The following is a 67,518-nucleotide window of genomic DNA, read 5'->3' as shown; positions in this document are numbered from 1 at the left end:
GTGCAAGCTCAGAATCAAATGTTGAAGGAGAAGAAGCAACTATTCCAACGGCTAGTTCTCAGTCCAAAACGGTGTCGTGTAGTGAAATGGCTAAACACAAAACACGCTTAAAGTCTAACGGTGTCGTTTCTCATTAAACCCAAACGATGTCGTTTAGACTATATCAGTTATTGAAGGCTGAAGGATCACGCACGTGTATGGTTCTGTTATGGCTCGTGTGAGGCGGTTATGATTCTGTTATACCAGAATCAGTTGAGCTTCGTCTCCCTCCTTCACTGATGTACCTGTATATATATTGTGTCCATTCACCAGTATAATTATTGGATTGTATTGTTCTCTTGATAGCAATAATATTGAAGCTTTTCAGTTTATCTTTTCAGTCTCTGTTTTCATTTCTGGTTTGAGCAACACAGTAACAGTGAGATAGAGAGTGGTTTTGTCAAAGCCTACATCAAGGAACACCATTATAGCTAAACAAAAAATGGAAAATGTCACTATTCTAGCAAATATTTTTAAAATGCTTTAATGAAAAAAATTATTATGGCTAATTGCTGGCATGGATTATTGATTCTTGCAGTTCATCTTGGCATTAAAACCAACCGCCTCTTTTTTATCATCTAATTTGAGGAGGGGTTTCATATTCTCAGACACATCTGCTGCAGATGGTTGTTGTTTTCTTCTGCGTGTTGTAGTTGAGAAAGAGATAGAAATCAAACCAACTTTATTAGAGAATTCAAACTCGATACATCTTACCGAAGTCATTCGAACTAATTTGTACTGAATTCGAACTCAAATCAAAAATCATATATTAGAGAATTATATTAATTTCTAACTTGGTATTAATAGGTTTGAAATTGGCTTCAAAAGGGTGGCAAAAAGAAACTCATAACTTTTGAGGGTGAGGAATATTACTAACGGGCTATTAGTTTCCTCTAATATCTCAATCATTTTTTTGTAAACAAATTGTAATCTTTAGTGTTATATTTAATAGAAAAAATAGAAAGATGATAAGAATGGTGTGATGATCCAAACATACTATATGCATTTACAAATTTGAAAATTGCATGATATAGTGTTCAGTGTAGATAGGCATGTTTTATGAGTATATAACAAATATCATTTGACGAAAACACCGATATTCTTATTATCAATTTCATTTCAATTTTTTTTTTCTCTTTCCTCTGTACATAGTGTGCCATATTTTAAAAACTCATTATTAGCAAATTTGTTTTTGGTATGCCATTTTTGACAAAGTTGGAAGAGAATTTTTCAAATTGTCAGGATTATAAATGGAGTAAGCTTCTCTTTTCCCATATCCAGTTCTTAAGTCTTAACAGATTACAAAAATACCTCAAAATTATCTGAAAATAATATGTTAAAAAAAAAAAAAACATAAGTGGGTAGCTCAAAACCTGAATACAAAAAATTTTACATCTTAAAAAAAGTAAGAATAATGGTTTTTAAATTAAAAATTATAGGAAAAAAATACACAAAACCTAATAAAGGTTTTAAGTATAGCACTTAGCTGCTTGTTGTATTGTTTTATGTGTAAATGTTAGTTGTGTAATGCATAATCCCCCAAAGTTTTTGAGTTTAAACACAAAACCTCATGGTACTATTTTATGCGAAAATGCAGTTCTAAAAATGGACATATATTATCATATCACTAATGTTAAACATATATAAAATAGTATTACAAGTGGGTTAAGTGTTACACTAAGGGCACATTTGGTAGATGTAGGGACACGATTTGCAGCTCAAGTCCAAAATGTATGAGATTTTGGCCTAGTGAGCCAAGTACAATAAATTTGTAGAGAGTGGGTCAAAGAACTAGGTTTTAGTGAATTGGACAACGGCTAATATGGATGAACTCCTTGTCTGAGGAGGCAAGTGTTCATGTTCGAGGAGGCAAGTGCTCATATAAATCAAGTAAACAGAGTATAAGTGCAATTGTGATTGCAACAATGTTCTTTCTCTGTTTTCCGATCCCCTTCCTCTAAGGTCTCTATTCTCATTTATACTACATCTCTTCCTTCACCTTTATCCTACACGTGGATAGTTGATGGTTTAAGCTAATACTTGTCCCATCAACCTCCTCTAGAAGTCTTTGGAGGATGGTTATAAGGCTAGAAAAGTACTGTTCAGAGGTCACTTTCTCATTAATGCGGTCAGGGAATTAGCTACAAAGCATTCAATGCTGTGGTAGCAGTTTTCCCTTAGATATTTTTGGGTTCCCATTTTTCTTGTACGTTTATGGTGCACGTCCCTATCACTAGAGCTTCTTGGAAGGTCACTTTGATCATTAGGATCTATAGCCGATCTGCGTTTAGCTTATCCGAGGAGATATTCCTCCTCGGATTCGGACTTCTCACACTCTCGGCCAAAGCCCAAAACCCAATTGTATGATTTAGGTCCATGACCCCACAATAGCCCCTCAAAACTCCGATTTTTTCCTCTCATCCGAGGAGAAAAGTGGGGTTTTGAATTCTTTAAGAGTTAATTCTACTTGATCCCTTGATTTACACCCGTGGGAGTGCCATTTTACATGCCCCATATTTGTACTGTAAATTGCTCCTTTCAAAGCTACCAATCTGAGGAGTTGGTTATGATCTTGGGTTTGTCTTGACACTTTAGTGAGAAACAAATAGATAGCATAGAATGTTAACTTCCCCACATCATCTGGTCCGAGGACCAAGGCATGGCTGAGGCTCAGTTTAGACACTTGTAGAGTTGTCATGGAGTGTTAACTTCCCTCATCATCTGGTCCGAGGACCGAGGCACGATTGAGTTTCCGTTTAAACACTTGTAAAGATGCCCTTGAGTGTTAACATCCCCTTAGCATCTGGTCCGAGGACTACAGGCATGACTAAGTTTGAGTTTAAACACTTGGAAGATGCCATTGGATGTTAACTTCCCTCATCATCTGGTCCGAGGACCGAGGCATGATTAAGTTTTAGTTTAAACACTTGTAGAGTTGTCATGGAGTGTTAACTTCCCTCATCATTTGGTCCAAGGACCGAGGCATGATTGGGTTTCCGTTTAAACACTTGTAGAGTTGTCATGGAGTGTTAACTTCCCTCATCATCTGGTCCGAGGACCGAGGCATGATTGAGTTTCCGTTTAAACACTTGTAAAGATGCCCTTGAGTGTTAACTTCCCCTTAGCATCTGGTCCGAGGACTAAAGGCATGACTAAGTTTGAGTTTAAACACTTGGAAGATGTCATTGAGTGTTAACTTCCCTCATCATCTGGTCCGAGGACCGAGGCATGATTGAGTTTGAGTTTAAACACTTAGAAGATGCCATTGAATGTTAGCTTCCTCTTAGCATCTAGTCCGAAGACTACAGGCATGACTAAGTTTGAGTTTAAACACTTGGAAGATGCCATTATGTGTTAATTTCTTCAAAGCAGGAGGTCCGAAGGACCCGACATAGCTAAGGTTCTGTTTAACCCCTTCAAAAGATGTCAGTGTGTATTAATTTCTCCAAAACAGAAGATTCGAGGGACCCGACATAGTTGAGGTTCTGTTTAACCACTTCAAAAGATATCAGTGTGTGTTAATTTCTCCAAAGCAGGAGGTCCGAGGGACCCGACATAGCTGAGGTTCTATTTAACCACTTCAAAAGATGTCAGTGTGTGTTAATTTCCCCAAAGTAGGAGGTCCGAGGGACCCGACATAGCTGAGGTTCTGTTTAACCACTTCAAAAGATGTCAGTGTGTGTTAATTTCCCCAAAGCAGGAGGTCTGAGGGACCCGACATAGCTGAGGTTTTGTTTAACCACTTCAAAAGTTCTTATAAGGAAATTGTGCCAACTGATTCTTCATCCATACTCTTTTTTGCTGCCACTTCCCCTAATGGGGTTCAGTGAACTTGGCCACTAGATTCGCGAGGACTTGGCCCTTGAAAGAGGTACGAGGCATGTGCTTGATGTCAAAATCCCCTAGAACTGTGATCCTACCATACTTAACCGTTGCACTCATTATCACACAAACTCTTCCCACAGACGGCTCCAATTGTAGGGACACGATTTGCAACCAAAGCCTAAAATGTATGGGATCTTGGCCTAGTGAGCCCAGTACAATAAATTTGTAGAGAGTGGGTCAAAGAACTAGACTTTAGTGAATTGGACAACGGCTAATATGGATGAACTCCTTGTTCGAGGAGGCAAGTGTTCATGTCCGAGGAGGCAAGTGCTCATATAAATCAAGTAAACAGAGTACAAGTGCAATTGTGATTGCTACAGTGTTCTTTCTCTGTTTTCCGATCCCCTTCCTCTAAGGTCTCTATTCTCATTTATACTACATCTCTTCCTTCATCTTTACCCTACACGTGGATAGTTGATGGCTTAGGCTAATACTTGTCCCATCAGCCTCCTCTAGAAGTCGTTGGAGGATGGTTATAAGGCTGGAAAAGTACTGTTCAGAGGTCACTTCCTCATTAATGCGGCCGGGGAATTAGCAACAGAGCATTCAATGCTGTGATAGCAATTTTCCCTTAGATATTTTTGGGTTCCCATCTTTCTTGTACGTTTATGGTGCACTTCCCTATCACTAGAGCTTCTTGGAAGGTCACTTTGATCATTAGGATCTATAGCCGATCTGCATTTAGCTTATCCGAGGAGATATTCCTATTCGGATTCGAACTTCTCACGCTCTCGGCCAAAGCCCAAAACCCAATTGTATGATTTGGGTCCATGACCCCACAGTAGATTGTAACGATAATTACATAGGAATAGGAATAGGAATAGGCATTACAATAAATACGAGACGTTGTAATGTAATTTTATTACTATTCATTTATTTGGTAACAACACAATAATAGAACCATGAAGACAATGGAATGAAAGCATTTTAAATCAAACTTAAAGAATTGAAAGAAAGATTATTTATTTTTTATGATTTTTTTTTTTTTCATAATTGTTATGTGTATATGTAAAGTTCGTTTATTTGGAAATATATTAATCGCAAAAATTAATACACCTACTAAGGAATAGTTATTACATCAATTTTGGAGATGAATAATTATTTATCATTTTAAAGAATAGCTATTCATAAGAAATGACTATTCCTTGTAATAAAAACATAATCAAACCATAGAATAGTTAAATTATAGGAATAATTATTACAGTACAGTACCTATTACAATCTACCAAACATACCCTAAAAATATTGGGTTGGGGAAGGGGGTTTTGTGTTTTACAAAGAAACCAAATGGGGACTTGTGTGCTTTTCCCAAAATCATAATATAAAATTTTAAATAAATATTATATAATTGATATCAAAATATAAAAAGACCTTACATAGATTTGTCGCTTTAGGTCTCAAATTGTCTCAAGTCCACTTGGTCATTTAAAAGTGGCAATTTTTACATTTCATTAAATAAAATCTCTTACTGCTAGCTGTCTTTGTATCTGTGTGTGTGTGTGAGAGACACTTTCAAGCAAAATGGCTTGAACAGTGAGGAAGATAAATCACTAGGTTCATAGTTACAAATTATTCCTACTTACTAATTTCCTTTGTATATGTGTGCCTGTGTGCGTTTATGTTACTTTAAAGTTACCTTTTGTCTCATTTTTAAGTAAATAAACATGAAAAAATCATACAATGTTGAGGGCTTATTTGCTATGTATGCGTGTGGGAGACACTCTTAACTTATTTGCTTAGAGTTACTTCTTGTCTCATTTTTAAATAAATAAATAAGCCAAAATCATACAATGTTGCGTCCTTATTTGCTGTTTGTGACACTCTTATTTTGCTAAAGTTATTGTCTCATTTTCAAGTAAATAAACAAGCCAAATCATACAGTGGTGAGTGCTTATTTGATAATATAAAGGAGGTAGGGGGGAAATTTTTTAACTAACTTACATATCTCTTCTACACAAACATATTACATATACAACACTTAAGACAAATTTGAACAGTAAAATAACACTCATGTGAATATTAAGTGTGATTTTAATATTATAAAATCCGTTAAAATCATTCAATAGTGAGCGCTTATTTGATATGGCTTTTTTTATTTTATAAACGAATAAACAGTATTATAATTTTTTTCATTATCAAAAGTTGCACTTATAGTTTTCATGTAATGATTTTTAGAAATTAGATAAAATTCAAGTGCAACTTATGGGTTAAACTTATAAAATGATTAAACTAAAAAAAAAAAAAAATTAAAGCTCTATGGTAATCATTTGTGCATCTATAACTTTAGAGTTTAGTTTTAAAATATATATCAAATTATGGAGTTTATTGTATAATTATTTCTAAAATTTATTACTTATATACCAATTTAAGCTCTTAAATCTACAACCTTTTAAAAGTAACATTTTTTTTTAATCATCAATTTAAATTTCTTGCTTCATTGTTTTCTTATAACTATTTAACATTAAAAAATATTAATAAAATATATAAATTTTTTATAATTATTTTCAATGAAGTTAGACATATACAAAACATATGTAAAATAAAATAAATGCAGGAAAAAAACTGTGAAATAGAAGTATAGATGTACCTAAGCAAATAAGAATGTACACAAATATAATGTAGTTTTTTTTTTGTTGATGACTTATATGTTTATTTTACTGAAAGTTGGTTAGAGTATAGTTTTTTTTTATTGAACCTTTTAGAAATTTCATTGATAATAAATTAACTATATATATATATATATTTTTTTTTTAGAAATAAGCATACACACAAGGAAAAAAGAATAAAGTTCTAACATAAAAGCACACTACAAACTTCATTCAATATATATAGCTAGGCTAGATAGCTAACCATTAAAATAACATTAAAAGAGGAATATCATGAGTATGATCAATATCATTACTAACAGACATTCAATATATATAGCTATGGTAGATAGCTAACCATTAAAATAACATGAAAAGAGGAATATCCATGAGTATGATCAATATCATTACTAGCAGGCAAAGCTATAAACTATAAAGCCATACATATGGACACTGATATCTCCAGCAGGCATGATAGAATCAATGGTATCTTGCAACTTCAGACAATTTGCAACTTCAAACTTAACTTTCTTTCAAATGTTTATATCTAATAAGAAATAAAGGAACTTTCAAATGTTTATATCTAATAAGAAATAAAGGAACTTTCAAATGTTTATATTTGATGATACAATACATCCTACATCATTAAACAAAAAATAAAAAATGTTGCTATTCTAAAATTTATAAAAATGCTTTAATGAAAAAAATTATTATGGCTAATTGCTGGCATGGATTGTTGATTCTTGCAGTTCATCTTGAATTGAGCCAAAACCTTCCACCTTTTTACTGTAAAATAAGAATGTGTGTTGATTTAATAAATGTATTAATATATTAAAAATTTTAAAAATAACTAATATTATAGAATTACCTGCATTGAGTTGAATCATTGATATCATCGAATATCAGAAGTGGTTTGATATCCTCTGACACATCTTCCAATGGTTGTTTACCATGAGTTGAATCATTGGCAACAAAACCAACCGCCTCAGACACATCTGCCGCATATGGTTGTTGTTTACCATGGTGTTCTTCTGCGTGTTGTAGTTGAGAATAAGATACGTGGGACGTATTCACATCAATATTGCTAATAAAAGTTGAAGGACCCGCCATTTGGGCATGCAAAATGGAGAGTTGTTTAAGCACGAGATCGTACTCGGTCTTGAAATACATGTACTGGCGCTGAAGCTCCCAAATAATAGGGCAGCATCCATAAACAGGGTCATTTGCACGAGCATTAGCTTCAAAGACAATTGAGTGCATGGCTATCTTTTTTTGGTCAGAGTTCAAGTCCCGTATGGTTTTGACAATGTTACTGACGCCAAAGAGTTTGTGGGCATTCAGAAAGTCTTTTTGACGATGAGGAGGGAAAAATGGGGCTAGAGGGCAATCTTTAGCACATTTTCTACGTTGGTATCTACACGCGGCACAAGCTTGTGATCCACTATGACAGTTGCCAGCCTTGTCGTTCATTATTTTCTGAAAAACATTAAGCAAATCTAGCAGATTTTGGTGCCGGTGTTAGGGATCTGCGTGAGAAAAGAGAGGAGAAAATAAAGGAAAGAACGAGAGATAGAGAAATGGAAACTGAAATTAGAGTTTGTGCTAGACATGGATATGTGTTGTTGGCAGAAAATTGAGGACACGTAACACTTCGTGCAAATTCAAAAGTCATGGTTTTTTTTTTTTTTGGGAGTCTAGCTGTCTTTTGGTAAATTATATTGAATCGGATTAAATTTTAGAAATTTTTTAAGCGTACATTATTTAAAATTTAAAAGGACATGATATTTTAAATTATTAAACATAAGATATATTTAAGGATGTGATCAAATTTGTGTTTGTGGATAAAATAATTTATTCGTATATAAAATGAACTCTGTCTATTTTACTTGAGGACAAAGTAATGGGTCTAAAAACTAACAAACATCTTAGTGTTTTTTGTAAAGACGTTAATGTCAAATCTCTCACTTTATCTATTTAATTATTAAAAAAAAAAATTCCCTGAAAAGTTTTACAATTTTTTATAAACTCGTACGTTATCTAAAATTTAAAGTTAAAACTAAAAGGTATTGTGCCCAAGAATTTTTGTAGTCTAAATTGTTTCTAAAAATCTCCCACTCCAATCTACTATCTAATTATCAAAAAATTAATTTAAAAATCCTTCTTTGAAAAGAGAGAGTATCCTTGTAGAAAGCAATTTTTTTTAGTGCAATTTAAGAAAGAAAAAAACGATAGCTTACTTAATTTATTTAACAACATATTATACAATGGAAAAGAGAGGAGAAGAGGATTCATTTTGAGATAATTATGATAGAATAAAAAATATAGAAGAGCATTTATTTAGAGATAATTATGACAATAACAAAGGATATACTAACAAAATGTTTAGATATCAACTTAATATCTAACGATATACTAATAAAATAGATTAGATTAAATTTAGTATAATCTATTTCATAAAACATAAGGATAACCTAGAACTTATTTTGAGATAATTATGATTTATTTATGATCAAAACTATAAACTTTTCAAAATCCAATGGCCCCATTGATTTGGGACAAAACATCCAAGGTTACAAGTTCAATCCACCATATTATCATAAAAAGTACAAATTTGACTAAGTACTAACTTTCATTATTTCAATTTCTCACTCTCCCATCATCAATCAACCATGCAGACATCTTTATAAACCATATTACATATAAAGTTAGGTTGGCTCAACATCTATGATGACAATTTAAATTGAGAAATTTTATGAAAAATTATTAGTTTATTCTAATATATCAATGGTGGTAAAAACCATCAATTTGATTTTTTTTTTTTTTTAACAACTTTAGTCTCGATTGAATTGGTTTTTTTTTTTTTTTTTTTAGTGCAAATACCAATATTATCATGCCAAAATCATGAAATATTAACCATGTTATTGGCATGTTAAATTTCTTCCACGGTCAACAAAAATAGGGCCTAATTTAGGGCCAACTCAACACATTTGAGGCCAAATGCAAATGTAAAATATATTGTTACTTAATATTTTATAAGAGATATGTAAGGACGTTGAAAATAAGGGCCCAAGCCCACCTAGAATAGTGGTATCTTGTCCTTCAAATCAAGTCCAGACAATAGAATTTTTAAGAGAGTGGGTTTCTAACTCAAGTGCAATACAAAAAAAAAGTCCAAGTCTAAGACTGTAACATTCAAATTTCAAAGTAACGGAAGAATGCACTTAGAACAATAATAAGAAATAATATCCTCCTCGAGTAGGTTTGAGGATCACTTTCCTATGAATAAGTTTAGGTCTAATTCTATACAAGGTAATTCTTAGCTTTTTTCTTTGGTTCCTTCTCTTGGGAAGATTATCTATCCCCCTTTTTTGGGGGGTTCCCTTTCTTTTATAGTCCCTTCCCTAGCATCATAGCCCTCCACCTGTACATTTCAGGTGATCCTTTAGGATACTTGTCCCATCAGGACCCTTCTGGAGGCGGTAAAGAGAGAGTTGCTAGTTGTGATGTTGTTGTTTAGAGGTCATTTTCATATTAATGTAGTTGATTAGGTTGATGCAGAGCATTAAATGCAGAGGTGGGAGTTGTCTTCTTCAGGAAGCTTCCTCTTTCCACCCTCGCAGGTCTCTTTTCCTCCTGTCAATGTCCTTTCTCTTATCCCTAGGATTCACAAGGTGTGCTAGTCATCCTTTGGCTTTCTTGCTCTCCTCGAGTAGGCGCAATCCTTTGGATTTGCTTACCTTACTTTGCTAAGATCAGACAGATTCGTCCTCGAATTGGGCTCCTCGGTCCTTGGCTCCCCCACAAGATACATGAATTATAAAAAAAAAAAAAATCTAACCTTTTTTTTACATAATTTAATACATTAATTGGACTATTTTCATACATTAATTGCAACTTACTCATGGGACTCTGAGCTTAGCACACTCACCACTATTTATTAGTTCTCGGACCAAATGTATATCCTATCGTTCAAGGTGACCTTCTAGGAAATTCCACTAATAGGGACGTGCATTAACGTATAAGAGGGATGGAAGCCCATAAATGTCTAGGGAAAAGTTACTGCCACAGCATTAAATGCTCTGCAGCTAACTTTCTGGCTGCATTAATGTGAAGAAGACTCCTGAACAGTGCTGTCTTGGCTACCCCAACTCACAAAGAGCCTAAAAGGATGTCCGATGGGACAAGCACTTAAGTAGTGGCTTAGATGATCAACAAGTGTAGGATCAAGATCGTTCAAAGGAGACTATATAATGTAAGAGACCCTCCATGGAGAAAGAGAGGGTGGGGGGGAGAGAAATCTAAAGAGAAACACTGTAGCAACTAGAAAATAAACTTGTAATCATACTTAAGATAAATATACAAGAACTGATCTCTTCGGACCGGTCCAAGGACGACTTTCTTTAGTTGAAATCCATCTACCTTTCTGTTCTTGTCATTTGAATCCACTTTGTTTGCCATCCAACTCATTCTAGCCTAGTTTTCTAACCCACTCTCTACAAATTTATTGTTTTGGGCTTTTTGGGCCTGAGCCTATTCATTCTTTGGGTTTGGGATTCTAACTCGGTCCTTACAATATATATATATATATATATATATTCATTGTCTCGCTTGGCAATATTAGACTTTAGTTATTGAATAATGTATTTCAGTAATGAATTTGTCTAGAAAAATATTAATTTTAATTTTAATTTGGATATAGAAAGAAAGGAAGAGTAAAATTTTTAAAAGATTAAAATCTTTTACACGACATTCTATAGGCCAATAAAATTTTTTTTATTCTAAGTGAGTGCTTTACCTTTTTTTTAAGAAAATTATTTTTGCGCAATACTACAAAATAAATAGACATAATATATTCTATTTTAGGGGGCATTAGGCCATTACCTAAATGCCCTAATAGTTTGTTATAAAAAAAATGGCCTAATGGTTGAGCAATCCTATATAAACTAGACATTTAATGCTATACTTCTATGCCTAATATGATATTATCTACAAAAGTTTAACTATGTAGATCTTGAACTAGGCTTAGATTGCATTCAAAAGCCAACTCAAAACCGTTGATCACAGCTGTATGAAGAATCAACGGAGCTGTAATCCATTTGCCATTGTGGTCCTTAACAATCTTGTTGTTTGTGAGCCCTCCATTGTAGTCTATTTGTCATTGTGGTCCATAATAATGTCTTCTTGTCACCATTGTTACATGAATTATTTAGTCGGACTTTATAAGAGATACTTTCGTGAACAGGGAATTTATGCAGGGTTTTTGCTTCTCACTTTTACCTTTTATAACTCTAACATGAAGGGGATATTGGACTTTTGCCCTTATTTTGCAAAAATAACATCAATATGTACTTGTTTTGAAATTATTTAGGTCCGTGTTTCTATTTTGAAACTCGATTTTAACAAAATCGAGTTACAAGTGGAACTCAACATTAGCAATGTCGAGTTCTATGCAATATTTGCCACTTAATTTTTAAATAAAATTTAAGTGAAACTCGACTTTGGTAAAGTCGAGTTTCAATTAAAAATTTACATATAACTCAATTTTGAGGATATCAAGTTTTATACCAAACTTAATTTTGTTAAAATCGAGTTTCAAAAACAGGGACATAGACCTAAATAGTTTCAAAACAGGGACATACCAATATCCGGGGATATAGGGCTTTTGTCCTTATTTTGTAAAAAATTTAGTACAATGTTCCTGTTTTGAAACTATTTAAGTCCATGTTCTTGTTTTAGTACTTAATTTAAAAAAAAATTGAGTTACAAGTGGAACTCGACATTGCTATAACAAGGAAATCAATGGTTAGTAATAGTTCCGCCAGTAATTATTAATTGCTTGGAAATAGAATAAATATGTTTATCAGTTAATTATCTGTTTGCTTGTTCACACTTAGGATAGGCACACACTAATTTGAAACATAGACTATGATGAAACTCGACTTGGCTACTTAATTTTTTTTGCCACTTAATTTTTAAAAAAAATTTTAAGTGAAACTCGACTTTGCTGAAGTCGAGTTTCAATTAAAAATTTACATATAACACGATTTTGAGGATATCGAGTTTTATACCAAACTCGATTTTGTTAAAATTGAGTTTTAAAAATAGAGACACATACCTAAATAGTTTCAAATTAGGGACATATTGCTGTTATTTTTGCAAAATAAGGGCAAAAGCCCAATATCCCCCTAACATGAAGTTCTTAAACTACTAATCAATCAAGGTTAAATGAATGGTTTAGATTTTGTCATGCCATTAACATTTTTTTTTTTTTTGCCTTTTGTTTATTCGAGATAAAAATCTCACTCTATCATAATCTAAGTATATGTGTGAAGCTCCCCCCCCCCCCCCCTCTCCACTCCACACCTCTTCTCCACTCCACAAGAATTTGTATTAGAGTTAACCATGACGGTACTATTTCTAGTTTCCATTTAAAATACACAATGACATGGTTAAATCTTAAATTTTAACCATTTATCTAACCATGGTTAGAATTTTAAAATAACTCTTACTAGATACACAATAGGATTTTAAAATAGTTTTTGTTAAAATGGTAAATTGTGACCGCTAGACAACCACTTTTAGTGATCCGCCCCCTGGTACTTTTAATTTTTCACCTCTTACCCACCATTTTCAATTAGTTTTGTAGAAAAATGTGTCAGTAGACTTGTTTAAAAAAATAAAATAAAATTCAGGATAGAGTTACCTACTGTCTACTGTCTAGTGGTTGCTGCATGCCATCACATCAGGGAAAACTATCATTTCATCAAGCAAACATATCATCTTCTACGGTGAACTCAAGGCATGCCCTTTGTACTCTCTTGTTAGGAAGTTGCGTTGAAGGTTCAATGCTTGTACTAGGACAAGGAGCCGACACACCCTGTGATTTGAATGTGTGGCACTGCAACTCCTATCAATTTTAAAATCTTAGAGTTCGTTTGGTAATGTTGTTCAAAGGATTGCACCAAGAACACAAGGAGAAATAAGATGATTGCCCTGTATGGATATATATGGTTCTTATGAAAACTCCAATGTAGAGTTCTTAGAATCCAGTTCACTTATTTCAAAATGAATGAAAAAAATTTTAGGAACTGCATGACAGAATTAATATTAGAACTCTATTCTAAATGATACTAATCCGACGGGTATCTGCAAAATTGTACTTTGGTAATGAAAAGCTTCATCGTTTTTTTTTTTTCTTTTTTGTTTGGGTAATGAGAGAAAAATTTCATCATTTTTTGAATGAAATGACACCTCTTGTATCAGAGCAATCAACAAGATTGGACCTTGGACCTCATACAACATAACCCCAGTCTAAAGAAAGAGCGGTTGGGATAATATCACAACTCTGAAAATTAAGTATGGGATTCTGGGTGCTATATTCTGCACATTCAATTATAATTACCAACATGCATCAAGTGAATGAGTTTCTTCAGCTGAAAATTCCAGCCAATTCAAACTTAATTAGCTGAGAATAGACACCTACAGGAATGTATTTATTATAGTAGGTTTGTGAAGATTAAACAGAATAGCTCTATTGTAGTTGGCAAAATTGCAGGATCAGAATCCTACTGGACTCAAAACAAAAAAGACCCTCAATAAGTTTATTAGAATTGCTTCTTAATTCAAATCAATTTGAGATGCTAAATAAGAGGGACAAATCATCAGAAACATGAAAATAACAAATTGGTATGCCACTGACAGCAGTGTTACAATCTAGAAGGAATCTACAACCCTCTGCTCGTAAAAACAAGCTAGTGCAATGAAACTAAACCGATATTATAATAAAGCTGGAAAAGGGAAATATAGTACCAAGTAAAGCAATCCTATAAAACAATAAAGAAAGACCAAATCTTGAAAGTTTAAACTAGCTTTGGCATTGAATAAAAACCAACACTATCAAATGTTACCAGTATTCTCAAAGACAAAGAAGTTCAAAACGCAACACAAATAAATAAATATATATAGAGAGTGAGACTAAAAGCCTCCTAAGCATAAGGAACTATATCAGCCTGCAGATAATCAGTACGAATTGTTTGTCACCTATTCCAAAAATGACATAAGCTGATCCCACAAACGTAGGAATCAGTAATGAGTGATTGAAGCCTTCAAGCAATGATAAAGATGGTTATTATTGCTCCATTGAAACCAAGGATGACCACCCTCAGATATCAATTGAAATGCAGTCCTTATGCCGACTTAACATCAGATGGGCACAAATAACTGCAACACCAAAATCTTAGCAAGCTTCGGAAATGTCTATATCATCCATGAGTGTTGAAAGCTTCCCAAACCATATTCTTTGGAACTGGATTGGCAAGATCACGAGCCTGCAAGGCTGCTGTCCTGAGTGTCCCAATTGTCATTTCATTGGCCTTCCAGAATGAAGCACTGTTGTAAGGCAAATTGTGCTTCTTGCATAGTTCCTGAACCATTGGTGAGACTTTCCTCAGCTGGCATCGAGGCAAACGGGGAAACAAATGGTGCTCAATCTGAAACTGCAGCCCACCATGAAACCAATCCATCCAAGAAGGGCAGGTTATATCCAATGTTCCCTTAGTCTGCTTGTCACACCATTCATTCCCACTAGGGTGGCCAACATAAACATTAGAAGAGAAATGGTTCAAACAGAACTGAACATGCTGAATTCCAGTGACCGAAAAACTTATAATAACAAACATGATTCTCTCACCCCAATTAGGCAGGCAAGAAACAAGAAAGGGGTACCAAATCCAAAACACAAGAATCCCCAAGACCTCCTGGCCCCTATTGGCCACCCTTCTCTTAGACGACAACAACATGAATGATTGTGCAAATAAGTTAATCCTAGCCAAACACATCACAGGATAAAATGACCAATGCTGGTAACTAACCAAGAACCTAGAAGCAGAATCAAAATTCAGCTTCCTATCATAAAAATAAGAAGTAAGTGAATTGAAGAATTTCGAAGATACCACAAAGAAAGGCATGTGCTGAAGATCTGGATCGAAATCCAAGCTGTTGCAAGCAATATGATGTGCATTGTGGTTCCACTTCCACCAAGCAATACTAATCCCTGCAAGACAATTCCCACTAAGAACTTGAGCAAAGCGATTGATTCCAGTGCTGCTCATAACCTTGTAATGCCCAGAGTCATGTCCAATCCAACCACTTTGAATCCAAAGAACCCCCATTAACGCACCACAACCAAGATGCACCCACATGCTATCAGAGCGCAAAATACCATAAACACTCACAACAAACAAGATTGCTATCGCTGTAAGTGTATACAACGTCACGTGTCCCTTTTTATCAAACAAACCCATCTGAGAAAACTCAGACACAAGCTTCCTGTAATCTTTGGAAACCTCTGAAACAGAATAGTCTTGGAGATAATACCCAGTAAAGAATTTGTCTAGATATTGATAAGCAGTGCCTGGATGGTATGCAACAAAAGCATCAGTGGCATCTTGGCCAGAGAGATTCAACAAAGGAGGCTCACCACCCGGGTGGTCTTTAGCCCAATCAGTCACATCGTAGATCTTTCCCTGGATAGAGACCCATAGATCTCCTCGTTTGTTGTGCTTTCCAAGTTCTTCCTGTGAAATGTACCTCCTTGACTCTGCCATTGAAAGGAACACACAGAAAAACAGAGATCTAAGACTAAAGGTCAGACCTTTACTCTCTTTCTATGCTTCTCTTCCTTTCTGGGTTGTGAAAGGAAGAGACTTTTTTTTTTAAGAAATGGTTTATAACAAGAGAGATATGAGATGGGTTTTTGATTTTTTTTTTTTTTTTGGGATCTTTATCTCTGTGATTATATTTCTGCCATAGAGTTTTGATTTTTGGCGATTGGGGATATCTTTTGAGAGATGAGAGGTGTGAGAGTGAGAGGGATGATATTTAACGAACCAAGGGTGGAGTTGGAAGTACAACAGCCAAGCACAATTTGAAGAAGCGCCAATAGTTAAGAGTAGTGCTGAATTGCTAATGATACAACAAATTGTCACAGTACATTCACAACAGTCTGTTAGTCAAAAAATGAGTCCATTTAAAATTAAAAACAACAATCTTACCTGAATTTGTTGTGTTTACACTTCATAGAATTTCTTTACTTTTAACTTTTAAACATGGTCGTCTAAGAAAGAAAAAAAAATCATATATGGAGATGGAAAATGAAAATGTTTGGTCAAAACACAACAGGGTAAAAAATAGTTTTTCTTTATAGATATGATGTAATTTCAATTTATGTAGTTCATTTTATGATGACTGTTTTTTATAATGAGATAAGTTTTAAATTTTTTTTTTTTTTTTTTGAGAAGAAGATAAGTTTTAAGTTAACAAATCACTTTTAATTCAAATACTTAGCAAAGTATATATATATATATATATATATATGTAATTCAAAGAGTGGGGTTTTAAAGAGTAATTTTTAATATAAAAAGTTATTGATGTGTGCAAGTTGATAAAGAATTACATCATGCATATTTGTGAGTGGAATTTATTCCAAAAAGATACTGTAGAGAGAGAATTTTTTTTTAGTAAACCTCTATTTTTTTTAGAGGAAAAGGTAAACCTCTAAATTTAGTTTGGTATTGACTTTATTTCTATACAATACAAATAAAATGTCCCTTTTACACACACATAAAACCTATATTTGTAAATTTTACATATTTATCTCTGAAAAATGTTGCAACTTTATATGATGAGAAATACTATTTTCATAACATTTTTACAAAAAATCATAATAACAGATTATTACGGATTGTTATTAGTATGCAAAAAAATAATTCTTGTGATAGGTTTAATAATAAATTACCACTTATAATTTATTATGAAAATGTTATAAATGTAACATTTCTCTTATACCATATATTTTCTCAAGGATGAGATCACCTCATCTTTAATTAGGTCAAAATACAAGTTTGGATCTTAAACTAGGAGTTATAAATCCATTTTATGGATGAATTATTAGTTGTTTTAATATGTAATGAAACATATTACATAAGTGTTAGAAGTAGAACTTAGAAGACATTACATATATCTTCTCAAAAAAAAAAAAAAAAAAAGACATTACATATATGAAAAAAATATCACGAATGTCACATTAGTAATTGTTATTGGCACAATCGTGGTAGAGTACTAAGGATAACATTGTGATGCAACCAATGTTCCATGAGCAAAATTGAAACTTTTTTTTTTTTTTTGAGAAGGAGCAAAATTGAAACTAATGAATAGTTTAAAGACCAATATTGTAGCTTGGACCTTTAATTAGCATGCTTCTCAAGTTGGCAAATGAATTAATGGGCAGGAGTTATGGTTGTAGTAATTTTAGGTTATAATGTACTTGTTGCATTTACATGTATGGGTTGGAGCTTTTAAATTGCAATTTATTTCTCGCTAAGGATCCTGTTGCGACATTTCCATATAGTCATATACATTGATCATGTAATGCAAAGAACTTGATCAATGGCAGCTGTTGTATCAGGTATGACTGTGATGCGTGGGGCTTTTTATTGTGTTGAATTTTCACATATTCATAGGCAAGGTAATAAACCAGCCCATTTGCTAGCAAAACATACTTAGGTATTGTTGATTTTATTACATGAATGGAAAAGACTCATTGCTTTATGGAATAGGCTCTTAACCACGATGTATCGTTCTCGCTATAACTTTTACATAAAGCTTTCAGTCTTCCTATCAAAACCAAAAAAAAAAACTTGAAAAGAAGGATGTGATGTTTTATTTTCACCATTTTAGAAAGAGAAAGTAGAGTGTTGGGATGAGATGGAAAAGCATGTTTGGCAAGTGGATCAATGGGCATATAATTTGAAATTTAAAGATAAAGTTACATAATAATTGGGATGTCTTCCGATTTTATTTATTTTTTTCATTTATTATTGAGGCAAGAAAGAAACTAAAAGGTAACAAGTACCCGTGGGGGACTAATATCCACAAAGTTAGAAAAGCAACAAAACACGGAATGCAGATGGGGAAGACGAAAACAAAAGAAAATCCTCAGCTTGAACTCTCTTCAAAGCTGTCAAAATATTGGCAAACCTATTCTCTTCCCTGTAAACATGCTTAACTTCTATCTAAGGGATGGTCTTATCTTAAGAGATACCTATAATCACAAGAACTCAAATCAGTGTCGACTTTAACATTGTTTTAAAAAGAAACCATCACAAGAGCATTCATTTCAAAAATTGGGATGTTTTTTCATTAGATATAGGATTGGACAAGGAAAAAAAAAAATTCATGAATAAATAAATGGCTACACCCTCTAGGTGAATAGAATCTATCAAATGGGCATTAAGGGATTATAATTAATGATTTTATCACTCCTCTAAAGAATGACACTCTAATAATGGCTACATCCTCTAGCTGAATAACATCTATCTTTGGATTTCTTGTTTGGGAAATGCTAACGAGTGCCATTAGGGTACTAGTTAATAATCCAATTAAAAAAAGTTTTTATGAGAAAAGAAAAAAATACAATTAATGTTTTGACGGTTTTTTTCATTTCACATAAAAATGATGTCAAAACTTTCCTAAAATGGATTGTTAACCAGTGCCCTAAGGACACTCGTTAGTATGACCCTTCTTGTTTATCAAATCAATCTTGTCAATAACTGCTATTTGAATTTGAATTTCATCTACATAAAAAAAAAAAAAAAAAAATCTCGAATGTCAAAAATGATCTAAAATGGAAGTTATAAATTCAAAATACTTTCATATTATTTAAAAAAAATGAAAAACCAATATCTAAGGCAGAGAGACAGAGTGTACATTTGGATAACGCTGAAAACTGTTTTCCGCGTTCAACTTTTTTAATGGGTCTTGTGCATTATTTACGGGATTCGTAAGTATTTTTTTTTCGCAAAAACAATTTTAAAATTGAGTCCTACGGTACTATTCACATATTTAAAAATTATTTTATTACAATATTTTAAGTTTTCAGTTTTTAACTTTCAGCAATAAGCGGTATTCAAATAGATCTAGAATGAAGCGTTATTGAATGAATACTGAGAGTTAGCAAATTAAGGAACATTGGAATGGTAGGTGAGGCAAAGGCGGAAGCAAAGGTTATCCTTTCCAGTACATTTGTATCCTTGAGGAGGAGAATCATACGTAGATGCAAATAAATTCAATAAACTATAATTTTTGGTAGAAAAATTATATCAAAAATTCAATAAACTATAATTTTTGATATAATTTTTCAACCAAAAATTATAGTTTATTGAATTTTGAAACGCTAGCTACTCTCAATATAATAATTCTTTGCAAGGCCCACTTGAGTTTGTACACATTAAAACGCCAAAAGAAGGAAGTATTTGAAGAATATGCTACATGGATATGCTATAACCAAAAATATCTTCTTCTTTTTTTGGTAAAAACTATAACCAAAAATATCAAGCCTCCTACTAGCTGCTTGTTACCGTTTATAGTCAGATATCACTTTGGTTTTATCAATTCTCGTGCAGTGCAGTGCACGTGCAGCCTGCACATGTTAAGTTGTCGGGGGTGGTCAAATGAAAAGAGGGTGGCATCAATCATCGTGGCACATTTTATTGTCTAGGTTTGCTCCCACGTTAGAGGGCTAAGGTTTTCTCTGCATCATTATTAGTGATCAACATAACATTACCTCTTCTATTTTTAAATTCAAAATACGATGACTTTAAAACATGCCCATTTTAATATGGGTAAACATCGGGTCAGACTGTGGCGTAAAACGCTAGTTTTACGCCAGTTAATAGGAGATTGCCATGCCATCTCTTTTTAAAAATTATTATTTTAATAAAAATATCTCATCATTCTCTCTCTTTTCACGGTCACTCTCCCTCTCTCTCTTCTCACTTCTTCCTTTTCTCTTCTTTCTCTCTCATTCTCCCTTTTTCCTTTTCTCTGCGGTTTGTCTCCATCGCCACCACCTTGAAGGCGACGGTAGCTACCATCTCTTTTTCTTTTATTCTCCATAAAAGATTATGCTTTACTCTACACTGGCTTGCTTTTAATGAGTCACTAAAATCCCTCTCCAAATCAAACCAAAACTAAAACTGTTAGGAAATTTAGACCTCGGTTGATAGAATTAACAAGTTTTAAACCCAAGTTGTTAATTAGATTTATTATGAATAAAACTTATTAAAACAAACAAACAAACATCAATATTATGTCAAAATCATGCAGCGAAAAAATAAATAAGACAAGATATGATGACCTAGGAAAACCAATGAAACAAACTTGTTTCACAGTAAAAAACTTGGGGGGAAACAATCCCGAAAAACAATTCACTATAGTAAAGAGAAGTTTCAGATCTAGTACAAAATTTTTATCCCTAAACTCTACAATCTCCGTAGATAAACTCACAGCAGAAATCTTCTACTGCTTCAGAACCTCTGAACTCTTCAATATATGAACGCCACCCTTTTGTTGCACGAATTCCAGTACGTGACTCACTCATCAACTTAAAGAAGATTGTTGGCTGCAAAGTTCTTCACTTCATCAATAATGAAGATCAAGACGCACTTGGTTACAAAATTCTAAGGCGCAAAGACGCAGTAGCTTCTTTCAGAGAGAATAAGGCATCGGTCACCTTTTGCATTCGTTCTCCTTGTATTCTCTTATGTGACGGTCTCTAAAATAAGCCTTATTAATGTCTAGGGTTGTGAAAAAAGGAACCCTATACAAATACATAAACTTAGGCCGAAAATCAGATCTGGAAATCTGAATTCCCGTAACCTCGATAGATACCTCGATTGATCGAGAATCTGTCGAACTTTATTCATTAAATCTCGATAGATAACTATCTATCTGTCGAGCAGCTGTCGAGCTATCTGTCTGCAAGTGTCGAGCTATCTGTCTAGCTTTAATGAATAGCCCTTCTTCACTTGTTTCTTGGTCCAATCTTCATGACTTTAATACTAGACTTGAGCAACATGTTTCTTGAAGTATTAAACACATCCTAGATCTACCCAATTACAAGTAAAGTGCGTTTTATCAAAGGATTAGTCAACTACATAAATATTGACATATGTTCTTAACATGAATCACATATGTCTTAACAAAAACCCAATTTGAGAGACAGAATTGGAGTGAGAGAAATAGAGAAGAGAGAAGAGAGAGAATCGAAGAGTGAAAGAAGAGAGAGAGGCCGCTGTTCCCAGCCACACACCACGCGCCGTCGACGTCGATCCCTAGCCCACAACCCATATGCTACCAAGGCCCATGCCACAAAACCCATAACCCATAACCCCACAGCCCACAACCCTCATGCCACCACTGCCACGACCAAGCCATCAGCACAACATCGCCACCATCGAGAGAGATTGGCAGAGACAGCCCTGATTTGATGAGAGAGGTTTGAGTTTTTAGAGAGAGAAGTTTGAGTTTTTTGAGAGAGAGTTAATGAAACCCAATCAACAACGATCCATGATTGGGTTTCCTTTAAGGTGGTGGCAGTGGAGACCAACGGCAAAGAAAAGGAAAAAGTGAGAATGAGAGAGAAAGAAGAGAAAAGGAAGAAGTGAGAAGAGAGATAGAGGGAGAGACTAAGAGAGTGACCGTGAAGAGAGAGAGAATGATGAGATATTTTTATTAAAATAATAATTTTTAAAAGGAGATGACGTGGCAGTCTCCTATTAGCTAGCGTAAAACACTGGTTTTACGCCATAGCCTGACCGAATGTTTACTCTTTTAATATATATAGCTTATTCGAGCAGTAGTTGGGAACATTTCAGTCTGACAAGCTTCAGTTGCCCCAACATGCTTACATGATAAGTCGTGAGTGATAAATGTGTACTCAAATTTACAGTTTTCATGTGTTAAAGCTCAAGCCTCTGTGATATATTGAAACTAAGTAATGCTATGTCGTAACTTTTTCTACAATTTTTGCCCAACTTGCTTACATGACAAATCGTGAATGGTAAAGTTGTGGACTCACCACTTTAATTTCATTACTCACAACTTATCACGTAAGTAAATTGTGGTAAAAATTATAGAAAAAATCGTTGTCTTAGCACTGTCAATTAAAACTTAAAGATGGTTTTTCTTTTTTTAATCATTCAAAAAGACACACAAGTTTGACTAAAGTTCTAGGCGAAGGTCTTTGAACCTATAGAGGTTCAAGCTAGAGTCCTAGGATAACCCCAAACTAGGATTTTTTTTTTTTTTTTTTTAGTAACGATAACCCCAAACTAGTTCAATAGAGTTAATTTGTGATTCATAATATGTATTTGTGTAATTAGTTATTTTTATTAGTTTATTATATTCAAATAAAAAGCTAAGTAATAACCCCAAACTAGGGTTTTTTTTTTTTTTTTTTTTTTTTTAAAGTAACGATAACCCCAAACTAGTTCAATAGAGCTAATTTGTGATTCATAATATATATTTGTGTAATTAGTTATTTTTATTAGTTTATCATATTCAAATAAAAAGCTAAGTAAAAATACAGTTCTACCTTCTCTCTCTAAAAAAAAAAAAGGGTTCTACCTTAAATAAATAAATAAACTAATAAAGTAATGCCCTATAAAGAAAGAGACAAAATTTAGCTATAAAATTAGTTGTAACCTAAGGTTACAACTTTACTCAATAAAATAAACATTATTACATATTTTGAAAATTTAACCATTGAATTTCATATTCTTTATACTCTTAATACGCATGTCAAATTTTGTGTCAATTGGATATTATTTACTATATGATTTATACATTTATTTTTTATGCATAATTTTAAACTACAAAAACTTGCAATTTAAAATTTTTATTGATGATATAGTTATTGATTTTTAATTTTCTAGAAATTTTGCAAGTATGGAGAATAAAAAAAGAAAATGTCATCCAATTGTGGATTTGTTAAAATTCTCCTTTAATAAAAAGATATTGAGTAAGATTATAGTCTAAGGTTACAATCAATTTTATAACTAAACTTTGTCCTAAAGAAAGTAAGAAACTACCTAAATTAGCTTATAAGTTATACTGCTTAGCTTTCTCCCAAAAAAAAAAAAAAAAAAACTAAGCTACTTTATCTATTTTAATACTTACTTTACAATACATTCAACATCAAATATTTTATATTTTCTATGGACAAAGTTTTGTTACAAAATTGGTTGTAGCCTACAACCTTACTCAATAAAGTAAACATTACTACATATTTTGAAAATCTAACCACTGAATTTTATGTTTTTTATGCTCTTAATACACATGTCAAATTTTGTGTCAATTGGATATTATTTACTATATGATCTATACGTTTATTTTCTATGCATAATTTTAAACTACAAAAACTTGCAATTTAAAAAATTTATTGATGATATAGTTATTGACTTTTAATTTTCTAAAAATTTTGCAAGTATGAAGAATAGAAGAAGAATATGTCATCCAATGGTGGATTTGTCAAAATTCTCCTCCAATGAAAAGATTTTGAGTAAGATTGTAACCTAAGGTTATAACCAATTTTATAGCTAAACTTTATCATAAAAAAAAGTAAGAAACTACCTAAATTAGCTTATAAGTTATACTGCTTAGCTTTCTGCCAAACCAAAAAAAAAAAAAAAAACTAAGCTACTTTATCTATTTTAATACCCACTTTACAATACATTCAACATCAAATTTTCTATATTTTATGTGGACAAAGTTTAGTTACAAAATTGGTTATAGCTTAAAGCTACAATCTTACTTAATATCATTAAAAAATTTACATATTTCGAAAATCTAACCGTTGGATTACATGTTCTTTACGCTCTTAAAACACATGTCAGCTTTTGTGTCAATTGGGTATTATTTACTATATGATCTATAAGATTATATTTTATGCATAATTTTAAACTACAAAAACTTGTAATTTAAACAATTTATTGATGACATAGTTATTGATTTTTAATTTTCTAAAAATTTTGCAAGAATGTAATCCAATTGTGGATTTGTCAAAATTCACCTCCAATAAAAAAATAGAGTAAAATTGTAGCCTAAGGCTACAACTTATTTTGTAACTAAATTTTGTCCATTTTTTACCACTTCATTTAAATATTATTTCTTTATTCATTTTCTACGCATGTCTCTCTCTCTTCCTATCTGTCTTTCTTTCTCTCTCATCAAAATATTTTGAAGTTTTAATGTTTGGCAACTAGTTACAGTAACTGTTATAAGTAACAGTTTACTATAGCAGTGAGCCAAAAAAATTTAGCTATAAACACCATTGATGTAGGAGGGTTTTTTAATATATGAGGTGCTAAAATAACTTTTTAGCAACTTTAGCACTATCAATGTGGATGCTCTTAGAAACTTCCTAAACTACCACACGCAAGAGCTCATTGTAAGTTCCTAATTTCCAGCATTTACACAAAAAATCTTGTAGTTCAGTTGCTTAATATCACTTGATTTTTTAATGGAGATATTTAGGGTCAAATCTTCTCACCCCAAGTATTAAAATTTCCAACGAAAAAAAGAAAAAGAAAAAACTATCATTTGTAATGAGCTCAATGTGACTTGAGATGGGAGAAAAATACCAGTTGAGAGAGTGGTATAAAAAGTTTTTATAGTAAATTAATATGAAACTTAAAATGGTATTCCTCTAAATCAGCTGCAAATCAATTTATAGAGGGATTTTTTAAAACTCACTATCATGATGTTTTAGATGATCTTTCTCCTGCACTATAATCATGTGATCCAATTAATCATTTTATTCATGTAAAAACATGTGGGTAGTCATTTGAATGACCATATGGTGAAATTGATGAATTATTCTCTAGATCAATTTGGAGGATAATTACATTCATAAAAAATTATCAAATAATTATTTTTTCTTCGTTGGTGTGTCTCATTAACAAATTTACAGTTGCTTAGATCTTTGAGTATTACATTTCTATGTAGCAAATTTTATATCCTAGTATTTTTCATCAAATTAACTCAGCCAACTCTTTTTCTTTAATAAAAATGTTGTAGACTAAAAAATAGTAAACCTCAAGAATTTTTTATTTTATTTTTTACCATAATTATGATATACTATATCTCAATCTCACATAAAGACGAGTATCATATACGATAAGTAAATTTTGTTCTGATGTGGGAGGAGGACGTAGTACACCGATAATACTGTATATTTTCTTTTTGTTTTTTCCTTCTTTAGTGTGTCCATAAAGACTTGAGCTTGGATGTCCGAATTGTCTAATTTCAAATACATTGTTTGGATCCTATTTATAGTCTGTCTAGTGGATTTTTGTACTAGACATCCATATCTAGCTTTAAAGTCGTATTTACATAGTCTATCATTAGAAGCGGACGCTATAAATTAAAACTCTTTAAAAAAAAATATTGTAACTTCTCCCGTGTAAAAAAAACACTGGATACAAACCATTCATTTTTTTTTTTTGCAAATTGACTGTTACCATAATTATTATTGGAGAATGTTAACGGTGCTGGTTAAGTGCAGAAAAAACAAAAAATTGTTAGAAAAAGTCAAAAAAAAAAAAAGACATGAATTGAAAAAAAAAAAAAAAAAGACAAAAATTGTGTATGAAAAAAAAAAAAATTTTGTGGTTGACGGGCACAACACAACCCATTATTATATTATCTCTTTTATAGATAAAACGAATATGCCTCCTCCTATTCTTCCTATACAGTCGCACACTTGAAAACTTATTCGTTCTCATACTCACTCAGACAGACCCACTCCGCCATTTTTATCAACAAACTCTACTGAGCTCCAGCAATCCCATTAAGGTACTAATTTTCTTTCAACTACTTCCTGCTTATTTTATTGTTCTTCAATAGTTTTATGTCTTTTTTTTTTTTTTTTTTTTGGGAAAGAGCGAAATAAGCTTCAAAGCGTTTAGAAATGAATTGGGTATTTTGAAATTTATGTGTTTACTTGCTTGTTATGCTATTCCAAATGGAATAATATGCGAAACCCATTATTAGTACTAGCCATAACTCAAGTAAAGTTTGGTTCTTTTGTGTAATTTTTTGGTTTGTTATTGATTAAGACTTCTGACCTTTACAAATTTTATCTGTTATGGCTCATTTTCAATCTGAGGAAATCGTGGATTTTTAGGAGGTGCAGGTGTATGCATGTTTGTGTTCAGATTGTTGGGCTGTAATACAAGTGGGTACATAGGTGAATGTGTCAGCATTTGTGTGCACTTGCAGTGAAACTTGAAAGTAACATATGTTAGGTGTGTTTGATGAATTTTGAGCCCCTCTTGAACTTTTGAGTTGGGGATATAAAGGAAAACTTACATGTTTGTTGGAGCTAAAGTTAAGATGCTTGAATGCACATTTGGTTGGACTGGCATGCATGTGAGATGAGCAGTGATTGGGAATGCCTTTGATTTTAAGTAGTGTTGTTGGGAGATATGATCCTTCTGTTCTTGTCTCATTGGCATCGTAATATCCACAAGTGTATTTTTTCCGTTCCTCCTGTTTGGGTTGGTATAGTTTTATGATTATCACCTTAAGTGGTTTGTTTCAGCACTTGGAAGCATTGCTTTACCTTTCTGTTCTTGTCTGTTTGGTAAAACGTATTGGACAAATGTTGACATATATAACCATCTTTTGTTATAATAATCTCTCTCTCAAGTTTCTGCCATGCACCAGAACTTGTTGTGATCTGAACTTCTTTTTCTTCTGAAGTTTCCAAGAAATTGAAACTGTAAACAACAACAAAAAATAAACTTTAGTTCCAAAACTTTGGGATCAACTATGGATCCTCAATAGACTAATTAGGGTTGGCTACATGTATTTTTTTCCACCATTCTATCCTATCCAAAATAATATGTTGTCGCCTCCTTAATTAATATGTCATTTTTACTACTACTAATGTTATATGCATTTTTTTGCCAATTGGAACTATATTACTTGATCGTTTGCATTTTTCCTTTGCAGGTTTGTGTATATTGGTGGAAGGAAGCAATTGAGATGGCACATTTACTTTCAACTTCATGCTCGATAAAATTTTCCTCTGGCTGCAAACGTTACTCTAAGCCATTGAACCAAGGCTTAGAGGCATTTCCTACCTCTTTTACCTTGCAAGCTTTCAAATATCCATTGAGAAGCCTTGTCTCACAAGGGCAGAAGCCACTAAGAAATTATACTGTCCGTGCAACCACGCTTCCTATAAGTAAGGAAGCCCCACCTCAACCCAGTTCTGACACCCATCAGACCTCCAATGAACCATCCAAGCCACAGCGGGTCATGGTCATTGGTGGAGATGGCTACTGTGGTTGGGCCACTGCCCTCCACCTATCCAACAGAGGTTACGAGGTTGCCATTGTTGACAGCCTTATACGTCGTTATTTTGACCACCAGCTTGGCACCGACTCCCTGACTCCAATCTCCTCAATCCAAAACCGCCTCCGCTGTTGGAAATCTCTCACTGGAAAAAGCATTGAACTCTACGTTGGTGACATTTGTGACTTTGAGTTCTTATCAGAAACCTTCCAGTCGTTTGAGCCTGATGCTGTTGTCCATTTTGGGGAACAGCGGTCTGCTCCTTACTCTATGATTGATCGGTCAAGAGCTGTTTTTACTCAGAACAACAATGTGATCGGAACACTCAATGTGCTATTTGCTATAAAAGAGTTTAGAGAACAGTGCCATCTAGTGAAGCTTGGAACCATGGGAGAATATGGGACTCCAAATATCGATATTGAGGAGGGTTACATTACAATTACTCATAATGGAAGAACAGATACTCTGCCTTATCCCAAACAAGCCAGCTCATTCTATCATCTGAGCAAGGTTCATGATTCAAATAACATAGCCTTCACTTGCAAGGCTTGGGGGATTAGAGCCACTGATCTGAATCAAGGAGTGGTTTATGGGGTGAGGACAGATGAGACTGAGATGCATGAAGAGCTTTGTAACAGATTTGATTATGATGGAGTGTTTGGAACTGCATTGAATCGGTTCTGTGTTCAGGCTGCTGTTGGTCATCCACTTACTGTGTATGGCAAAGGTGGCCAGGTAAGAACCATCTACTCAATAATCACCGTAACATTGCTGCATTGCTGCCAATGAGCTATAACTCAACTTGCACCTCTTCCTCCCATAATGATGGGATAGAGGGTGAGGTCATGGGTTCAAGACTCACTAGGTGCATAACTTTCTAATAATAATAATATATATATATATATATATATGTATATTTATATATAAACCCATTGCTGCATTGCTCTAATATAGAAGTGAATGCTTGGAAGCAGTTATGAGGAGGAATGATTTCTTATGGTTGTAGGACAATTTTCAGTTCCTTGTGTATTTGATGCTATAAGAAAACTCTCTTAAATTTTTTTTTGCAGCCCTAGCCCTGCAGTTTTACTCGATGCCTCTTTTGCAACGTTTCAAATTGTCCCATTTAAGCTTCTTTCATCAAATATTTGGATTTCTTTGCCAACGAGCAAAAGCTCAAATGACACTTCTTCCTTCCATATTAATGGGATGAGGCTAAGGACCTAAGGTTGTGCTTCAAGACTCACTTGGTGCTCGTGTAACTTAGCAATTAAAAAAAATTAGGAAATTCTTTGGAAGAAGGTTAATGTAAAATTGTTATGATTGATCATTTCTACACATGTACTTTTTATGGAAAGCTTTTCTATAGAAATTGGGTAATTGGAACTGAAAAGTTTAATATTTTCCTGTTTATTTTGATGCGGTAAAAGCAAAACATGCTAAGGTCAATAAGAACCAACCATCCACTGGCAATTTTCTTGTCATTCATTATGCACAAGTTTGTTAATGTGTTTTACCTGTTTTATGTTAATTTATTTGTTAATGTTTTCAGACCAGGGGATATCTTGACATAAGAGACACTGTTCAGTGTGTTGAGCTTGCGATTGCAAACCCTGCACAGCCTGGTGAGTTTCTGGTTTACAATCAATTCACTGAGCAATTTTCTGTCAATGAACTCGCCACACTTGTTACAAAAGCGGGAGAGAAGCTTGGGCTTAATGTTCAGACCATTACTGTGCCAAACCCAAGAGTAGAGGAAGAGGAACATTACTACAATGCCAAGCACACTAAACTTGTTGAGTTGGGACTTGAACCACACCTTCTTTCTGACTCTCTTCAGGATTCATTACTCAACTTTACTATCAAGTATAAGGATCGTGTTGACACAAAACAGATAATGCCGAGTGTTTCTTGGAGAAAAATTGGGGTCAAGCCAAAGACCATTACAGCATAATTTAGATGTAATTTATAGCTATAGACATGATCTGTTGATAAATTTGGACATAACAATCTTGTATCTGCCTCTTTGTTTTCTCTCTTTTGGTAGGTTTTGTTTTGTTGCTCCTTTATGAACTTCGAACATTAATCTAGTCTATGTTTGCTTAGTTGCAATCTAAAAAATGGCTAATCACAGTATTACTAGATATCATACCTCCATATTTCTGAGTTTTTTGTATCTGTTATGGAAGTGTTTGATTAAATTCAGAATCCAATACTGTGTGCTCATATTTTACAATTCTAACAATAAAGTGGATATCTTCGACATATAAGCATAGAATTCTGAAAAAGTTAAATTTATAGTCTCATTCATTTAATCTAATGAGAGCAACTTAAACAGCTGCTTTTGGCAAGAAAAAGTGTTACTCAACATCTCAAAAGTGCGTAATTGGAGAAGGTGTCTCATGCGTTATATATACGCATTATCCCCACATAATCCCTCTCACGGTTGGGTGGGTGTATGAGGTCCACCCATTGTTGATCCATGTATGTATTCAATGAATGGGATAATTATTAATTCCATTGAGATTAATCTGCATGTGAAGAGTCTTAATATGAAGTTCAGTGAAATTGTATCATATTTTCCTGACGGTTATTTACTTGGATCTAGTCTATATCATGCTGAAATTTTGGGAAAACATATAAAGCATGTTGACCATATATGATGCCCCTCTTCTCTCTCTCTCTCTCTCATAATTCAATAATTACAACAATAAAGGAAGAGAGATTTGAATCCTGAACATTTTCGTTGGAAATATCAGGAAGAACCAATTGAACTTTGAACTACAAACTCGTGGTTCTTACCCTTCTTCTTTCAGCTCTTTAAAATTGTACACTCCAATAAATTTGCTTTACGAAAATGTTGCAAATTATGATTTTTAGATGATACACAATCATGGAAAGCAAAGCAATATGTGCAAATGTAGAGCAGAAAAGTTTTCTTTGACAAAAGGGAAATTTTCTGATAAGTTCGGTGAGATTAAAATATACGGAATACTGCAAATGTACCCACTAATCTATAACTATAGAAGTTGTTACATTGGGCTCTAAACCGTAGCATAAGGATCATGCTTATAATACAATTTGAATTCCAAATCCTTCAACCCCCAAATGGATAAAATTGCCTGATGCCCAAGCAGGAAAGCCTTTAGCTTTGTCTCTGTGGATTGACAACTTCATCTATAGTGATGAACTTTAGGTCAGGAATTAGGACATAGGTAGAGTAGGTCAACTTATTAACATCAGGGCACTGGCACAATTTATTCCAAACAATTTCTGCTATTTTTCTGTCGTTAGTGAGTCTGATTATAGTGATGAAAAATCTATCACAATCGAGATTGTATGGATCCATCCACTCTTGTGCAAGAAGATAACTGCTCAGACATATCTCTATCCTGATGAGAATGTGTCCTAACAAAATCGACCACTACTGAAGCCAACTCATCTTGACATGAAGTGTATTCATGATCAGCTCCTTCTATAATGTGTAGTTTATGATTAGGTATGAACTTGGCAAACTCCATAGCATCTTCAACTGGTACAATTCTGTCCATGGATCCATGAACTGTCAACACCCTGTAAATAACAGCATCATCAGAAATGAAGCAGCATTTTCCACTAAAGGTGGTGGAAGAAGAAAATCTAGAACTAGTTTTGCACTCAAATGTCAGAAGGTTATTCCATCAGTAGAAGACCAGAGTAATTTTTACAGATGAAAAAAGTAACATATTTTAGTGGGCCTGAGTCAAGGACTGACATTCCTGAAACATCTTGAAAGAACATCCTTTTTTCTAGCTAGGATTTATGCTTGTAGCCTGAAGTAAAAGATGGTTGCTTTTCCAATAAACAGACCAGTACAAATTGAAACAAAGACGGCACATATAGATTATAAATTACAATATGAAAACATTGTGTCTGACATATATGGTTGAACCTGATGGAGATGATTACGCAACATCACAAACATTGCAGATGCTGTAATTAAAGAAATAGGAATCGCTGACCTGCAGTCTGGATGAATCAAAATGCAGGCTGCATGAGTATCAGTACTTAGTCGGTCCATCAAACTTTCTTCAGTAACACGATACTCAAACTTCCCTGTGAACAAAAAAAGGTGAGGTACTCGTCATCTAAATCAAATATATTATGGGCACTTTGTAAATTCCAAAGAACTGATGAAGACATCAGCCATTTTAATTACAAAGAATATGTGTTTATAAGTTATTGATCAGCACTCAATTTCGAAATCCAAGGTAATAATAAAAACTTCCACTCTAAGTTAGAGAAAATGAAGATAAAGTAGAACTGAAAACACCACCAAATGACAAAAACAAATAATGTCAACAATAAAATCATTAGACTAATAACATTTGATTGCTTACCTCTTTTATTCCAAACATCAATGAATCCAGTTTCCTTGATTCTTTGTAAAAAATCTTTACCCAAGCGGCCTTCAATGCCTCTCTCCAGATTGAAACGGCCAGACATATTGACAACTATAGGAACATCATTAAACTTTGAAGCATACAAGAGCACCACATTTCCCCCTATAAGAATTAAGGACCCTTTCAAGCATATAGTAAAGGAACTAATAGATGAATAATTTTATTATTTGAATAGATTTGCACAACTATCAAAAACCAATGAAAAATAAGAGAAACACAACAAAAAGTTTTTATTTTTCCTTTGCTGTTCAGAAAAAGTTGTTCTCTAGACTCACTCTATGAAGCGTATTGCCCTTAAATCAATATTGAATGACAAGGGACTTCTTTGGAAGGCATGGTCAATACTCAAGAAGAAATCTGAGCTTCAAATTTAAGAGTTTCAATAGTAAAATATGGTAGTAACCAAGAAACCCTTTATTTCAATATTTAATTTAAGAAATATTTATAGGTAGACAAAAAGAAAAAAAAATGGCTGAAACATTAGCAAAGACAAAACAGTACTTGTTTCACCTAGGGAAAAAATCTACAAGTATCCTGGTATCACCTAAATATGTAAAAAGATTAGGTTGGAGTAAGATGAGAGCTACACTCTACTACAATGTACTTCTTTCAAAATTTCAACTATCTTCGGATATAATTTACAAAATTGCACTCTTCATTTAGCAGTTATAAGTTTGATTTTATAAAGAACAGGAACTATTAAAAGACCTTTACTGTGCCCAGTAATTGCAGTTATTACACGTTTCTCCATACGGAAGTGTTGGATTACTGCACGTAAATCATCAGCTTCTCTACGATAGTTACCATAATGGAAAGAACCTTCACTGTCCCTGAAAAAGATACAGCATCATCTAATCAGCATTGAATTGTTCATATCTTCCAAAATTTCAACATTTAGAGTAAAGGCAGGGAGGAATTGCTTCTACATTAAATTTTCTAGTACAATAATGAATTAGATCCTTTCTATAAAATTTATGCATGATTCCATATAATTTCAAATAAGCATATACATGAATCTTCATAGACACAAATTTAGGTGAAGTTCAAATGGCCCCTTTGTGTAGCTAAAGGTTCAGGGGGGACTCTTTTTTGCTGTTGGATAAATTTGATAGTTATAACAAGGGAGCAGGAATTTAAACCATAGACGTCTCTATTGGAAACACCAAGAGGTGCCAATTGAGCTACAAGGCTCTTGGCAAGTTTAGAGGGAAATTTTCTGGCTGGAAAAATATAATCGGTATCCAAAAGCCTTGTAACTCAACTGGCACCTCCTGGTGTTTCTAACATAGACATCTAGGGTTCAAGTCCCCCCACCATCAACTATCAAATTATCAAAGAAAAAAAAATATATAATTGGTCTCAAGTTAAAGCCTTGCAGGGTGTTTTCACCTTCACTTCAGATCTGTCAATTGAGAGCATCTAAAAGGGGCCAATAAAATTGCATGTGGCTGGCAGAGGCCTTTCTTCCTTACAGCATTTACAACTACACCAACATTTTAGGAGACAGGCCCAACATGAAGAAAAATTAACAAAAATGCGAAGGAGGGGAAAAGAGCACTTCAAAGACTATGCTACTACAAGCCTAAATTATTTAATTTAAAATTTTCAATAAAGTAATTACCATAAAATAAAAATAAAAAAAAACATTTTGAAGGCAAAATATGCAGACACAAAAAGATTATTTACTTGGGCTAACTCAAAAAATTGAGAGCATAGAAAAAGATTAGTTCAACATACTCAATGGTTATTGCACAATGTAGATTTAGACCAAATAATTTCTCAAAACAACAACAAATTCATAGGTAGAGAGAATGCCAGTTGCTTAAGTCAGGCCAAAATATAGTTCCAAAGATTCATCCCTAAACTTCCAAGTAAATAGTGGTATATAAAAATACAAAGAAGAACCCACAAACGTATGTTTTATCTTCTTTTATTGCAAACATTTCACTCAGCAGCTTTTTATTATCTGTTTACTGCAGACAGCTTACCCATTGCCAGCAAAGTCAAAGCGAAAGGCACTGATTCCTTCTTTTTCTAGAGCAGCAGCAAGGTTCACCATCGGAATGCGCTCCTAGAAATCAACAATCAACTAATGTCTCAGATCAATGCACCCAAGTTTTTGACAGATATTATATATACAATAATATGAAAATTATGTAAGACAGCATATGTTTTTAAAATGTATTTATAACAACAGAATTTTATATTGCATCATTAATAATTGAATTGAGTTCCACAATTGAAAACTTGTTTTATTGAAGGACATTCCTTTTTTCTTTTCAAAGGACACACATAATATTGAATTTTACAAACTACATTCATTTAAGTATAAGATGAGATGAATTGTAATGAAATCATTAGAAAGGATCTCACAACTATGGCCATGTTGGTTTCAGTTGAAAAGAAAGTATAAGGCATGTGAGAATTGGCAGGTGACGAAATTCAAAAGAATAACTCTACCAAAAACTCTATCACTGAAAGGGGGGAAAAAAAAGAGTTGAAGCACATTTCATAAGCCCAAGAAAGGGCTTTTGAAAGTTCTGGGAGTTTGTTGATGTATCTTCTGATTTTTTTGTGTATAAAGTTGATTAAACAAACTTACATAGTATCAAATACCAATATATATTAGGCAAAATGTCTCAAAGTGAAAAGTTCTATAGCTATGTAGGTTTGCCAGCGAACTCCCAAAAGAGAAGATAGAGCCAATTTCATCATCACTAATCAAAAGTAGAACACAGCGCTATTTTTCTCATAATGAACAAAATGAAATATTATGAGAACAAACAAAGCATCACCATTGATAATATATTTAAAATGTAAGGCGCTCAAGTTTAGTATGTCACAGTTAACAACCTTCCAGGACTGAAATCCATGGCACACTATAACAAGCTCCTTTGAACCTGTATCATGCAATATTCCCACAAGTTTTTCACCATGGTAGTTTTCTATTATAACTCTCTGCTGATGAGTCACTGTGTGGAGATAAAATAAAAAAATAAAAAAATAAGAGCAAGTTTTAATTACCAAGTAGAATTATTAGAATAAAATGCAGACACCTAAAAAAAAAAAGCAACTTGAATTCCAAATTAAGTGTCAATCAATCACATGTATTATTGCACATTCTTGTTTCAGCAAAACATAAGCACAATTATATCAAAACAGCAAACATGTCAACCTGATACACCTTTTTCCCTGATGAATTATTTATAGGGGCACAAACTAATATATTCAAAGAAAAATCTTAATCTTATTCACCCCAAATGGGCTGACAGTAGAATTTGAAAAAGCTAGAGCTATTACACACTACCCACAATAACAAGGACCCATCACCAAAATCTGTGTAAAGAACCAAACTTGATCAGTAATTTACATGTAATCAATCATGACCCAAGTAATTGCAATGCCAAATTCTCCAACCCATGAAATCAAACATTGTCCATCAAGAAATGAATCTTTTTTTTTTTTTTTAATTTCCCTGAATACCCATATAAGATAACATATATGCAAGCCCTTTGGTCATCTAAAAGACCTTGAATTTGGGATATTCTTCAAATGCTTTCTCAATTGTGATTGACAAAATCAAAATAAAATTTTAATTTTTAATTTTTATCATATTTAGAATTCTGGGAAGAGTAATATGGCTCACCAGGGTGTTGGGCTCGTTCTTCTTGAGTCAGAGTTATCGTCATGGGTTGACCTCTCTCTGTGTTCATGTATCCTAACAACGTTTGATGGATTGATGTGCCACTGAAGCAGCAATCATCTTTGTTCATTCGTCTCCATTTTTAAATAAATAGATGTTCGACACGTGTAAAATTTGTTATCCAACGGTTAGCAAAAAAAAAAAAAAAAAAAAAAGCCAAAGACTTCTCTTATTTTGTCATATCTGCCTCTCCACGTCACTGGCTCTCGACAAACTGAAAAATATTGCACAGCATAAACTGAAAACTCAAACCAAAACCCACCGTATTGAAATCCCAAACCCAGATCAACCCAAGACCGATGCTTTTGCACTAAGGAGGCCAACAGTGCTGTGATTCATGGGGATTGAAGAGGCGATATAGTACATTAGCTGGATTTGTTTGTTTGTCTTTTTTCTAAAATTTCTTCAATTTAGGTCTATGGATCCGTTTATTTGGTGGAAATTAAAAACTTTTTTTTCGAAAGTATGGTAAATAAGGCTGCGTTTGATTCGACTTCAAACGAATTCCGGAAATCAATTTCCGGAAAATGGAGCGTTTGGCTGTGACGGAAAACGTTATTTTCCGGAAATTGAATTCCTGTTGACCGAAATTTTCAGCCTTGACCACGGAAAATGAATTCTGTCTTTGTTTTCACTTCAAATGACTTCCGGAAAAAGAGAGAGAGAGAAAAGAGAGAGCCCAGTTCAGTGAGAGCCCAGATCAGAGAGAGAGAGGGACGATCGCGCCGACGAGCGGCGCGATCGACGATCGCGCCGCTCGTCCGACGATCGCACCGCGCCGACGAGCGGCGCGGTGCACGATCGCGATCGTCGATCGAGCGACGATCGCGATCGACGAGCACAGACGAGCGCGCTCGTCTCTCGTCGATCGACGATCGCGATCGACGAGCGCGCTCGTCCCTCGTCGATCGACGAGAGCGATCGACGAGCGCGTTCGTCGATCGCGATCGTCGATCGACGATCGCGATCGTTCGTCGATCGCGCTCGTCGATCGATCGCGATCGTCGATCGACGAGCGCCGCTCGTCGGACGCTCGTCGCTCGTCGGACGCTCGTCGGACGAGCGTTTCGCCGGATTTGATGTATTTTCTGGGTTGTGGCTTGTGTGTTTTCTGGGTTTGTGTTTTCCTTCTTCTTTTCCAAACACTAGAAAATATTTTCCGGAAAATTTTTTGAAATACAACCAAACACACAAAAATATTTTCCTTTTCCGGAAATTAGCATTTCCGGAAAATATGTATTTTCCAGAAAACGTTTTACGGCAACCAAACACAGCCTAAATGTAAAAGTTAATTAAAATAATACAGCAGACTCATAAATAGTACCAAAAAGTGCAGTGAGATTCATAAATAGTAGTAAAAATAAGTTGAATAGTAAAATAAAAGCTAAAATGCAAAACTGACTCTCTAAGTTTAATTTTTTGTCATTTCAGTCCTCTAAGTTTTAGTTTTGTTATTTCAGTACTCTAAGTTTCAAATTTTGTCAATTCCGTCCTCCATTACCTTTCTGTTAAGTACTACCATTTATTAACCAAAACGACACCGTTTTGGAGGATTTTTTTTTTAATTTAATTTAATTTTACTGAAAAACATTAATTGCCAAAAAAAAAAAAAAAAAAAAAACAACAAGGGAAGTAGGAAACGACGTCGTGAAGGAGAATGCCCCTGGTACATCATCGGCACAATCCTAGCCACAACCTGACCCGACTCCAGATCCCCTTCCTCCGTCGCCTTTGCCCCTAGTGGTCGGAGCCTGAGTCCATTTCACCAACTAGGAACACGCGATCGAAAGGGTATGACGGTTCTTCAAGCCTGCGAAATCACCGGCGACGATATCCCAAAGGGCATGACGACTCTTCAAGCCTGCGAAATCACCGGTGACGATATCCCAAAGGGCATGACGGCTCTTCAAGCCTACAAAATCACCGGCGATGATATCCCTCGATTCTGTTACCACAGTCACCTCTCCATTGCCAGAAACTGCGGCATGTGCTTCGTCGTTCAAGCTTGGGAATGTGCCGATGATGTACTCGGGGCATTTTCCTTCACACGTTATTCCTCAGTTTTTTTTTTGGTAATTAAAGTTTTTTAGTAAAATTAAATTAAATTTTTTTTAAAAAAATCCTCCAAAACGGCGTCGTTTTGGTTAATAAACGGTAGCACCTAACAGAAAAGTGACAGAGGACGGAATTGACAAAATTTGAAACTTAGAGGACTGAAATGACAAAACTGAAACTTAGAGGATTGAAATGACAAAAGGTGAAACTTAGGGGGTCAGTTTTGCATTTTAGCCTAAAATAAATTGACAAAAATAATCTTTGCCAAACACAGACACTTACGCTCTATTTGCTTTGCTAGAAAACCTTATGTAAAGATAGTTTTCCACATTTTCCAGTGTTTGGTAGTGCAAAAAAAAACTGGTTAACAGAAAAAGTCAATGGAAAATCCTAATAAAAATAAGGCTTGTTTTCTATAGGTTGTTTTCCAAATTTTTTTGGGAAAACAATCTCACGGTATGCTCTCTCACTCTTTCTCTCTTCCATTTCCTTTTTCTTTCCTCACACTCTCACTGTCACTAACTCTGGTCTCCCCTCTTCCGTAGATCTCTCTCTCTCTCTCTCTCTCCATGTTTCTCTTCCCCTTTTATAACACAATTCTTTGATTAGATTTTTTTTTTCCTTCATTGCTCAATAATTATTTCATTCATCTCTACCAACTTGCAAAAGAGAACATATTTGTAGCAGTAATTATTTCATTCATCTCTACCAAAATCTCAATTCTTTACTTTGAATTTCAAACTTGATTTTTTTTTTCTCTAAGAAATTTTTGGTTTAATGGATTCCAGGTAGTTCTTTTTTGCACATAAAAGTGCTAAAAAAAATAAAAAAGAAGAAGAATGAATGAATGAAGTAAAAGACAAAAATTTTAAACATAGTGCCTATACGGCCCTAAATTGCATAGAATAATCTTTACGGTAAATTAATAATATTGTTATATAATAAATGATAATTGTTTAGGAGAATTGTATTTGTTGGTAGATACATTATGCAGATACTATGCAATGATAATATATTATATAAATACATTATATAATACATAATTTTGAGTAATATTAAAGACTTGTGGTTGACCATAGTAGACAATTAGTATACCAACAAAAATAATAGACAATTAAAAGTTACTTGTACTTATCAAAGATGTATTCCCATGTCAATTTTATGTATATAGACAAATGGTTAATATATATATATATATATATATATGTATGTATATATGTATGGACGTTATTGTCCATATATATGAGCAAGATGAGTGGTAGAGATCATGAAAATTTGACAACTAATTTTGATTGTATCTATTGTCAAAATTTTAGTATGAAAACCAAATTCATTCTCGGTTTTTTTTTTATATATTATATTTATATTGATTACATTAGTTGGTTTACATAATACACATGTTTTAAATTACACAAGAAATATAAAAAATAAAAATAAAAATTTGCATATCAAACACCAGAAAACATTTTCAAACTCATTTTCAAGGTCATTACCAAACACTGGAAAATGATACAGTTTTTTAGAAAATGCTCTTTGGAAAATGAACCATTTTCTAGAAAACGTTTATATTGAAATAAATAGAGCGTTAATTGAACCAGTGGTGAGCCACTCCCTATAATAGTACAAAAATGAATTTTTTTTGAGTAAAAGTACAAAAATGAATTGATAGCCTCATATTCATTATTATTAAGATGGTAAGTTATGACCGGTGAGATTTTTTTTTTTTTAAAGAGAGTTTCAGCGTTCGTTCTTGATGATACTTTATCATCCATCAAAGACACCAAACTTTTTTATTTATTTTTTTTATTTTTAATGATAACTCTTTATGATCAGTGAAAAGAATTCATTGGTATTGTTACTTTTTCATCTAATCACAATCTATCATAAAGTAAATCATGAAAAAGACTACAAAACAAGTCATGAACATAGATTTTGAGATGTAATTTTTTTTTTTTTTTTTTGGGTATCATTTGAGAATTGGATTAGACTCATGTCTATTTATGGGTTTTAAGATTAATATTTATGTGTTTATATATAGGTATGATACCATAAAAATAATAACATAATATACTTTTAATTTATAATAAACATCATAACGGTGGCACTTAGAGATTCCATTTGGTAAGGGATTGAAATTTAGGAGGAAAATAATAGAAAGGATTGTAAAATAAAGGAAAGAACAACTGTTATTTTCTAGATTTTATTTTGGTAGGGATGGTAGAAAAGTGAAAAATTAGTTAGAAGGCTGCGTGTTTTATATGAATTAGTAGCAAACTCACGTGATGTGTGAGAATGAATAATTATTTTGTATTATAATATAATGTATAATTTTTTTCTCAGATTTTTTTTTTTTTTTTAAGATAATTTGTTCTCTCTAAAAATTAAACAATTACTATTCGGTCTAATTAGGTTTACCTCGATCCCATTCGGTCTAATTTGGCCCAATTTGTTCCACTCAATTTTTTTGTAGGTTTTCTTTTCAAGTTTAGCTTTAAAAAAAAAAAAATTCCTTCATTTTTGGGTTGAAAAGTATGAAATTTTATTATATTTGAGCTAAACTCTTTAGTTTTGAGTTAAAAAAATACAAAGAAAATACTAAAATGGACATTAGAAATTAAAAATATGAGCCCCAAAAATACAATAAAAATGATAAGTATTCAAAAGTCTTATTCGGTCCACATTGGTTATATTCGGTCCTATTTGGTTCAATTCAGCCCATTCGGTCTTATTTAGTCTACTTCGGTTCAATTTGGTATATTCAGTCCATATTGGCTCTATTCAGTCCACAATGGTCCTATTCTATCTTCTTCGGTCTTAATCGGTCCATTCTGTTCACTTTGGTCTTATTTGGTCCATTCTGTTTACTTTGGTTCTATTTGTTCCTATTCAGTCCATTCTTTCCACTTTGATCCACTTCTGTCTTATTTGGGCCATTCAGTTCATTTTGTCCACTTTGGTTCTATTCAGTTAATTCTGTCCACTTTGGTTCTATTCAGTCCACATTGGTTCTGTTCAGTCTACTTTGGTCTAGTTTGTCCAGTTCGATCCTATTAGTCTGATGTGGTCCCGTTCGGTCCATTTTATCCACTTTGGTCCTATTTGGTCTATTCGTTCTTATTCGGTCCACCTTGTTCCTATTCAATCCATTTGATCCTATTAAGTCCATTTGGTCCACTTTGTTTCATTTGGTCCAATTCGGTCCATTTAGATCACTTTAGTTCATTTTGGTTCACTTCGATTTATCTTTGTGCACTTACATAAAGGGAAAAGACATGTTTGGGTTGAAAGAACCTAATCTAAAACCAAATTTATTAAAAAATTAAATATAAACCTCAAACTTGTAATATCTAAAATTTTAAGCATAACACTTATTATTACTATGCATTTGTTGAGTCATATAAATGTAGTATTTCAGTCTACTTCGGTACGGCTAAATTTAAGTGAAAGTTTTTCTAAATATAAAGGCTATGAATATACAAATGTAATCTTTAGGGAAATTATTCTTTTGTTTTAATGCCGTTACTTTTAAATGAATTGCATAAGGTTGATTATACATTTAAGTAAAATAAATAAATAATTATATACATGTATGTATGTATAATTTTTATTTAAATAAATTATTCATATTATTCAATCTCTTAAAAGAGATTATCATGATAATCAAAACTCATATCAAACTTATATTGAATATGTATAATTTGTAGTCTAAATTTTATTGTAGAGAGAGAGACTACTTGAGATGGGAAACTAAAAAATACAATACCAAAACGTATGAACCCAAATTAGAGTTTTAAAATCATAATGATTCATCAATATAAAATAGAGTTTCAAGAAAGGATAAAAAATCAAGAGAAAGAGAATAACCACTTTTTTAAGAGAGAATTTGAGAGTAATAATAAGAATTTTATAGAAAATAATATGAGAAGAAAAAAAAAAGGTAAAAATAAAAAATATAGTAATAAACACCAAATTATCCAAGTTATATTATGTAATAAAATAACATTATATTCTTGTCCACTATCTTATAATGCACTATGATAATATCTATGAAATTAAAAAGAATAAAAAAGATAACGACTTAAAAACACAAAACTTAATCATATCAACCCAAAGTAGAGTTCCAAATAATTCAAAAATTCATCAACTTAAGTAGAGATGCAAGAAAAATATAAAACAAATCCACCAAAAATGAAAAAAAAAGAAATGAGAGAGAGAGAGAGAGAGAGAGAGAGAGAGAGAGATAACATTTTGTGTGTGAAATGAAAAAGAGAAATAGAAAAATAACATTTTGTGCGTGGAAAAAGAAAAAGAGAGAGAAATAAAAATTTTTGTGTGCAAAAACTATGAATAGAATGGAAAAAAAGAATTGTAAATTTATAGTAAAAGAAGAGAAATAAGAAAAACAAAAAAATAAAGGAAGATAAATGGATAAATGTTGTTGAAGTCCAAAAAATCACAGCACCCAAGCCCAAAGAAATAAGCACAAGGGATCATGGAAAATGAAAAGAGATGGTAAGCCCAAAAGGCTTAAAGCCCAAAAAGATAAAGAAAAAAGACAAGCCCGGAAGCTTATGAGAAAAGAAAGAAGAAAAAGAAAAGAAGCTCAGATCAGAAGAATACTAGCGTAAAAAAAGAAAGCTGAGTCGGGATCCTCAAAGGCTGCCAAAGGCTCGGGATCCCCGAGGCGTGTAGCATAGTCAAGAGAGGATTAAGACAGCTCAAAGGAAAAGCCAAAAGAACACAAGAAACTGAGGATGAATATGTCCTTCTCAAGTACTAGAGATCCACCAAGAAAAGAAGAAAACCTGGAGTGACCCCTCACAGCGCAAGTGGACGGTACCTCGGGGAACCAGAATGAAGGGCTATAAAAAGGGGAGTAGTAGCAAAGGACTTTCGAATTGGCAGAGTGGGATTCCGCCCATTTGAGAAAAAAGATAAAGAAGAAGGACGGGCAAAAGCTGAACCGTGAGGAACATGACATCAGTGCACTCCAAAATAGATAGTTAGCCATGGACTTTCGAGGAAACAACACTGAAAGGAAGAAAAGAATGAGGAAAAGGGAACACTGAACCTCCCAGGCGATGGGCACAAAACAAGCTTTGGTACCCAGGGGGCAAAATAGGGGAATCATTAGTTCCCCGGAACTCCAGAATAACACTATAAAAGGGGGGAAGGATTGCAAAGAAGAAGATAGAGAAAAATTACAACAGAATCATTGAGAAAGTTTTGTAGAGAAGAAAACTCAGAGAAATTAGTAAATTATTTCCCGGTATCCCAGAAACAGCCACTATAGCACATACTTGGATTAAAAAAGAATCAAATTTTGCAAGTCTTAGAGGCTTGAATAGCCATCTAAGACTGTAATTTTTGAGCTTATTTGAACTTTGTATTACGTCTTAGTGAACACACTGTAATCATAATAAATAAAATTCAATGAAGCATTTCTTATTGATTTGAGGATCCCTAACCATTACTTTGTACATTTACTGTTTGCTCTGCATTACTTTTGCTGTTTTGATTGTTGTTCAATACAAATATCCTCGTTTGCTAGTTTATGTGTATTGTAGGAAGTATGCCATGTGCACCACTTGATTCTTAAACAGCCCTTTAGCTGCGGTGAATTAAAACTCAGTCCACCAAACTACAACTATTTGGCCCAGGATCCTTGGGCCTGAGTGCTAAAGAAAAAAAAGCACTCTCACAAATGGAAAGTAATATTAAGGTAAATAGTAGTGGAGAGATGAAAATGTAGAAAATGAGAGGAAAAGTTAGAAGAGTATAATAATAAGTTGGGAAATTAATAAAGAAAAAAAAAGAATTAAAAAAAGAGAGAATGTTGAAAATGAGTAGATGTTGTAGCTTAACAAGAGTATGACAACAATAATTGTTACACATCAACTTTTGAATATTAAATATATGAATATATAAATATATAAATAGGAGATGATACATTAAACCTAGTTCCTATCCTCTTGATATCCAAGGACCAAAAATTTTGGTTCATATTTTGGTAGTAAGATTGTATTAGATTGATCAATTGTATAAGAATCTATTAAATCTTTAAATTCTTTTATTTTTTTCCAAGGTAGTTGTTGAGAATTAGAGGAACACAATGGGTTCAAGCCCAATCTAAAGTGGTGCGAAACAATCTAATTTGCCGATCAACTAGTGGGTTAGTTTTTCATGCAACGGATTGGGTGGAGTGGCGGTTTGACCACCAAATCGAGTCCAACCGACCCATGAGCACCAAACTAGAAAGTCTCATGTTGAGATGGAGTCATTTTCCTCTGGGTGAAATGTTGTCAAGGACCCTTAATGATAGACTCATGAAAAAAAATATATTTATTTTATGCATTGACACACTGGGCGTGCGCGGTTTGGTCGGTGCGGTTTTTTTCGAAATTTTTTACCGAACCAATAGGGATTGAATTTTCCATAACCGGAATTGATGCATACCACCAAGGATCGGTTTTTCGACCTACAACAGTGTGATTTTTTGCGGTTAGTTTTATCGGTTTGAAATATTAAAAAAATATGAGTCATTATTCAATCACAATCAAGTTCAACAGTAACAATAACATAATAATTTTTTTGACCAAATAAATACTTTACAATGAATAAATCTTATCATAAATATAATTTATATTTTATATTATCAATATCTTAAGTTAAGTTTGTATAACAGTATAAGTGCTTTAGTGGAAAAAAAAAAAAATACTAGTGCAATCTAGCTGTAAAGTGTGATCCATGTAAACCACAAAAGCTTAGATATTTTCGGCAACTTCGATGAAATATACTTTAGTAAACAGAGTACTCTTTACTCAAAAAAAGAAAAGAAAAAGAGAAGTAAATAGAGTACTCAAAATCACAAGACAGCATTATGCAGACAAAAAAAAAAAAAAAAAAAAAAACATGGAGATAACTGCTCAGCCACAAAGAGAGTGAGAGATTTGTAGTGTACCACTTAGAGCCATGCACACAGCAAGGGCAAGAGGCGCATTTGCACAAAATTGGGGCAGATTTGAGCAGAAAACAGAGGCTTAGGCAAAAAAAAAAAAAAAAAAAAAAGATGTGGTTGCAGCATAAGGAAGATTTATTTCTAGTCTATATATATATATATATATATATATAAAACTGAAGCCTTTGAAACTCTCACAATTTTCCACATCATCATTTTAATTTAAAAAAAAATTAATTTTTAAAACTAAATAGTGAGAGAATCCTAACAGGAGTCTCTTTTATATATATATATATATATATATATAAGACAAAATCTTTGAAAATCCTAAAGCAATCTCCTCTATCCGTCTCCATTAAGAGAGAAAACCCTAAACTTCAATTTCTTTGGTACGCTTGCTATTGCTTTTTCTTTTTTTTGTGAATTAGTTTTTTTTACTTTTGTTTTGTATGGAGTAGTACTTTACAATATATAGTATAACTACAAGTATTGTAGTAAGTTTGCTAACTTTTTGTGTGGTTCAAAGATGTTATATTCTATATTATTTTAGATTATATAACCTTAAGCTTTACCTTATGGAGACATATGTACAAGTTTTCAATTCCTTTTGTGTGAATATTTTCTCACAGCTGTGGAGTAAGGTATATGCACTATATATTATCTTATGTTTTCTCTTATGGTGTCATGCTTCTTTGTTTATTAATTAAAGATCATGTTGGAAGCCTATATTATTTGCACCTTCAAAGTGTTTGACAATGTTTGAACCAATTTTTTCATCAATTAGGAAGAATTGGATAAAAAAAACTTAGAAAAGCTTTCCATCCTTACTGAAATTGTCTCGCAATAATGACTTTTTTTTTGTTTTGTTTTTATAATTTGTAGGTTCTGAATGTTTTGATTTTTAATTTTATTGTCTTTTGAAAGTTTGACCATCTAAATTTTTGGGTTCAATTTTTTGCAATATTTGAAACAGTTTAGCAAATTTCAACTGTTATAACTATGAATTATTCTCTTGAAGGTAACCTATCTTTCTCTTATATTTCTCTATTTGGTAGTCATATATATTTTGTTTTGTTTCAATAATTTCTAGACAATACCAGTAAATTTTCTGATTTTTTTTCCCCTTTCGAACGTTTTAACATCAGAACTTTTTAGTTATTTTTTTTTCAATATCTAAATTTGGCTTATTCATCAAATTGTAACTCAAAAAGATAGGAGCAATTCACGCAATAGTATAGTTTCATAATCAATTTAAAATTTCATAAAATTATTTTAGTCTATTATAAATAGGTAAGTTCCCGTGCGTTGCACGGGTTTCCGACTAGTTTATATATATATATAATCGAAGCCTTTGAAGTTCCCACAATTTTCCACATCATCATTTTAATTTTATATATATATATATATATATATAACTGAAACTTTTGAAACTCCCACAATTTTCCACATCATCATTTTAATTTTTTAAACTAAATAGTGAGAGAGTCCTAACAGGAGTCTTTCTCTCTCTCTTTTTTTTTTTTTTTTCCTTAATCCTAAAGTTAAAAAAAAAAAAAAAAATTTAAATCTGACACATCATCATTTAATTTATAAAAAATTTTAATTTTTTAAACTAAATAGTGAGAGAGTCCTAACAAGAATCTCTCTCTTTTTTTTTTCCCTTCATCCTAAAGTTAAAAAAAAAGAAATTTAAATCTGATTTAAAATATATAAAGTTTCATCCGACTGAAATTGTACGGCGGCAAAACCTAGCTACTCCTCTCATGCTTTTATTGAGAATTACAGTCGGAAACATAAAACCCAACAAAAACTTGGTACTCTCTCTTCTCTTTTGCAATCTCTACTACTTTTTATTTTAATTTTTTATTGTTAACTTTTGCATTGCTACAAGTGTTGTAGAGGATCCAAAAGAAGTATATGTGAAGCCCTAGAAAGCCTTGACATCTAATTATGTATCATGCAGTTATGATTACGATGCGATTCAAATCTTAGTGCTAAAGACCAGAAATAGAGCCTATTGATTGTCTGTGCATGGTTTGTATCAGTTTTATATAATTATTATTTGCAATTGTGATATAGGAATTTGAGTTAGAGAACATGCAACCCTTTAATTTGAAGTTAGGAATTTGCTTTTGATAATCAAGTGTGCTATTCATAAATCACCGTTGAATTTCCAGTAAATCTCTACAAATTCTGAAGCACAATTATTTCTTATGATAATCCCCCTTTGGCTCTTAAATCTTTTGGTATGTGGCTATAAATTTTCCACAAATTAAATTCATATACAAACTAAGGCACATTTATTTCTTATGATAATCCCCTTTTGGTTCTTAAAATTTTTGGTATGTGGTTATATATCTTGACAAGTTCTAAAATTATCTTGAGCTTCTTCAGTTTATGAATCTTTGTTTTCATGGTTGATTGATTTTTTTTTCCCCTTCACAGGAAGGATTTTGCCTTGAATGTTGTTGGTGTAATGCCAGATGAACTACTTTGAATTTCTTCTTCAATAGGTATGATTTTATGTTTTACAGTTACAATGACAATAGACATGGGATGAGTAACAGTAGTAAAGATGAGATAACTATAGATTTATCTCAAGATAACAATTGAGTTAAAGCAAAATTTTATATAGAAGTTAAAAGTAGTAACTAATATGCAAAAAGAGAATGAAGATCAAAACTGACATGATATCTTTCTGGTAAATTACATATAGGATCTTAGTAATAACCAAATTCCACCTTGATGAGTTGTTTGGACATGAAATTTTTCTTTATATCATTTTGATGGTAATTTTATTCTCAAATAACATTTTGAGATGAATATTGTATATTTTATGTTTATCTTGATAAGTTATGATGTTTTTTTCATTTTAAATTTTATTTTAAGCAAAGTGAAATATATTCCGTGCATCGCACGAGTTATCGACTAGTTATTTATTAAGAATGTTCTTCTCCTTTTCCCTTATTTCTATCTCTATATATGCATTGGTCGGTACGGTTTGTGGGTTGATTTCAAAAATCAATTCTGACTGTGCCACCGCACCGGCGTCGGAAGGGTCATCAAGTTCTGTTCGCCGGCATCGGCTCTTTTAGTTGGCTGGCATGTTCGGTGCGGTTTGACTAGTGAGGCTCGGTTTTGTTGGTGAGGTTCGGTCACTGCTCACATGCATCTACCCTCTCAACTGTAGGCCCCACAAGGCCCTAATCAGGTAAAACTCACGTATGAGCAAGAAAATACATATACCAGATGCATGACATCAGCTTGACAGTCAGCTGAACCAAGCAATAATTTATAGTAATAAGCAATATCCGTATAAAAAAAAACTAGCAATCACTTACCTCAATCATTCCACGGCTCTCATACTTCTCATTGGCATATTGAGGAACAAATTAGATTTTCCAAACAAATATACAATTTTTTCTAGTGCATGAATTTACACCGAGTTCTTCATGGGGTCTAAATGGACAAGTCATTCTTTCACCATCTGTTCTTTTGCTAGAGAGAACATCCCTTTCGTGGCCAATTCAGTCGGGTCTGTACCAACTCATAGGTCCGTGAGTACAGCTCAATTTGGAAACTTTCTAAAAACAGGTTACTAGGAGATTTGATTCCTCCCCCACCCCCCCACACATACACACACACAAAGAAAAAAAAAAAACCATTGCAATAAGAATATGGGAAAAGCATTCAACAGATAAAAGTGTATCCAGTAACTGGGGATACGACAGTGAACGCCATAAATTATGATGGAATTGATGTCAGATAATAGACCATTGACAACATAAGCTCTTCCGAATACAATCTACCTTTAAGTTCCAACTCAGGCCACAAAATATTTTAATGCCATCTTGAGAATTACATCGGCGCTAACCCAGAATCCGGTAACAACTACAAATATGACCAGAAAAGGGAAGGCAATATAGGAACAACTTTATTTAAGTGCTCTACAAATTAGTCTCAAGGGAGGCTCGATTCAAGATGAACATTATTGTCACCTGTATGAGCAATGACACTAAAAACAAAAAACAAATTAAAAAGAAAAAGAAAAAGAAAAAAGAAACAATAAATATCTTTCAATGAGCTTAATTATAACTGCTACACTCACTGCCATTCAATTCTTCTATAGTATTCAGTCAATTTGCCTCATGGTGATACATGAATGAAACCTCATGGAACAGCATTCAGTCCACAGTACTCAAACACAGTAGGCTGGTAAGTATTACTATATGCACATTGAATCTGATAATTAGGCACTTGGCAAGGGTCTCACCAACCTGTGTACTGCTATGATCCGACAGGAGCAATGCCCTTAGTCTTAGCTGCAGCAGTTGCAGCAGCAGCTGCTGCAGCCGCTGCTGCTGCAGCAGCAGATGCAGCAGGATTGGGTGTTGAAGGAGGCACTGGATTGGACTGTGAGGTACTCTGTGTCGTAATTATTTTCTGTGGTTGCTGTTGCTTCTGCGGAGAATCAACTTGGGCAAGCAGAGCCTTAATTTGGTTTCCTGAAAGAGTCTCATGCTCAAGCAAAGCATTAGCAAGTGCATGAAGCTCCTTACTATGAGTGGTGAGAATGGTTTTTGCATTGTTGTAAGCCCTTTCCAAGAAGTACTTCACTTCTTTCTCAATAAGAAGCCTAGTTTCTGTGCTCATGCTCTTCCCATTGTCATCATAATTGTGAGTGACAACCCCTACTTCTTTGCTCATACCATACTTTGTAACCATTGCTCTTGCAAGAGTAGTTGCTTGCTGAAGGTCAGAAGATGCACCTGAAGTAACTTCATTTTCTCCAAAGATGAGTTCTTCTGCTACTCGCCCCCCCATACAAACATCAAGCCGGGCAAGCATCTGCTTGCGAGATATGCTTGTCTCATCCTTGTCAGGCAATTGAGCAACCATGCCAAGAGACATCCCACGAGGAACTATTGTTGCCTTGTGAACTGGAAGAGCTCCATCAGTATGGATAGCCACAAGGGCATGGCCACCCTCATGGAAAGCGGTCAGCTTTCGTGATTCATCAGATATAACAGCAGACTTGCGTTCACTTCCCATCATAATCTTGTCCTTTGCATACTCCAGATCCTCCATGCTAACTGCTTTAGCACCATCCATGGCAGCCTTTAAAGCAGCAATGTTGATCAAGTTGGCCAAATCAGCACCAGAGAATCCAGGAGTCCCTCTAGCAATAATCATCAAATCAACATCATCTGCCTTCAAAACCTGTAAAAAACAGAAATTGTACAGAAAAATTAGTGTTAAGACTTTTATTTTATTATTTTAATAATTTCTTATAAAGAAAAGTTAGGTTTTGAATTAAATACTTGTTTAAGGTATCCACCAGCAAACATATATGCCTCTATATTGGCATCAACAAAGATTGAACACATACCCTTTTATATCATAGATCTGATGATATATGATGCATAGAACTTAGGTACAATTCCATAGGTGCAGTACATTAGGTTCCTTAATTGAATTCAAACACATTAACTATTTGAATTTAATTATCCTTGGGAAAGATAATGCAACCATGCGTTTAGATTCAATTGGGGAATCTAATGTACTGCACCTAAGAAATTGTACCTAAGTTTTGCCCATATATGATGCTTGTTTTTTGATAGGTAGCGAGGGGGAGGGGGAGGTGGGGTTCAAACCACTGACATGGGAACCCCACAAAGGATGCCACTACTGCAAGGCTATCACTTGAGCCCCACCTATATATGATAACAGTGTGTTTTCTATAAGTAGGATAATTTACTATTCTTTTTTTGTGGGTTAATATAATTATTATCTTATTATGGAAAATATCTTCGTGTAGTGACTGAAGATGATGCTAACAAACCTGCCAGGAAGATTCTTATTGATCAACTTTTTTTTCCAAGGTACCACCTAGATATAAGTGGGTTACCTATTAGCATAAACATATAGTTTCTTTTCCTTCATCCTATTCAATCCAAAGTCATACTGTCAGCTACTTCCTTAATTGACATGTAGTTTTTAACTACTAGTTCTGTTATTTTTGGTCTTTGGCTCTTCGTCTACCTTTTAAGGTTTCCCCAATTTGAATCAACTCCCTCTTTTAAAGAGGTGCATTGTTTGCTCTCCTCTGAACAAGACAAAACCATCTCAATTGAATTTTCCTCATCTTTCCATCAATAGGGGTTACCCCCGGTCTTTATGGGGATTTCCTCATTTCAAATCTTATCTTTATATGTATTTCCACTTATCTATCTTAACAATCACATTTATGAATTAAAGGGCAATTTGGTCATTACAAAAAAATTTAATAAACATGTTTCCTCACTCCCCCTATCTGCTGAGATGTGGGCAAATTGAAGCTCTAGACTTCTAAGGATAGAAATTCTCATTCCTTCATTTCCTTTCACTCCCACTCCACTCCCACTACTCAAAGAGATCATTGGTCAGGGTTTTCTATGCACACCGTCACAACAAAGACTTTATGAAAACAGGACAGTCAGTCACCACCATCCCAATCTTAGTCTTGCAGATACTGGAACTTAAGTTTCTTCAAGAGTGGAAAAAAAAAAGAAAAAAAAAAAAAAGAATACCTTTGACATGTGGGAATCCATAATCTGCCTTCGTCCTTCAACATCCGGATTAGGAACGACAATATGGCGATCAAACCGTCCAGGTCTCACCAATGCCTTGTCTAATGATTCGGGGAAATTGGTAGCAGCTATAACAATAATTCCTTCATTCTGTTTGAAGCCATCTAGCTCAACAAGCAACTGATTCAAAGTCATTTTCATGTACTGTTGGTCCTTTGGGTTGCGGCTTCCTCCTATGGCATCTATTTCATCAATGAATATTATACAAGGTGATCGCTTCTTTGCAGCCGCAAAAAGATCCCTCACCCTCCGGGCTCCAACACCAACAAACATCTCTTCAAACTCACTGCCACTGCATGAGAAGAAAGGTACCCCAGCTTCTCCAGCAATAGCTCTAGCTAACATTGTTTTGCCAGTTCCAGGTGGACCAACAAGCAAAACACCTTTTGGAAGCTTGCCCCCTAGACGAGTGAAGCGCTGCAACAAGGGAAAGCCAATTAAAAGAAGAAGAAAAGTTAAAATCAACCTCTATATAATTAAATAGAAAAGTACATTGGGGATGGAAAAAAAGGAAACGAGATAATCAATCATGGGAAAAATTAATGCATTGACCATTGTGGATCAAGAATAAAAATCATGGACTAGAACAGAGTCAGGTTCCATGTCATTCAGTACATTTGATTCCAAGAAAACAACAGAATCACCTTATTGGAATAAGAGATGAAAAAAGTAGCAATTAAGAGCTATTATTGTTGTGTTTTACGACGTTTTCAATGGTTTTTTTTTCCCTCTTAACTAAAAACAGAAAATGTTTATAGGAAAAACAATTTCAGTGTTCCTAAAAACAACCATTTTGAGTTACAGTTCAAAAAACTGAATACAAAGAACACCTACCAAAGCAGAGAACAAAGGATTTTTTTTCCCTAACTTCTCAAAGACCATTTCCAAATAAGCCCTAACTAGTTTCGAAACCTAAGACATATTCAGGTAGGCATGCAAAGGAACAATAACTATACCACATGGACTTGAATGCAAATTTAACACTGATTACACACCAATAATATTTCAATCACACCAAAAAATGAAACAGAAAAGCAATCAAATAATAAAGTAGGGAAGACTTCAGTAAACAAAAAATGTTTTTATCTCTTCCTAAGTTAGAAAAGCCTGATGGTTAGATAATGAACAATTTGCAGGTCCAACACGTATATCATATCCATACTTACATGAAGTCTGTCTTAAACATATGTATGCACATATTTTAAAGTATTTATGTCACAAAAGAGGTGTGCAAAGGGAAGAGACATAAAACATGTATACATATTTCAAAAATGCATTTACCTTAGGATCTCGAAGATAGTGAACAATTTCTTCTAGCTCTGACTTTGCCTCATCAACACCTTTTACATCATTGAATTTTGTGTTAGATTCCATGCTAGGTTGCACTTCTTCATGCAGACCAAGTCCTGAAAAGTGGAAACAAACATAGGAAAAGCTTTCCATAATATTCTCAACATATTTAAAACAAAATAATGGAGCACCTGAAGTATCAATACATAGTAATACCTTTACTAATTCCTCTATCCTCAATGAGTGCTCCTACACCAGATATCAGGAGAAAGGCAAGTGCAATAGTGCGAATCGTACGCCACAACTGCTCTTTGAAATGCCCCCCTTCTGAAGCTACCATATGAATAGGAGCACTTGCAGTACCAAGAACACCATCTTTAGTAGCTTTTCCCATGTTCCTTAAAGCAGAAAGGCCACTGATACTTTCTTCTTCCCTCCCTGAGTTTACAATACCTGCAATTTTGAAGACACATTTTATCATCAGTTGAAAATGATAAGTTTGAAACAGAGAGAGAGTGTTTAATAAACAGAACCCATAACAGCGTATTGGCGATATAGAAGGAAATCAATTTACAAACTATTTTAAAGATTCCTCTAAAAGAGTGAACAACTTTCAAAACTCAAGCATCTAATATTTGAGCAAATGGAATGCACACCTCGGCTCCTATTCCTACCTCTCTGCAATGTCTTGAGTAACTCGCTTTCATCCAGCCGGTCAACCTTCACTAATGCTTTAACATATTCTGAAAGAGCTGTAGTATTAGAATGTAGTGATGGTTGACTTTCAAATAGTCTTATTACTGCTTCAGGATCGTTTCGATGGTAAAGTTCTTTAAGATGAGCAACTTCGCTAGCTTCATCTACATCACGTACTCTGCGAGCCAAACTGCCAACATAGCTCGATTGGAACCTCTCTTGAGTACATAAAAGTCTATTCCCTGCACAAAAGGTAAACATCAAGTACTTGAAACATAACCAAAGAGAATACACTTGTCTTGTATTAAAAATTACATTATAACAACAACAACAACAAACAAAGCCTTAATCCCAAATTACACATACCTACACCACCTCCAAACTTATTGACAGGTATATAAGACCTGACAAACAAATTTTTGAATTGTCCCAACTCCCTTTGATGCCTTGAAACCTGTAGCATAAAGAACATTAAGTTTAATAGACCAAGTGATACCAATGAGTTGTAACTTGTAACACACTACTGTTGAGAAGTTGGAATTTCAAGGGATTGAGAATGGAAATCGTTTCAACCCATGTCCAACACATAAAGGTCACGTTCACTTAGCTAATAGTGCAGAATTATATCAAAGTTCTCCTCACCCCATCACTTTTATCTCAATACTTTATATATGTATATATATATGTATATATACACACACTAGATGTGACAAAAGAGTACTTGTAAGATGCTAACCACACAGTGCCATTGCTTTGTAAAAAATAAGCAAGCTGAAAGTGAACTGAGAAATCTACTCAAGCACAAAACTAGCAACATAACTTAAAGGAATTCGAATAAAAACTGCTGCAACAAGCTCATAACTCTTCATAAATGTAATTCAGAACACAACCATTAATTGTAAAGCCAAATAAACCATACCCAGAACACTGTAACTGGGAAAAAAAAAAACTCCAAATAGTGCAATTTAACAGAAAGATGCCCACCCCCAAAAAAGACTTCACCTTTGGAAATTTTGAACAAAACCCAGTTGTGATATCAGAACCAAAAGGCCTTCCTTCTCTTCTTTCATCATATTTTATGATATATAACACTCAAAAATTCAATATTTTCTACATATTCCAAGCTATCAAAACAGACAATAGACCTCCTGAATCGATTCTCAGTGTATTTGATTTATGTTCCATTGGTGCAACCACAAAAACAGTGATAGATCCACAAACATTAAATATTATATAAATATTAGACAAGTATCAACAACTCAATATTGAAATTAGGGTTTCCAAAATCCAGAAAAGAAAAAGGATTTTATTTGATAATCCAACCCAAAACAAAAAGTCTTACAAATAATTTAAAAAATAATAACAAAATAAAAAATTTTGAGTGAAAGCTTCAACCAACCTGAGTGAGGAGGCTCCTCCAAGCCATATCTTATTCAGAGACCAAAAGGGTCTTACTATTTTTTTTTTTTTTCTCTCTCTCTCTATAAAGAGGTTTCTCTGAGGTGTGTAATTTTTTCTGTTTGGTTAGAAAGAAAAGAATGAGATGGGATGAGAGAGAGAGAGAGAGAGAGAGAGAGAGAGAGAGGATTAATCGAACGATGTGGGAAGAGTGGAGACCGACCGTGTGATGCTGTTTTCTGTTTTCTGAGTTCCAAATTGAAACATGTGTGCTGACAAATTTGTGAAATGTCAATATTGCCCCTGGTGGCTATAAGGATTTGTAACACATATGTTTATGTTTTGACTTGGATTTGGATTTGGATTTGGACCCATTCCCATCAACCAATCATGCCCTTGCGTAGCCATGAAGCCTATATATTTTATTTGACCAAAAAAACCAAAAATCATCATCGATTCAAATGCTTTTAATGGATCTCCTTTTACTTGTTTAGGGCCAGGGCTTTTATGGGCTTCTTGAGTCTTGTTTATTTCCTACTTCCGTTTTTTTGGTAAGGGTACTTAGAAATTGGAATTTTGCATGTACTTCTTAAAAAATAATAATGCATTTGGGTAAATTGTCCGGCCCAACTAAGGTTCAAGCCTTTGAAAACAAATTTGACTCTATCTGGCCCAATTAACCTCTCTTTCTTTTTTTTTCTTTTTTCTTTTTTCTTTTTCTTTTTTTTTCTTTTTCTTTTGGGGTGAGTATGTGTGGTGGTGGGGGTTGGAGGGTGAAGGACTAAGAAGAGTCTACCCTATGACATGAAGATTAACGAAGGGTAGGTGCCAATCGGGCTAGAACTTGACCCTATTTAGCAACTTTTTTATTTTATAACTACAATATGATTTGACCATACAACATTGTTTTTGTAATGATTGTGTTTTACCATTAGGTCCAGGCATAAATAAAGTTAAATTTTTTTTGGTATAAGTAAGATCTATAACACTATCTTCATAATAATTGTGCTCATCATCAAGCCAAAGCATTAATAAAGTTTTTTTTTTAGTATAAGTGGGAATCTCAAACCTTGGTCCCTTATTTGACGAGAGATTTTATCAATTGAGTTAATTGATACACACTCAACCAAATTAACTTTTGCTTATCTCATCGATTTTTTAGTTTATAAGTCATAACCCTTTATATATTTTAGATGAGCTTTGAAGCACCAACTTAGGTTTGAAACAAAATTGTGACCAACCTGACGTTTAAGTCTGGTCCATCTTGTCAAGAAAGGTGATTCCAAATTAGAACCCACCACCAAACACATCCTGGAGAGAATGGAACACACCTAAAGGCTATACTTGCATGCATCCCAAACCTCTCCAAAATATACCTGAGATTGTCTTATGTTTTATGTATGAAAAATGTTGGAGTAATTTTCTTATATGAAAATTACTAAACAAGACATTATTCATCACTCCTATGTGAAGAGTCTTCCCTCCTCTCACAATAAGTGTGGACCTTTATATGGGACTTTCCGTGAAATCCACACTTATGTGAGAAGAGGAAGGACTCCTTTTGTAGTAATGAATAATTTCATCATAAGAAACTATACATAAAATATGGAACTAACAGTAGTCTATACAAGATGAATTACTTCCTGGAAAACTTTCTACATTTGACGAAATCTGTGAGTGGGGGAGTGGGATCAATGTGTTGTGATATTCTGTTTTATTGTAAGCTTAATAAGAAGAAGAAGACAACTTTAGGCATCAAAATATCCAAGCTACAGTTTTTGGTCTCTCAAGCCTCTTGCCAGCGCAATCCATCCTCAAAGGTCCCTGGCTATGTCTCAGTGCCAGTATACAATTAACCATGTCCAAAGTTCGAGGTTACATATGAGTGTGTGACCAATCCAGTAGACCAACTATCTTGTCTTACCCAAGACTGAACTATCTATGTAATGTGCATGTTAGAATACTAGGTGCTATAGGTGTTTTACTTACTTTATTTTCTAGTATTCTGACTAAGTTTAGCCAATTCTAACTAGGTTAAGGGTATCCTTATACTGTTATACAGCTATTGACATACTAATATACCGCACTTTTCATAGTTTTCTAATAGATCAGTAGGCTAGGGGCTTAATACTCTTGTTGAAAGCTTAATGTATACCCAACAAAAACGTTTATTATCATTGGGTTAAAATTTTCATTGGTTGTTCAATTGGAGTAAAGGAATAAATTTTAAACTTTTGAAAACCCTAATATATAAGATTATTTAATTCTTGAGATGATCCTCCTTAGAAGTTGCACATTCAACAAAAACAAACTTTGCAAACGTGAGAAAATTAAATTTGAAACTTTGAAGCCAAGATTAATCAAGGCATCCTTTAGGTAAGAAATCACTTCTAATATATATATATATATATATATATATCATATTTTGATACTCTAGAGTTTTGGAGTTTGAGGAATTTTCATGTTTAGAAGGATTAAACTTTTAAAGTCAATTGAGTGTGAATAATTTCCTAATTAATTAATTTTGGGTTTTAGGGTTAGATTGACTTTAGAATATTAATAATGTGATTTTTGGAAGGGATTAGTAAGAAAATTAGACATAAACTTGATCTTACCATTATATAATCTCATAAAAATAACTCATATATGGATATTGAATGAAATAGATTTTTATTTATCATTATGAAATCCATTGTTTAAATGATTGTAATAGGTTATTTAAATAGAAAAAATAAAAATTTCCTTTTTATTATTATTTAATTTTAAATATGTTTGATCCAACTAGTTAAGGTTACTGTTATCTATATATACATATAAAACCGAAACTTTTGGAGCTCCCATAAATTTCCATATCAGCATAATATTTAAAAAAAAAACATAAAAAAAAAAAACGTAATAAAAGTTTTCTAAAACCCGATGCTCTGCCTTTCCCTTGCGCGAACCCGATTTTTTTCTGTCCAACGTCTCTTATGCTCTTTCATAAATTCTTAACTCTTCGACAACTTCAGAAGCCAGAAATACTTCCTTAGAATTATCCCAAATCTGCCAATCTGATGCTTCTCTTTTTGTGTCATGGTCTCTTCTCTTTTTCTACTTTGTTTCTTGTGAGCTTTGCAATACAATTTTTTCATTGTGGTCTCTGCGTGTTCCTCTGCTCTCGGTCTTCTTCATTTTTTCTAACAGATCTTTCTCTGTTGGTTACCGCTTCTCTCTATTGGTTTTTGAGTTTTGATTTGGGTTATCAAGTTATGAATGAAATAGGGAAGTTAATCAAAGAGCGGACAATGGAGCTGAAAGTGAAAGAGAATGAATTTGAGTCTATTGATGGTTGCATTAAAGAGAGTTCAGAAAAAATTAAGTCAAAAAAGAAGATATTAGATTTGATAGAGAAGAAATCGATAGACCAGTCTAAAGAAGTTCAGTCTAAGGAGAAGCAACTTGATTCAGTCGAAGAATTGTATAGAAAATTTTGTGAAAATTTTGAGCTAAAACAGAGGGAGTATAATGCAATCCGAAAATCAAAACAGAAAGAGCTTAGATCAATTCAGAAAGCAATTGTGGAATGCTTTAAGGAACAAAAATCAAAGGAGAAGGAACTTTATTTGGTAGAAAAGTCCGTCAAAGAGTGCACTGATTCTCTTGAATCAAAGGAGAAGCAACTGAAATTTGTCCAAGAAACAGTGAATGGTGGGTTTGTAAATTTTGAAATGTAAGTACATATTGGAAGAGAACATGTGGAGGAGATAATATGAAGATTAAGAAAAGAAATAAAACCTAAAAGCAACAAAGAATGAGTGGAGGTGAAAAAACGTTAGTTAAAAAATTTTTAAAAAAAAAAGGCTGTCAAATGTTAGGTGTTGCGGTACTTTAGAAAATTGAGATGAGATACGTGTAACAAAAAAAATTGTCAGGGATACTACAAATTGGGTTTTACTAAAATATACTTTTAGGGTATATATTAGTAAACCATTTTAGAAAATTTTTTTAGTGAAAATTTAAGTAGCTTAAAGAAGTTGAGAAGAGCTTAAGAAAGGGAGGAAATACATTCTTAAAAAGCATTGAATAAAGCTTGAAGATGTAAGCCCAATTGTATATTTATTCTATTTACTAGGTCTTTTGTAATACTTATTAAACCAAATGTAAGAGCACATTATGATTATAGCAATATATTACTTCATAATATTACATGTTTCATCTTATATTAGAGCCAATTTAGTTTTCAATAATTGAAATTTGAGAAATGATTAAACCTGAACATGTTAACGTTTGATTTAATTTAAAACAATCTCGTGCATCGCACGGGTTAGCGACTAGTTTATTGAATTGCCAAGCTCACTTTTTTTCTTGTTTAATTTCTCCTTAGGAGGAATAACAAGCATATTGTAATCTCGTTGGGATGGTGAGTGAGTAGAATTTAGGATTGAATCATTAAATGTTAAACATTTTAGTAACTTAATATTTTTTTAAATTTGTGGTTTTTTCTTTTCAATTGTAAAATGACTTTATCATGAGATTTTAACTATTGATATAATGACCATTGATAAATTATTAGCTATTGAGTTATTTTTGGGAGAGTATAGGTCTGGTCTTTCAGTGATTAATCCTTATAAAGTGAATTATTTTTATTTTTATTTTGATGGAAAATAAAGTGAATTATTAAGTGCCTTGTTCATGTAGTTGGGTTCCAAGCATGACCCTTAAAATAAGAAATAAAAAGTCCTTATTAGCAATAACGTACTGTGAGAGCAGCCATGAAAAGGAACTTAGTTGGCGTTTGTTAACCAACCCAAATTTAAAAAATAAAATAAAATAAAATAGAAGAAGAAGTAGAAGAGAACTTGTCCACTTTTTTTATTAAAAAAAGAAGAAGAAGAAGAAATTAACAAACATATCCTCCCTTTTTTTTTTGGGTTTCATTTTCAATGGAATTATTTTTTTATCTCCACTTTTCGATTATCCACCTCCTTGGAATTAAAACCACCTGTACCCATTAAGGTGTCAAATAGCATCTCCTTTTTGTGTTACATACTCTAGCTGCCCAAACTATGCAAACATACACGTCTGATCTGCACTATTCTCGAACCTTTCTCTTGCACCATCCAACTTTGGAAATAGACAACACATAGACTAAAGAAATCCAAATCCTAAATAAAATCCATAATTAGAGTCAATATCATATGATTCATGATACCTTTAGTTGGGCACTTGGGCTCCCCTTTATTTTTTTGGTCTCCCTGGTTTCTTAGGGTCAAAATCCTCAAATTTCTCCCTTTCAACAATAATTAAAATATGTACAAAATGCTATTAAAAAAATTGTAGTTCAATGGTAAACCTAAATCTTAAGCTAAATGGTGTAATCTCGGTGATCAGAAAAAAGTCTTTGTTATGCATGTACGTTAGAGGTGATAGAATCATCAAAACTGCTAAGGCACGTTGTTGGACTAAGTAAAGTCATAGCAACTAACGAAATCGATATGTTTTTATAGTTTTGATAAAAATGAAATGATTCAAGTGGAAATTTGAGGCTCAAATCAATATAAAAGAATGTACTTAATAAAATTGGATTTCATGCGTGTGCATAATATCAAATAATTAACTATTCATAATAATCGTGAAGAACAAGGCAATTGGAAAATTTGGGGGCGTCATATTTACAAGCAACCATTATGTTTATGAGTTCGTAGCAAGAGGAGAAGATTTTCCATTGAAGACAATGAGGTAAAAGACTTATTCTAGTGGGTCCATACTTCCATTCAACCGAGTAGAGAACAGAGATCTTGTTGGAAAGACTCCAAGTCAAGGGAAAGACTGCAAAGAGGATTGGGAGTAGGGGAAAGAGAATTTTGAGATCGTCCACACAATTACCGATTGATAAATGATAACTAAGCTCTTGCGCGACCTGTAAGAATAATTTTTAGACTAAGGCTGTGTTTGTTTCAGTGTAAAATATTTTCCGGGTGTAAAATATTTTCAGATGAAAATATTTTCGGGAAAGGATAATATTTTCTAATGTTTGGTTGCATTTTAAAAATTATATTAGAAAACAATTTTCAATATTTGGTAATATTCTGAAAATGCTATTTTCCTACAAATTTTTCACACTTTCTCAACCATTTTCTTCGCTTCCAAACAAATTTTATATCAAAAAATCCACCATCACCCACACACCACCACCCACAGAAAATCCACCACTATCCACACAAAACCCACCACCACACAACACAGAAACCACCAAAACGCCACCACCCACACCATCACCAAAAAAAAAAAAATCAGAGATTAAAGAGATCAAGCAGATTGACGAGAGAGTGATCGGCGAGAAAGCAAATCGGTGAGAGAGTGATCAGCGATGATCAGACCCGGTTCAAAAGGGAGAGGGAGATCGAGAAAGAGAGAGATCGGCGGTGCGAACTGAGAACTCAGTGGCGTGAACTCGACTGCGCGATCTCGCCGCTGCGTCTAGGGTTAGGGCGCGATCTAGCTCACTCTCCCTACTCTCTCTTCTTTCTCTCTCTCTCTCTCTGCCGCTTTGCGCACCTATGAGTCCTTCTTTCTCTCTCTCTTTCTCTCTTTGCGCGTCTGTGTTTTCCAGAAGGGATTTGAAGGTAAAATAAAAACGGAAATGCTTTTACGCCCATGAGCCTTTATTTTACGGTCAACGCAGAAAACAATTTCAGTTTGACCCAATTTTTGGTAACTACCAAACACACACGTTTACGGAAAAGCATTTCTGGAAGTGGTTTGAAGCAAAAAAAAAAAAAAAAAATGCACCCTAAAAATTTTATGTTAGTATTTGGCCGAGTCTCTTATTTTTTATTTTGCTTTCCTAGCTACTCTTTTGGGATGTAAAAAATGCTCTAGGTTTTGGTTAGGAATTACTTTTATCCATTTCTTTTGGAATGTCTTAGTGCGGGTCTTCTTTTGCTCTACATTATGTTTGAGCGAATTTAAATTTTTTTTTAAAAAAAAAGGAAAAAAGGAAATGTAACGAAAGATCATTAAAAAGAATGAAATGGTATATATATGATGCATTGTGTGTGTTTGGGAGTTTAATTTATTAAAGAATAAATGGAAAGGATATATATATACACACACATAATTTTACTATTATACTCTTCACCTTTTATTTGTTTTTTTCTCCAAAATATGGATAAAATCGTTATTTTATTGCTATTTCATTAAAATAATGAGTGTTATCTCCACTTTTGGAAGGAATGCTTAAAATTTTCTTTAATTTTTTTTTTAAAAAATTTAGAAACAAATGCTTCGAAGTATATGTAATAAAATATAAATTTCTTCGTAACTTTGGGGGTCAGTCTAACAACCATGAATAAGCCAGTAAAAATGGGCCCAATGAATTTGAACTCCTCCCAATCAAAGGAAAATCCTAAGGATTATCCTAGTTAACACTCAAATTGTCCGAAGTAATGCAATGACCAAGGAAGATAAGCAGGTAATCTTAACCTAATGCAATTCAATCCTTAGATAGCATCTTGGAGAAACAAGTTGTCACCTCTACATAATTACTTCTGCCTACTGACAATCCCCTTGTATTAAATGTTTAATGGCCTGTTTAAATAGTAGAGAGCAATTGATAAAAACAAGTCCTAACCTATCCACGCACCCTAATAAAAGGAGGTGAGATGGGACAGGAGCCTTCACTCGACCCATCCCTCTTGAGGAGGAGGGTTCCAAACTACTTATAAAAAAATCTAGGGTAAATTGCAAATTACACCCTTGAAGTTTAGGGTTGATTGGATTTTACATTCCAAAGGTTTGAAAACTTGATTTTACACCTTGAAGTTTGGTTCTGTTATTAATTTACCCCCCACTGTTAATTTCTACCATTAAGTGACACATCATCATGCTGATGTGTTTTATTTTTAAAAAATCAGCCTCAAAACTATGTCGTTTTAGTGATGACCAAACAAAGAGTTAGCATACATCAAAACTACGTAGTTTCAAAGCTAAACTTAAAACAAAAACCTCCTCTTAAACGACACAATTTCAATCAAAATCCTAAAATCTGAAAACAAAAACTCACCACAAAAAACTAAGTTCCCACAAATGTTCAACCACTTCAAAATGGGAACTACGAGTCTGGATGTTTAGCTTTATCCGACAAGGACTATGAAAACTGTTCCAATCACCTGGGATTAGCCTTGTTTTGGGGAAAAATCACAAGAAATACAACTCAAATTTCCCCAACACACAATTGCCATGAAAAGAATGAATTCATAATTTCATCAGTATCGTCTTTAATTGCCAAAGTAACAATTATCCCTCTACAACAAGATGCGGAGTACAAGAAGACCAATTGCAGATATTGAGATGAGGTTAGCTATGCAATATTTGATCACATCATACTTTGAAGCTTCTAACTGGGCTTTTAATGAATGAATTTTCTATTGACAAAATTCAAAGAATTATGAATTAGTTCATAAATCAAAGTGCTTTAAGAATACATTTTCCAAGGCAATCACTACACCCACTTTGTCAAGTTTGTTGTGAGACTCGTAGTTCCCATTTTGAAGTGGTTGAACATTTTTTTTGATGTATTTTTCGACGAAGACTTACAAAGGCCAAAGCTGTCGCAGAGGCTGCTTGAGTTTTTAATTTGTGGGAACTGAGTTTTTTGAGGTGAGTTTTTATTTTTAGATTTTAGGATTTTGGTTGAAACTGTGCTGTTTAGGGGAGGTTTTTGTTTTAAGTTTAGCTTTGAAACTACATAGTTTTGATGTATGCCAGCTCTTTGTTTGGTCATCACTAAAACGACGTAATTTTAAGGTTGATTTGTCAAAAATAAAACACATCAGCATGATGATGTGTCACTTATGGCAGAAATTAATTGTGGGGGATGAATTGCTAACAGAACTAAATTTCAGGGTGTAAAATCTAGTCAACTCCAAACTTCAGGGGATGTAATTTGTAATTTACCCAAAAATCTAATTTTATGCTATTCCATTTGATGCTATTCCATTAATTGTGGGATTTAACGACACTGAAAAATGCATATTTTGAGTATGAGAGAGAGAGAGGCCTAATATTGTAATGATATCGTACCAAAATCTATGTTATTCTTAAAGCATACCAACAAATTTAACTTACCCTTAAAATAATTAAAATAATTAATGTCACACAATCTTTTAATTAAGATTTTTTTTGAAGGATAATGAATTAAGCTTTGAAAATTGGTTTTAATTTAAATATTTTCTTAAATACAATTTAGAAATTAATTTGGGATGGTCCACATCAATGTATGAAAATTCTAGAGATAAAAACAGTCCAAAATATTTTGATTTTTTTTTTCTCAGTTAAATAAATCCAATAGTCAATTTAAAAACAAAAGGGACTTGATGCACATAAATCTGGTAATTGGAAAAAAAAAATTCTTTTTTATTGATAAGCTATACATACACCAAATAAAATTTGAACCCATTATCTTACTTTTCATTTTTTTTTTTTTGAGAAATAATTACAATATGCTATTAACCCCGCAGTTTAAACTCTTTCCTTTCTAGACCCCCAAACACTTTGTACATGGGAATGTGTCAATTCAACTATAAGGCCTTTGACTACTTTTTACTTCTTTTAGTTAGAAAAAATGAGGTGTTATTTAAACTATAACATATTAATGATCCGAAAAGAGAAATTAGTGGTGAGAAAATGATCAACAGGCAGTTTGTCATGACTATGGAGCTAGCCAATTACAAAGAAAAATATATTACTTTCCACATTCTCTGGATTAAGGAATAATTTAATGATTAAGTCTCCCATTGCAGCTGCATATATATTTGTTTATTTATAATAAAAAAAACATATAACGAATTACAATAATAAACAATTGATGATCAAAGCAACCAAACCTGACCTGCAAAATCAGAGGTATCCATATGCTCTAGAACTCTTTAGAATGGCTAGGCTGTATATGCTCTTTTTTTCTTTAGGGCCTTAGGTGGGCACTAATCGAAAATGTAGCTACAAAGTTCTCTGAAGCACAAGGAAGAAAGAAAAGGAATTAATGATGGTCAGCCAGAAGCTAACCTTGCCAAGGTGCTTGGTTCCGATTGTGCTGAGCATATGATCTTGAAGAAGAATTACCATTCATTTGTTCAAACCCAGCGGCCATGTTGATAAAATCTTTATGAGAGAAAGCTCTAAGACCCAAAAAGTCTCTTGTCATTCCCTCATTGCCACCTCTATGATTATTGTTGCCAGTCCCATTGAAAGCCTCTTGAAAGGAAGAACCTTCAAACCCACTTGAAGAAGGCAAAGAAGAACTCATCATGTTATGAAGAAGAGAAGGAGATTGTTGCTGCTGCATGAATCCAGTGGGGACAGTATTTGCAGCAGCTTTATTCTCAAAAGAACCCAAGCTATGAACAAACCCACTTCCTATTTCTTCACGTGAAGACAGACCTAAACCAGAAACTGCTTTAGATGAGGCTATCGATGTGGGACTGAACACAGTATGAGTGTCAGACATGTGAGCCTGGTGGAGGTGACCAGGTCTAAGCATGGACTGTGATGGTGATGGGTGGCTCATTGTTGCACCCATTTGAGCTGCTTTTTGCAATAATGCAGTTGCAGACGTGTGTGGGGAAGCTGCTGTGGGGTGAAATGGAGGAAGTGTAGTTGCATTAGGTTTAGGGTTTGAGGTAGGGTTTTCATGGTGGAGTACTAGAGGTGGGTCTAAATTTGTTGAGAATAAATGTGAGGATGAAAGATTTAAAGATGGGGGCCCTGTTGGTCCAGCTGCTGATGGTGTAGGACAAGTTAACCAAGGTGGAATTTCTGATGAAAGATTTAGTACTTCTTGTTCTCTTTTGAGTTGAAGTGCTGCTTGAATGCCATGGCTATGGAGTGGGGTTTGTGAGGACAGAAGTGGTTTTGTTGTTGTTGCTGTGATTGCTCTGGCACTCTCTTGTGCTAATGCATCACAGAATGCTCTGTGAGTGATGAAACTGTCCCTCCTGTAACCATAAAAACAGGCAGAAAAAACAAAAACAGTGACCAGTAAAATATACAGAATAAACAGTAGTGTGGAAGACTTGAAGTACTCTCTCTCTCTCTCACATGTCACCTTTTTGTATGTCTTTTATTTTTTTTCTTTCTAAGGAAATAAAACATTGATGCAGTTCTAAGCAGTAAAGGATCCTAATGTAGCCACTTTTACAGTAGCAATTAGAACTTAAAAGGTTTCAACCAATATGCTCCCTCTCTTTCTCTCTGTGCTGCATAAGGTCACTTTGGTGAACGTTTGAATGCTAACAAAAAGAATATGCATGAGATTGCAGCTATTATATAAGTCCATTTTCTTCTTCTGCTAGCCCCACTTTCATACAATATGGTACAGATGACACAAACGCCTGAAAAGTCTTGTAGCTTAATGATAGTGTTTAATTTTATAAATAAGAAAGATTAGGGTTTAAATCCCCAACCCACTTGTTAGAAACAAAATAAACACCAGAAGAAGCACATTGAGAGCATTAAATTAAATACTTATTTTATTCAATTATGGAGTAAAGAATTTTTTTTTTTTTTTTTTAACCTGAACTTTTCTTGAAGTCTTAATTGCTTTTCTCATGATAATTCTATATACGTTGCTCCTAGTCTTACCTAGAGAAAAGGGTTCCGCAATCACATCTATACTCTTTAGTGCCACAAATCTTGGAGTGAGCTTTCCAATCTGATTGAACTGCATAACGCTTTGAGCACTTTTCACACTTCCACTTCTTTTCACCGTGCTTCCTGCAAAAGTGCTTCTTGATCCCTGTGAGGTCCCCAAGAGCCCTTGAAGGGTCATGATGCACACATGTTGGTTCTGGGCATATATACACCTTCTTCCTCACCTCTTTGCTTGTCCTTTGCTTTAATTTCCATGGTAAATTATGCCCTCTTCTGTGAAGCTGAAGGTTTTGATCTCTTTGAAACCCTTTGTTACAAATCTCACATAAGAATCTGTTTGTTGCCATAAGACTTTTGGGAGACAAAGCTATCACTTCTGCTTCTGGGTCTGTTTAAAAACCAAGAAAATTGAAAACCCATATGACAAAGTTAATTTCTTTTGAGTTAAAATCACTATTACACAGATGATAGATGTGACAATAATTAAACATGTATGTCCAACTCTTTGTAAAGAAACTAAACCTGGATTTCCTGGAAGATTTCTCTTCCTTTTTGGTGGTGGTGCTAGATTTGTTGAAGCAGAGGACTGTTGAGAGTACAGGGTGCCAGTAGTTTCATTTCTTGTACTTGAAGAAGCACTTATTTCACCAGATGCAGTAGTCAAATTGGACATATTCTCAGCCATCAGCATATCATTCATCATCTTCTATTTTATATTAAATTAAACAACTTTGTGTGAATAATGACACAAAGTATGAGATTTCACATCTATGAAAGGATGTCCCTCAGATCTCAGTGCAAACCCTAATTCAGAAAGGCTTATATATGGGAAGTGATAATACAAAGAGAGGAATGGTTATATCATGTAGCTGATTTTAGCTTCTTACTAATCCCACTAAATCACTTCTTTTCCTTCACTTGTTATGTACTGTTCTTGATGATTTTTCTTAGCTTCTCTTTAACTTTTCAAAACGCTAGGAAATTGAAGTGAAAGAAAGACACAAGTCAAAGA

At 33.6% G+C, this 67,518-nt stretch overlaps 6 protein-coding genes across 8 annotated transcripts in view; 1 reads left to right on the top strand and 5 right to left on the bottom strand.

The window, feature by feature from the left end:
• Nucleotides 1-7,109: 7,109 nt before the first annotated feature.
• LOC115965848 (LOB domain-containing protein 23-like) lies at nucleotides 7,110-8,038 on the bottom strand. The gene is made up of 2 exons (XM_031085140.1): nucleotides 7,378-8,038; nucleotides 7,110-7,295 (listed from the first exon to the last, which is right to left on the bottom strand). The coding sequence occupies exons 1-2, from the start codon at nucleotides 7,977-7,979 to the stop codon at nucleotides 7,226-7,228; spliced, it is 672 nt and encodes a 223-aa protein (XP_030941000.1). The 5' UTR covers nucleotides 7,980-8,038; the 3' UTR covers nucleotides 7,110-7,225.
• A 6,313-nt stretch (nucleotides 8,039-14,351) lies between these two features.
• Nucleotides 14,352-16,547, bottom strand: LOC115970363 (acyl-lipid (9-3)-desaturase-like). Its single transcript, XM_031090004.1, has one exon. The coding sequence runs from the start codon at nucleotides 16,112-16,114 to the stop codon at nucleotides 14,771-14,773; it is 1,344 nt and encodes a 447-aa protein (XP_030945864.1). The 5' UTR covers nucleotides 16,115-16,547; the 3' UTR covers nucleotides 14,352-14,770.
• Nucleotides 16,548-26,066: 9,519 nt separating this feature from the next.
• Nucleotides 26,067-29,851, top strand: LOC115970330 (UDP-sulfoquinovose synthase, chloroplastic). The gene is made up of 3 exons (XM_031089980.1): nucleotides 26,067-26,201; nucleotides 27,363-28,442; nucleotides 29,260-29,851. The coding sequence occupies exons 2-3, from the start codon at nucleotides 27,396-27,398 to the stop codon at nucleotides 29,659-29,661; spliced, it is 1,449 nt and encodes a 482-aa protein (XP_030945840.1). The 5' UTR covers nucleotides 26,067-26,201; nucleotides 27,363-27,395; the 3' UTR covers nucleotides 29,662-29,851.
• A 777-nt stretch (nucleotides 29,852-30,628) lies between these two features.
• Nucleotides 30,629-35,909, bottom strand: LOC115970308. The gene is made up of 7 exons (XM_031089961.1): nucleotides 35,796-35,909; nucleotides 35,003-35,121; nucleotides 34,138-34,220; nucleotides 32,858-32,979; nucleotides 32,087-32,251; nucleotides 31,709-31,802; nucleotides 30,629-31,280 (listed from the first exon to the last, which is right to left on the bottom strand). Exons 1-7 carry the CDS (start codon nucleotides 35,860-35,862, stop codon nucleotides 31,031-31,033), a joined length of 900 nt encoding a protein of 299 aa, XP_030945821.1. The 5' UTR covers nucleotides 35,863-35,909; the 3' UTR covers nucleotides 30,629-31,030.
• A 12,700-nt stretch (nucleotides 35,910-48,609) lies between these two features.
• LOC115970237 (ATP-dependent zinc metalloprotease FTSH 4, mitochondrial) lies at nucleotides 48,610-55,095 on the bottom strand. 2 transcript variants are annotated; one of them, XM_031089900.1, is made up of 7 exons: nucleotides 54,880-55,095; nucleotides 53,847-53,934; nucleotides 53,441-53,722; nucleotides 53,001-53,237; nucleotides 52,776-52,900; nucleotides 51,435-51,911; nucleotides 48,610-50,085 (listed from the first exon to the last, which is right to left on the bottom strand). In XM_031089900.1, exons 1-7 carry the CDS (start codon nucleotides 54,904-54,906, stop codon nucleotides 49,153-49,155), a joined length of 2,169 nt encoding a protein of 722 aa, XP_030945760.1. In that variant the 5' UTR covers nucleotides 54,907-55,095; the 3' UTR covers nucleotides 48,610-49,152. The 2 variants fall into 2 exon arrangements, with proteins under 2 accessions (XP_030945760.1, XP_030945766.1); XM_031089906.1 differs by having other exon boundaries at nucleotides 53,459-53,722; nucleotides 54,880-55,092.
• A 9,528-nt stretch (nucleotides 55,096-64,623) lies between these two features.
• Nucleotides 64,624-67,518, bottom strand: part of LOC115970224 (protein indeterminate-domain 7-like) — a 3,251-nt gene continuing 356 nt past the window's right edge. Inside the window, exons 1-4 of one of the 2 annotated variants that reach the window (XM_031089895.1) lie at nucleotides 67,029-67,518; nucleotides 66,498-66,894; nucleotides 64,980-65,851; nucleotides 64,624-64,868 (exon numbers count right to left, since the gene is read on the bottom strand). The exon at nucleotides 67,029-67,518 is cut by the window's right edge and continues 354 nt beyond it. In XM_031089895.1, the coding sequence (XP_030945755.1) occupies nucleotides 64,822-64,868; nucleotides 64,980-65,851; nucleotides 66,498-66,894; nucleotides 67,029-67,209 (1,497 nt within the window). In that variant the 5' untranslated portion in view covers nucleotides 67,210-67,518 and the 3' untranslated portion in view covers nucleotides 64,624-64,821. Of the gene's footprint in view, nucleotides 65,852-66,497; nucleotides 66,895-67,028 lie in introns of both variants that reach the window. The other variant, XM_031089889.1, reaches the window with a different exon arrangement.

The sequence above is a fragment of the Quercus lobata genome, chromosome 2 (assembly GCF_001633185.2).
Source record: "Quercus lobata isolate SW786 chromosome 2, ValleyOak3.0 Primary Assembly, whole genome shotgun sequence".
NCBI lineage: Eukaryota > Viridiplantae > Streptophyta > Magnoliopsida > Fagales > Fagaceae > Quercus > Quercus lobata.
Note: the sequence above shows the minus strand (reverse complement) of the source record. Positions and strands in the feature narration are given on the sequence as shown.

Coding starts and splice junctions, on each gene's coding strand:
- LOC115970308 (XM_031089961.1), bottom strand. CDS start 35,862: ATGAACACAGAGAGAGGTCAACCCATGACGATAACTCTGACTCAAGAA. Junction 34,221..35,002: donor ATGGATTTCAGTCCTGGAAG/GTTGTTAACTGT, acceptor GTTGATTTCTAG/GAGCGCATTCCGATGGTGAA. Junction 32,980..34,137: donor TTTGACTTTGCTGGCAATGG/GTAAGCTGTCTG, acceptor TATCTTTTTCAG/GGACAGTGAAGGTTCTTTCC.
- LOC115965848 (XM_031085140.1), bottom strand. CDS start 7,979: ATGAACGACAAGGCTGGCAACTGTCATAGTGGATCACAAGCTTGTGCC. Junction 7,296..7,377: donor AATGATTCAACTCAATGCAG/GTAATTCTATAA, acceptor CTTATTTTACAG/TAAAAAGGTGGAAGGTTTTG.
- LOC115970330 (XM_031089980.1), top strand. CDS start 27,396: ATGGCACATTTACTTTCAACTTCATGCTCGATAAAATTTTCCTCTGGC. Junction 28,443..29,259: donor TGTATGGCAAAGGTGGCCAG/GTAAGAACCATC, acceptor TAATGTTTTCAG/ACCAGGGGATATCTTGACAT.
- LOC115970363 (XM_031090004.1), bottom strand. CDS start 16,114: ATGGCAGAGTCAAGGAGGTACATTTCACAGGAAGAACTTGGAAAGCAC.
- LOC115970237 (XM_031089900.1), bottom strand. CDS start 54,906: ATGGCTTGGAGGAGCCTCCTCACTCAG. Junction 53,935..54,879: donor GGAGGAGCCTCCTCACTCAG/GTTGGTTGAAGC, acceptor TTTATGCTACAG/GTTTCAAGGCATCAAAGGGA. Junction 52,901..53,000: donor GGATAGAGGAATTAGTAAAG/GTATTACTATGT, acceptor TCCACTTTTCAG/GACTTGGTCTGCATGAAGAA.